This window comes from Phyllobates terribilis, unplaced genomic scaffold (genome assembly GCF_046119375.1).
Source record: "Phyllobates terribilis strain yellow unplaced genomic scaffold, ASM4611937v1 Scaffold_12__6_contigs__length_324123572, whole genome shotgun sequence".
Taxonomy (NCBI): Eukaryota; Metazoa; Chordata; class Amphibia; order Anura; family Dendrobatidae; genus Phyllobates; species Phyllobates terribilis.
Genome location: NW_027362772.1, coordinates 23946010 through 24018098, shown reverse-complemented (window position 1 = coordinate 24018098; position 72089 = coordinate 23946010). Strand labels below are relative to the sequence as shown.

The window sequence follows — 72089 nt, the reverse complement described above, 5'->3', positions numbered from 1 at the left end:
TGCGGCCTTGGGTTAGAGGGGAAGACGTGATAAACAAAGACTCAAAATGTACCATGAAGATATTCGCATAGCTCGGAGCTACCCTCGTCCCCATTGCACAGCCCTTTATTTGCTTATAGAAACTATCTTCAAATGAGAACACATTATTATTTAATCTAAATTCTATTGATTTCAAAATGAACTCTTTTTGAAAAAGGGTGATGCTGTCATCTTCCATTAAGTAATGACGCACCGCTTCTATACCTAATTCGTGAGAAATATTACTGTAAAGAGCTGCAACGTCTGCTGTAATAAGAATACAGTTTTTCACAGACGGCAAATTCCTAACTGTGGCAATCAGGGTCGAGGAATTTTTCAGGTAGGACTCCAATTCACATACATATTTCTGAAGGAACAAGTCGATGAAGTGTGATAGATTGGACGTAATTGAATTTATCCCGGATATGATGGGGAGTCCGGGCGGGTTATAGGGATCCTTATGCAATTTAGGCAAAAAATAAAAAATAGGGATCCGATAACTTGGAATATCTAAATATCTCTTTTCATTCTTATTCAGAATGCCCTTTTCATAACCTTCCTTGATCAAATAATTATAATTCACAAAGATGGAGATCGAAGGATCAATATCCAATTTATGGTAATATTGATCGTCGCTGAGTATCCTAAGACCCTCACATAAGTACCAAGATCTGTCCATAATCACGACTCCTCCTCCTTTATCGGCACTTTTTATTATAATGTTATTATTATTCCTCAAGGACTGCATCACTTCTCTTTCACTTTTGATCAAATTGTCCGATTTCTTACACCACTCGATCGAGCGTAGATCTCTGAGGACCAATTGTTGAAAAGATTCTATATGCGCACCTTTGTGGTGCATCGGATAAAACTTATTAGAACCTCCCCTAACCGCCATATGCTTGTATTGATCAGTCGTGATGGTTACCTCATCAGATGGATTGGAAGAACCTATGGAAACATTGGGAGCTGGCAATTTGCTCCCACGTTCCTCTATCAAAAAATGACGCTTGATCGTCAATTTGCGAAAAAATTCGTTCAGATCTAGAAGGAGATCGAAACTATTTAATTCAGCATCTTGACAAAATGATAGTCCCTTAGCTAATAAGGAAGTTTAACCTTCTGTAAGTGTGTAGCCTGAAAGATTAAATATCCCACGGGATCTTAAATCACTAATCTCCGAAATTTGTGAGCTGGATATTACCTCACCTATACCTTTGTTTTCTTGGTCACTAAGGATTCTGAGATGACGACCCTTACCTGAGATCCCTCTACCTCCTCTACCTCCTCTACATCCACGTGTCCTCCTTTTCTTTTTGGGTGGCACCCTGGTGCCACTTGAAAAAACTGAGTTATTTTTGAATCTTTCATTGTTATTGGCAGGGGCGTACATAGGAATCATGGGGCCCCATAGCAGAAGTTCTAATTGGGCCCCCCCCCCCCAAAAAAAAATGTAAATAATTGTTGGGGGCACAGAAGAGCAGATCTCACAACTTTCCAGCCTTTGCATAGCAATTTTCTTCCTTGCTGAACTCCTAGATTCCTCTTTCATAGCCCCATAAAATGTGATGCCAACAAAAGTGTCCCCCTTAACACAGTATGATACCCCGATGGTGAATTCCTCCTCATTAGCCTCCACATGCACAGTGTAATGACCCTACTGTCAGGGCTGTGGAGTCGGAGTCAGAGTGGGAGTCGGTATAAAATGGACCTGACTCCTAAAATATATAATAAATTGGGTACAGTAGTTCAATGCAGTTTGTGGGGAATATTTTTTTCATAAGAATTTGGGAAAGTTATGAAATGTCCTATAAACGTCTGTCCTATTACTGATCTAAGGGTTTGGACTTTTAGCGGAGATGAATCTGTGCTACAGTAAATTTATCACATAAACATGAGCCGTGTATGAGGGAGTCGCAGTTGGAGTCGGTGTCATGGAAATTGAGGAGTCGGAGGTTTGGCTTACTGACTCCACAGCCCTGCCTACTGTACCCCACTTCAACTCCCAGGGCAAAGTATGGTGATCCTTCACAGTATAATGCACTCCCCGTGGTCCTGCACACAGTATAATGCACTCCCCATGGTCCTGCACACAGTATAATGCACTCCCCATGGTCCTCCACACAGTATAATGAACTCCCCATGGTTCTGTATGCAGTATAATGCAGCCCCCCATAGGGTTAAAGGCAGCCCCCACCATAGGGTAAAAGGCAGCCCCCAGCATAGGGTAAAATGCAGCCCCAGTCCTCCAGTATTATCAATACTCACTGATTTACAAAAATAAATAAATAAATATATACTTACCGCTCCTTGTTCCCCGCTGCTTCAGTCTCTGCAGCGCATCTCTCTCAACACCACAGCAACTGCCAGCTCCACTGTCTGACACAGCGTGGAGCGTCATCACGCTGCTGCATCAGACACAGAGGAGGAATGATGGGAGAGAGAGTGTCACATGACGTTCCCTCCTCCATCATTGCTTTCAACCAGGGCCGGCTCCAGGTTTTCATGGGCCCCGGGCGAAAGAGTCTCATGATGCACAGATACGGCGGAGAAATGTAAGTATTCAACACAGGGCCCAGCCTGCCCCCTCATCCTTCACATATGCAGACATGCACGCACACACACAGTATACAGACATGCACGTACACGCACACAGCACACAGACATGCACACACACAGCACACAGACATGCACACACACAGTACACAGACATGCACACACACACACAGTACACAGACATGCATGCACGCAGACATGCTCGCACACACAGTATGTACACACAGTATGCAGACATGCACACACACACACACAGTACACAGACATGCATGTACACACACAGTGCGCACACATGCACGCACACACAGTACGCAGACACGCACACACACACAGTACGCAGACATGCACGCACGCACACAGTACGCAGACATGCACACACACAGTACGCAGACATGCACACACACAGTACGCAGACATGCACGCACACAGTACGCAGACATGTACACACACAGTACGCAGACATGCACACACACAGTACGCAGACATGCACACACTCAGTACGCAGACATGCACGCACACAGTACGCAGACATGCACGCACACAGATACGTACATATTTGAACACATTCTCAAAAACACATAAAACAGACATAAATATATATATATATATTTACACAGTCATACACACTGACATACACACAAGACACATTAGAAATATATTTAATATGGGGATAGGGGAATCTGTCGACAAGCCTCACTTACCTGCCCCTTGTCCTGTGTCCGGTCCAGCTGTGCAGGGCCGCCGGCTTATCTGATGGCCATCGCAGTCCCTGGACCATCAGAGAGGCCCACCCGCCATTGGGCCCACACCGCTTCCCCAGCATCTCTGCAGGGAGGACACCGCGGCACATCATCAGGGCCCCACCTCGGGGCCTCCATTCATCAAGGCCCCCACAGGGTCTACCTTGAACAGGGCCCCCACGGGGCCTCCCTTTATCAAGGACCTCCACGGGGTCTCCCTTTATCAAGGACCTCCACGGGGCCTCCCTTCAACAGGGCCCCTCACAGGGCCTCCTTTCATCAAGGACCCCCACAGGGTCTCCTTTTGAACAGGGCCCCCCCCGGGGCCTCCTTTCATCAAGGATTCCCACGGGGCCTCCCTTCAACAGGGACCCCCTCGGTGCCTCCCTTCAACAGTGACCCTCTTGGGGCCTCCCTTCAACAGGGCCCCCCCTCCATCGGGGCCCCCCTCCTGCATCCCCCCCGCTCCGCTGTTTGATTGCTGCTGCCCACCAGCACTGTGGCCAGGCATGGCCGCGCGCAGCGCGCTGTACGGCTGTGTCTTGTAGTAATGACGCAGCAGGGGTGACACAAGCACAATTAAAGTTGCAGTGTCGCCCCTGCCGTCATTACTACAAGACACAGCCGCACAGCGCATGGCCATGTCCGAACACAGTGGCGGCGGCAATCAAACAGCGGAGCGGGGGTGGCAGAAGGGGGGCGACTGCTATGGGGCCCCGCCGGCTCACGGGCACCCTTCTGCCATGGGCCCCATAGCAGTCGCGTGGTCTGCCGCCATTGGCGGTATGCTACTGGTTATTGGTAGCTTTAGTGGGCCAAGCGATGGTGTGGATCCCTTTGCTATATTAGCCGTCTCTGACATAGGCGCAGTTAGGAACAAGGCGGAATTTTTGACCTCTAATAATGGCGAGTCCATAGTGTGTGTAATTTCCACAGTGGGCTCAACCAAGTTAATATTACTACCTCCTGATTCAAATAATTCCTGACTCATGTCTGGTCCCATTATCCCATTGAAGTCTTGCGAGGTCGGATGAACTGTGAGACATAAGGAAGCATCTACAGTCTTCGTATTATTCAATACATATTCGTGACCTGATGCCAACCCAACACCTTGATCTACCACAGATACCATATTAGGGAGAGAGGTGATGGAGCTACTCGTACATGGTGGAGTAATTGGTTCCATAACATTATGCATAAATTCATGTGTGTTATTACGCATAACCATTGGATTATTATTATCAAAGGCAGAGATTTTTTCTTTATCACTGAAGTTACATGCAACAATAGTGCCCTGTAACTCCAGTTCTGCTGACCCTGTTGGGAGCACGGACAAATTGTTCATCCTCATAAAATTCCCCAAGCTACCATTACAACCAAAGTCTAAGGGTGGAGCAAAAGGATTTGGCAACGTGGTCACCTGCGTAATGCAATCGCTGCCTTGCATCTTATGCTTATCTGATATTATACTTGATGGGGTTGAAGATACAGTAGTTTTGGTTACACTTCTATTCTTTCCTTGCAAAGTTTTCTTATGCTTCTCATAGTTATCCCTTTGCTCTTTAGGTTTTAAAACACCAGATGGACCAGTAGCAGGTGCCTTTGTCTGCTGTCCTACCATTTTACTAGTAGTGTCACCTTCGCCTACGATGTTGTATATTTGGGATATAACCCCAGACTCAAGAGGCAAGGAACTCTCCATTTTATCTCTTAGATATTTATTCCCTTTTTTCTTTAAAATGTCACCTTCAAACCTCAATAGTCTACATTTAAGAACGGGATCAAATTCCTGGAAGTCCCTGTACCGGGAGTACAATTCCAAATTGTTCCTCAAATCACCCATCTCACCAATAGCTTTATCTAACAGAGCTGTTCTTTTCTTTATGAGAAGCTCCATCAGATTCATGGAGCAATCAATAAGACATTCATCCCAATGTTTAGTGAACTCAATGTCTAGGGGAAAGGAGGAAGATACCTTCACTCTTAAACCTCTTGGCGTGATTCTACTCAGCACATATTGTTTAAGAAACAGTATGTCCAATTTATTCACAATCTCGATCTTGGATTTGTTTTCAAACTCCAAAAATAGATCGTACAAGCATTTCTTGTCTGATTCGCCCACTATGCGTAGTAAGGGTCCCCTCCACATGGGGGCTATTAAGGGTGTGAATGGCCTCCAAAATAAGTCTCTCTCTCCTAGATTCCCCATGGAGCAAGTAATCCATATTGGCTGTATTAATATAAATGGAAACTTCCACAAAATATATATTGGGGTGGACGTGTGATTATATATAGAGTAAGGACCTATTGAGACTAGGACAGGTGATTAACAAAACAATTATTAAGCAATGAAATGGAAAAACATAACACTGGATGATTAAATATACACAAATGTGCAAAAGATTGCTCTAATTACATGCCCATGAAGCTTGCAATATAACCAATTCAATGGACAGATCCAAGCAAACCATCAGTGTGGTGCAGCCGCTTGTCCTCTTGGTGTTAATGTCTCTTGTTAAGCGTGGATCACGATGAACCACGTGATTGGAAGTTCCGTCTGCTAACCCAGAGGAGACGCTGAAGGCATGGTGGCAGCGCTATCAGCGCCAGTGGCTGTTTAACCCGGGTTGTGCGGACTGCACAACCCATCGAGGTGAGCAGACTACTGTATCTGCATGTACACTCCATCCTTACACAGGTTCACACAATCACTGCGCTTTTCCACCCCATCCCTCTTGTTTTACAATTCCTTCCAGTCCTTATCTTCCTGCCCTATAATACACTGCACTGTTAGTTCAGAGAGTTTATCTGACCTGTGTTTAGTTTCTCTCCTGATCTGAATCCTGTTCAGTTGCCTTCTATGAGATACAGATAACACACCACCTTTCTCTAAGGCTCCAGCCAGAACAGTAAACAACTTCCCCACAATCCCCATGGGGCTCTGCTAAAACACTCTCTGTCTCCTGTGACTGTGTTAACCTCTCTAGTTGCTGGATGCTTCTGAAGCACAACACTTCCCGTCTCTTGTGACTGTGTTAATTCTTATAGTTGCTGGATACTTTTGAAGCAACAGCACTACTTCTGCATGTCACACTTTATATGTCTCATCTTTTATGTATAATGTCTTGAAAGTTTGCTCTCCTGAAAATCAATGTAGATAATGTTTTTGAAAATTTCTCTGGAGTTCCTGGAGTCCACCAGATCACGTCCTCTCATTTTCTGGTGGACCAATCCAGCCTTGGAACCAAAAATTAAAGGGATTGTCCAATTAGGAACAGAAAGATCAGACATGTCTTTTCCACCAACATTTTTTGTTAGGGGAGAGACAAGAAACCCCAGCAAAATAAGGTTTTATTTTTGATCTGTTACTTATGCTTTTAGCTCCTTTTCCGGTCTCTATTGATAAGCTGCACTGTTGACGTCACATCTACAGCATAAGTGACTGCTGCAGCTAATCACTGGGCAAAGCATTTTGCACCGTTGCACAATCATAGCATTCCAAGTAAATGGGATACAAGCAAGTCGCAGAAAATCCAAACAAGGTCGGACTTCTTATGATTTGATTGTTGCAGTTGCAATACTCTCCCATTCACTTGTATTGTATTGAAATGTAACAAACTTTTGTTGGGCAACAGGTATTGCGGCCAAAGTTTCTGTGTTTTTTTTACAGTTAAGTGGGGCTCATACAATCCCTTTAATTCATGCTCTAGTTATTTGATGATCTCCAGCTCATGGACCTTCTATTCTGAGAGTTCCCAGCTCCAAATATTCTCTCTTCATCTCAGCCACATGACACACTATTTATTCCGATAAAAACTTGCACTGCGCTTCGAGGTCGGTCCGACCTCTTCTTCAGGTTTAAGAAGCAATGCTTGGGGATTCCACTTAAAAATGTTTGTTAATCCCAAGATAATGAAGTGCCATGGGGACCTTATATACAGTACAGACCAAAAGTTTGAACACACCTTCTTATTTAAAGATTTTTCTGTATTTTCATGACTGAAAATTGTACATTCACACTGAAGGCATCAAAACTATGAATTAACACATGTGGAATTATATACTTAACAAAAAAGTGTAAAACAACTGAAAATACGTCTTATATTCTAGGTTCTTCAAAGTAGCCACCTTTTGCTTTGATGACTGCTTTGCACACTCTTGGCATTCTCTTGATAAGCTTCAAGAGGTAGTCACCAGAAATGGTCTTCCAACAATCTTGAAGGAGTTCCCAGAGATGCTTAGCACTTGTTGGCCCTTTTGCCTTCACTCTGCGGTCCAGCTCACCCCAAACCATCTCGATTGGGTTCAGGTCTGGTGACTGTGGAGGCCAGGTCATCTGGCGTAGCACCCCATCACTCTTCTTCTTGGTCAAATAACCCTTACACAGCCTTGATGTGTGTTTGGGGTCATTGTCCTGTTGAAAAGTAAATGATGGTCCAGCTAAACGCAAACCGGATGGAATAGCATGCCGCTGCAAGATGCTGTGGCAGCCATGCTGGTTCAGTGTGCCTTCAATTTTGAATAAATCCCCTACAGTGTCACCAGAAAAGCACCCCCACACCATCACACCTCCTTCTCCATGCTTCACGGTGGGAACCAGGCATGTAGAGTCCATCCGATCACCTTTTCTGCGTCGCACAAAGACACGGTGGTTGGAACCAAAGATCTCAAATCTGGACTCATCAGACCAAAGCACAGATTTTCACTGGTCTAATGTCCATTCCTTGTGTTCTTTAGCCCAAACAAGCCTCTTCTGTTTGTTGCCTGTCCTTTGCAGTGGTTTCCTAGCAGCTATTTTACCATGAAGGCCTGCTGCACAAAGTCTCCTCTTAAGAGTTGTTGTAGAGATGTGTCTGCTGCTAGAACTCTGTGTGGCATTGACCTGGTCTCTAATCTGAGCTGCTGTTAACCTGCGATTTCTGAGGCTGGTGACTCGGATAAACTTATCCTCAGAAGCAGAGGTGACTCTTGGTCTTCCTTTCCTGGGGCGGTCCTCATGTGAGCCAGTTTCTTTGTAGCGCTTGATGGTTTTTGCAACTGCACTTGGGGACACATTCAAAGTTTGCCCAATTTTTCGGACTGACTGACCTTCATTTCTTAAAGTAATGATGGCCACTCGTTTTTCTTTGCTTAGCTGCTTTGTTCTTGCCATAATACAAATTCTAACAGTCTGTTCAGTAGGACTATCAGCTGTGTATCCACCAGACTTCTGCACAACACAACTGATGGTCCCAACCCCATTTATAAGGCATGAAATCCTTCTTATTAAACCTGACAGGGCACACCTGAGAAGTGAAGACCATTTCCGGTGACTACCTCTTGAAGCTCATCAAGAGAATGCCAAGAGTGTGCAAAGCAGTCATCAAAGCAAAAGGTGGCTACTTTGAAGAACCTAGAATATAAGACATATTTTCAGTTGTTTCACACTTTTTTGTTAAGTATATAATTCCACATGTGTTAATTCATAGTTTTGATGCCTTCAGTGTGAATGTACAATTTTCAAAGTCAAGAAAATACAGAAAAATTTTAAAATGAGAAGGTGTGTCCAAACTTTTGGTCTGTACTGTACATCATGAAGAGGCCAAGGGAATCTGTCACCACCAAAATGTTTATTCCCATAAAAATGTCTGACACATTTCACAATCGCTCTTCTTCAGATGTAACAAAGAATTTTCAGTGCTTCCATTGAAAGAGAATCTATCACCAGTTTTTGAGTCTCTGAGCAAATGCCCCCACTTTTATCTGCTCCTTCACTGCATTCCACAAACGTGTCTATCATCTCCTGACTCCCACTATAGACCTCCAAAAATACCATCTTAATTACTTCCATGCTTTATGTAAATGAGGATGGTCTGGTGCGATGGGCATCCTTGCTGTGGCGTCTGTGCCTCCTCTCTGCTCTGACGCGCCATCCTTCAGCTTTGATTGATGTGGATGACGCGTCCTACTCCATCCACATACCAAGACGAAATCTGGTACCAGGTGCACTTTTCTCTACCCTACTGTGGGCAGAGCACAAAACATCACTGCCATGTAATTCTGGTCATTTCCAGAGGCAGAGAAAAAAATAATGAGGGTGAAAGCTTCCCGTAGGTTGGCCATCACCCGGCGTCACTTCCAGTACATTGGCCATCACCTGACGCCGCTTCCAGTACGTTGGCTATAACCTGGTGTCACTTCCGGTACTGTGGCCGTGACGTCATTCGGCACTTGCACTGTGATGTTTTATGCTTTTCCCCCAGTAGCACAAAGCAAAGTGCGCTTGCGCGGGCCGGCGAGGCTACTGCGTAGGTGTAAGATTTCATTATTTGGATGAGGCAGGATGCGTCATCCATGTCAATCAAAGATGGAGGGCGGCGATTAGTAGCAGAGACGATTAACAGACGCCGCAGCAAGGATACCCTTCAGACTGGACCATTCTCATTTACATACAGCTCAGGAGCAATTAAAATGGTATTTTTCTGGTATACAGGGGGAGTCAGGAGGAGATAGACACGTTAGTGGAATGCAGCACAGGAGAAGATAAAGCTGATGCCATTTGTTTAGAAACTCAAAAACTGGTGACAGGTTCCCTTTAAATGGAAGCGCTGATAATTGTTTGTTCCACCTGAAGAAGGGCAATCACGAAACACGTCGGACATTTTTATTGAAATTAAATATTTTAATGGTATTGGAGAAGTAACCTGGATTTGGTTTAATTGGAGCGACTGCGCCTGTTAAAAACCCAATTTGTTTCTTGGTAAATTGGAGACCTATCTGTTTATAATCATTATTTAGATTGGTTAATACCAAAAATAAATTTGTATTTTCTCATCAAATCCCAAAGAAAATGTCTCCATCAATTCTTCATCGTGTCATGACTGGGGAGTTTCAGCTGAATGGCGGCGCTAATCCCTTAAAGGGCCATGTACCCTATAACTGATTGTCTACCTGGTTTGTAAAAAAATATATAAAAAGACAGCAATCTTGGTGATAAGGACCATAAAGAACCTCAGTGAATGACCCAAGTTTGAGCAATGGGCTAACTGCACAGGGTAACAGGGGAATAAAAAAATAATAATTTCTGTCTGGGGTAGCTATAGCCATTACCTTAATCGGATGACTTTTCTTTTTAACCCATTTCTTCTACATACACCATTGTTAAAAGGACCCATCATTATAGTGATCAGCGGGGGTCACACTACTCCGACCTCCAACTTCTGATTGTATCCAAAAGAAGTGATCTTTCGCTTTAAGAAGAGATAATAAAACAAAAGTTTTCTTTCCTTACTTTCCTCTTTCCGCCTAGTTCATTTTTGTTGGAGCTCGGCCATAGTTATTGCCAAATATTGGGATTATCCTTTAATTCCACTTCATTTGCTTTTCTTCTTCACTTGGTGAGAACTGTAGCAGGACACAGAACGTGTTTCCAAGATACATAAGAGCTTCCCCCACGTCATCTGCTCTAGGTTTAGTAAGTCAGAAGGATTTATTCATGAAAACAAATACGTATGTCTGAGCATCACATTGTCTCCAAGACTGAGGAAGTGGATCATGAAAGACTGGAGGAGTTTCAAGCATCGAGTCCAATGTTATCATTAAGTAAAAGGGGTTCATGCTTATGGGGTTCATCTTAAGAATGTTCACATGGAGGCAAAAATGCTTCATTGTTGCAAACATACAAAAGAGCACAATATGCTTGATGGTTGCATACACACAGAGACCTCTGCGCTAAAGAAGACAGAGGCTTTTGGTTGAAGGAAAAAATAGATGAGAGCTCACCACGTTTGCTGTGAGATGAGAAGCTTAAAGCACCAAAGCCATTGGGTGCCGAAACCCGGTGGTGAAGCACAGCGAAACATGTTGAAAAAAGTGGGAAGTGGCGCAGCACATCCTCTGGTTCCCCTTTTTCTACACAGAGGCTATTGATTTTTACTCCAAGTTGTATAATTTTTTTAAGCATAGGCAAAACAAACACTACTGTTCAAAAGTTTGGGGTCACCCAGACAATTTTGTGTTTTCCATGAGTTGCAAAATGATTAGAAAATATAGTCCAGACATTGACAAGATTAGAAATAATGATTTTTATTAGAAAGAATAATTTTCTCCTTCAAACTTTGCTTTCGTCAAAAGAATGCTCCCTTTGACGCAATTACAGCATTGCAGACCTTTGGCATTCTAGCTGGTAATTTGCTGAGGTAATCTTGAGAAATTTCACCCCATGCTTTCTGAAGCCCCTCACACAAGTTGGATTGGCTTGATGGGCACTTTTTGCGTACCATACGGTCAAACTTCTCCCACAACAGCTCAATGGGGTTGAGATCTGGTGGCTGCGCTGGCCACTCCATTACAGATAGAATACAAGCTGCCTGCTTCTTCCCTAAATAGTTCATGCATAATTTGGAGGTGTGCTTTGGGTCATTGTCCTGTTGTAGGATGAAATTGGCTCCAATCAAGCGCTGTCCACAGGGTATGGCATGGAGTTACAAAATGGAGTGATAGCCTTCCTTATTCAAAATCCCATTTACCTTGTACAAATCTCCCACTTTACCAGCACCAAAGCAACCCCAGACCATCACATTACCTCCACCATGCTTGACAGATGGCGTCAGGCACTCTTCCAGCATATTTTCAGTTGTTCTGCGTCTCACAAATGTTCTTCTGTGTGATCCAAACACCTCAAACTTTGATTCATCTGTCCATAAAACTTTTTTCCAATCTTCCTCTGTCCAATGTCTGTGTTCTTTAACCCATATTAATCTTTTCCTTTTATTAGCCAGGCTCAGATATGGCTTTTTCTTTGCCACTTTGCCCTGAAGGCCAGAATCCCGGAGTCGCCTCTTCACTGTAGACATTGACACTGGCGTTTTGCGTGTACTATTTAATGAAGCTGCCAGTTGAGGAGCTGTGAGGTGTCGATTTCTCAAACTAGAGTGTTATGCACACGCCCGGACTGACTGGCGTGTGCGGGAGAAGTGGTTCCACTGGACCATGAACTGGAGAGTGCCTGGAGGGGCGTGACTAAGTATCTGGCCGATCCGACCAAGATGGCACGACGGCATACGACGCCAGTGCACCAGGGAGAAACCGGGCAGAGGGACCAGGTGCTACTCCAGGTCAAACTCCGGACACGGGGGTTGACCCACACAGGGATTACTGGAACAGGCAGGTTAGGCTGGCACAGACTGGTGGATATAAGCGAACACGGCAGGTATGCAGACGGGTGGATACAGGCGAATATGCAGGCAGGGAGGTACTGGCCGAAAGGACGGGCTGGAGCACAGAGAGGACAAGACCCAGTACAGACTGGGTCACAGAAACAGAACCGCAGATGCGGTAGCCAAACACAGCAGAGAGGGAACGCCCGAAGCGGTGGGCAAGAGCAGAGCAGGACGGGACTGCCAGAGCAGCGAGCACAAGCAGAGCAGGACAGGACTGCCGGAGCAGCGAGCAGATGCAGAGCAGGACGGGGCTGCCGGAGCAGCGAGCAGAAGCAGAGCAGAAACCGCAGGAGCGGCAAGCAAGGCAAGAGCAGAGTGGAAACCGCAAGAGCGGTAAACAAGGCAGGAGCAGAGCGGAAACCGCAGAGCGGCTAAGAAGGCCGCAGCAGAGCGGAAACCGCAGAGCGGCAAACAAGGCAGGAGCAGAGCGGAAACCGCAGAGCGGCTAAGAAGGCCGCAGCAGAGCGGAAACCGCAGAGCGGCTAAGAAGGCCGCAGCAGAGCGGAAACCGCAGAGCGGCAAACAAGGCAGGAGCAGAGCGGAAACCGCAGAGCGGTAAACAAGGCAGGAGCGGAGCGGAAACCGCAGAGCGGTAAACAAGGCAGGAGCAGAGCGGAAACCGCAGAGCGGTAAACAAGGCAGGAGCAGAGCGGAAACCGCAGAGCGGTAAACAAGGCAGGAGCAGAGCGGAAACCGCAGGAGCGGCAAGCAAGGCAAGAGCAGAGCAGAAACCGCAAGAGCGGCAAGCTAAGCAGGAGCAGAGCGGAAACCGCAGAGCGGCTAAGAAGGCAGGAGCAGAGCGGAAACCGCAGAGCGGCAAACAAGGCAGGAGCAGAGCGGAAACCGCAGAGCGGCGAACAAGGCAGGAGCAGAGCGGAAACCGCAGAGCAGCAGACAAGGCAGGAGCAGAGCGGAAACCGCAGAGCGGCAGACAAGGCAGGGGGATAGGACTCTGTTCACAAAGAACAGACGGAGAAGGAAAGGCAGAACCAGAAGCACACACAGTACTTACAAAGAAGTAGCGAGCGTACACTAAATTCACAACAGAGGTACAGAGACGACGAGAAGGAATTTAGGAGCAAGTTCAGACTCTGCAGAAAGACGCAGAAAACAGACAAAGAGGGAAAAGGGAGAAAAGGCAAAAGTAGAAACGAGGCACAGACAACTAGGAACCGAGGAACGGGAACAAATACAGCAAGGCTGGGACACAAACAGGACTCTGTTCAGACGGGAACAGATACCGCAAGGCACAGACAGGCAGATCTAGGAATACAGCCCCTAGAAGGCGAAAGAACAGGCTAGAAGCGAGTTCACAAGAACAGACCACAGTTCAGATACAGAACTGGAGAACAGGCAGGAAAACAGGATAGGACCTGGCACGTCAGAGACAAAAAGCCGACTGACAGGACACAATGCTCAGGCGCCATCTTGAGGAAGAAGGTGGTATAAATACCCAAAGATGGACAGCAATAGGCTGAAGGTGCAACAGGGGCGTGTCCGCAGCAGGTACAAGAAACAGGAAGTTCAGCGGGCGTCGCCCTATGCAGCCAAAACAGACAAACAGACAGCAAGGAGGGAAGCCAGAGAGACATTCTGGACTGAAGATCAAGTGCGCGCTCTTGCACAGTGGGAGATGGACCACCATGCAAGGACGCCGCCAGGTATGTTACATAGAGACTCTAATGTACTTGTCTTGTTACGGTGTTGTGCAGCGGGGTCTCTCACTTCTCTTTCTACTCTGGTTAGAGCCTGTTTGTGCTCTCCTCTGAAGGGAGCAGTACACACCGTTGTAGGAAATCTTCAGTTTCTCGTCAATTTCTCGATGGAATAGCCTTCATTTATAAGAACAAGAATAGACTGTCGAGTTTCACATGAAAGTTCTCTTTTTCTGGCCATTTTGAGAGTTTCATAGAACAAACAAATGTAATGCTCCAGATTCTCAACTAGCTCAAAGGAAGGTCAATTTTATAGCTTCTCAAATCAGCCAAACCGTTTTCAGCTGGGCTAACATACTTGTGCAAGGGTTTTCTAGGGTTTTTCTAAACATCCATTAGCCTTCTTACACAGTTAGCAAACTCGATGTACCATTAAAACACTGGAGTGGTGGTTGTTGGAAATGGACCTCTATATACCTATGTAGATATTGCAATAAAAACAAGATGTTTGCAGCTAGTATAGTCATTTACCACATTAACAATTAACATTAACAGAGTGTATTTCTGATTCATTTAATGTTAGCTTCATTAAAAAAAATGTGCTTTTCTTTCAAAAATAATGAAATTTCTAAATGACCCCAAACTTTTGAACGGTAGTGTACAATGTTTGATATTTGAGTCAAAAAATGTTTTCTTTTTAAGGACACCAGTTGGCAAGAAAATCCGAGAATGTGGAAAGTTGTGGAGCCATCAGATGCCATTATTTGGTTGAAAGACACTATATGTTTTTTCTTTGCTGGATCTGAATAAATTTACATAACTTGGAGCAAGAAACAATCACCGCTTTCTTCTTTGGTGCTGAGATCTCTCTTTTACGATATGACAGGACTACAGTTCTTTCCTCAAGCAGGTAAATCTCCCAAGCAGTGCTGCCGGCTTTGAATGCACCTATGTATGCACAGAGTACAATGTGCTTCATAGTTGCAAACACACAAGCCAGCACAATAAGCTTGATGGTTGTAAACACAAAGTGGCACATTGTGGTTTGGTCCTGATTAAGAGGTTTGAAAACCTTGAAACGCATTAACAAAATAAACCGTATTCATGCTTCATCTTCATGTATGATCGTATCTATGAAACTCGGACTCTGAACCACTATATTCTTCATTTATTGCATTGTATCTCCTTGGTGGTCCTGCTGCAGCCTTTAGATGCTTCTATAGGAGTTGTAATGGTCACAACCTCATCAGTTGAGCATACCTATAATATTTTATACCTCTTGGCTATCAGATAAGACCCTATTTGCGCTTTTTGTCTCTCCAGTTTTACCATTTGATTTTCATTTTTACCTACAGGGTATTTCCCCCTACTCAGTCAGTCCATTAGCTAGATTACAGGACTAGAAGACATTCAGCCCTCTTTTCAGGTAACAGGATAGCCAATCTCTAATAATATGCTCACTTTCAGGACTGAAGTGCTCGCCCAAATTTTACATTTTATTTTGCTATAACATGCATTAAACAGGAAAGTTTTCTATAATTAACATCTATTCTCAGCTCCCTTATTTCCTAGGGTGTAAATAATACACTGAAAATTCATTACTACTGTGTGTTTTCTATAATGAACATTTATGCTCTCTCCCTGATATCCTAAGGTGTAAATAATAAACTGAAAATGAATTACTACTGTGTCTTTTCTATAATGAACATCTATCTTCAGCTCCCTTTTATCCCAGGGTATAAATAACAAGCTGCAAATTAATTACTACAGTGTGTTTTCTATAATAAACATCTATCCTTGGCACCCTGATATTCTAGGGTGTAAATAATGAACTTAAAATTCATTACTCATGTGTTTTCTATAATGAACAACTATCCTCATCTCCCTGACATCCTAGGGTGTAAATAATAAACTGAAAGTTAATTACTACTATGTCTTTTCTATAATAAACATCTATCCTTGGTTCCCTGATATCCTAGGGTGTAAATAACAAACTGAAAATTCATTGCTACTGTATGTTTTAAATAATGAATATCTATCTTCAGCTCCCTGATATCCTGGGGTGTAAATAATAGACTTAAAATTCATTACTACTGATTGTTTTCTATAATGAACATCTATCCTCAGCTCTCTGATATCCTAGGGTGTAAATAATAAACTGAAAGTCCATTACTACTGTGTCTTTTCTATAATAAACATCTATACTTGGTTCCCTGATATCCTAGGGTGTGAATAACAAGCTGAAAATTCATTACTACTGTGTTTTAAATAATGAACATCTATCTTCGGCTCCCTGTTATCCTGGGGTGTAAATAATAAACTTAAAATTCATTACTACTGATTGTTTTCTATAATGAACATCTATCCTTGGCTCCCTGATATACCAGGGTGTAGATAAACTGAAAATTCATAACTACTGTGTGTTTTCCATAATGAACATCTATCCTTGGCTCCCTGATATCCTAGGGTGTGAATAATAAATTGACAATTCATTACTAATGTGTCTTTTTGATAATGAACATCTATCCTTATCTCCCTGGTATCCTAGGGTGTAAATAATAAACTGAAAATTCATTACTCCTCTGTGTTATCTATAATGAACATCTATTCTCAGCTCCCTGATATACTAGGGTGTAAATAAACTGGCAATTCATAACTACTGTGTGTTTTCTAAAATGAACATATATCCTCAGCTCCCTGATATCCGACTTAGGGTGTAAATAATAAACTAAAAATTCATTACTACAGTGTGCTTTCTATAATGAACATCTATCCTCAGCTCCCTGATATCCCAGGGTGTAAATGATAAACTAAAATACTCATTATTACTGTGATTCAATGTATGTTTAATAAAAAAGAAACCTCGCTGTTTTGACCTTTGATCACATTTTGTAGAATCTTTTTGCAGTCAGTACAAGTCTGAGAACACTAATGGCTTACTCTTGATACTTGTTCACACCAAGGGTAAATCAATATTACAGGAAAGAATTTTAAGTTTGTTGTTGAGTATCTGTGACTCTCACACGTTCCTGAGGCAATCACTTCCCTCAAAGTCAACAGAGCTCTCAACTCCAAATCCCTTGTCCTAATCAGCAGTGATCCGACTAAATCAACACAAATATTGTCTTGCAATTTTTATCCGCACCTCGGCTAAGAGCTGCGGAACAAGAACCATTCAAAATGAGGTTTATTCTTTCACTATCCAGTTTGTCCAAAATATCTGACACTAATTCCATCTAGGTGCCCCAAAGTGGGTTATGTGAGCTGATGTCACTTTGCAAGTAGGTTTTAATCACTCAAAAATTGGGCGTCAGTAAGGTAAGTTCCTCATCACGAAAGTGTACAAAGCTCTGCTATTCTAATCCATACACTTTCTACAATCGCTCACTGCCGGGGCTGGTAACATCTGATACAAGGTAGGTGCCGGGTGTTGGACCCTCATCAATCTAACTTTGATGGCCTATCCTAGGGATGGGTCATCATATCAATAATGTGAATTACCCCTTTACATGTTTTGATACAGGTGATCATGGGCATCTTTTCTGTTTCTGACGCATGTTTTGTACTAATATTATTGATACTCGGTGTTGTGAAGTTGCAGTTGGCATATATTCCTCCGGCAGGTTTATATCGATCAGGTTATGTATCTTACTTATAATTCTGGTGCCAAATCTGTATCCTGGGACCTTGGATGTGGTCACACTTGTATCAGTAAGTCCCTGGGAAAAGCACAGGTGGTAAACTTGTGTCGCCGAGAGATAATTCCGCTTGTGTTTATTCAGGTATTAGTGATGTAGACGGAGGTGGAATAAAATATTCTGAGTACTGTTAGCAATTCAGTCATTGAATTTAATGAGAGTAGCAATATAATCAATATGTAATTTCAATAATTCAATGAGATAATGAAGCTTTTGCCTTTCCCCTAGTGCGTAATAATTAATTTTAATGCTTATCTGCTTAGCAGATGATTGATGCTCAGCAATGATCAGTGTTCTCAATTAAAATGTTTCACCTAATAGGCTAATATAGAAAAAGGTATAATCCTCAACTCCCAGCATGCCCAAGGGTGAAGCACAAATTTCATATTCTTGTGTTAGGAACTTTCTCAGTGTTGTACCATTCCTTGCATCAAGTACCAAGATTAGTGGGACGAGGAGAAGTGACAACTGCTTTGTGTTCATTTCTGGATAGGAAAATTGGTTGTCACTCTTTTAGTTCATTTACCTATTTTTCTGCTATTTTTTGTATGGCAGGAGGGAAACTGACGTGGGATTCCACCATAAGTCCCAGATTAGTCACTTTCTGGCTCATCCTCAAAAGCCCATGACATTAATAATGAAAATCTTGATTTCTATAATCCACAGGATGTTATGTCAATGCGAAAAGCTGAAAATACAAGTTGGAAATGTTAATAATTCACCACTTAATCAAAAGCGCTGGTTAAATAGGAAAGTATTAGTGCAAAATTCTCAGTCGTCAGAAATGTTACTACTACTTGTGGGAGCTCTACTGCGGTCGGCAGGTGAGATGGTGAGGATATGGGGCGCTCAAGAAATATAGGATGTGGGGGTATTTATTATAGGAAGCCATAGATTATCATACAGGGGTCCTCATCTTAATGGTGTTCATGACCTAACTGTCAAGATTCTCAGGAGCTGAGGATGAGGATGTAACAGCCTCGCTACCACATTACAAGCAGTTTCCTGCATGTAAGGGGTTAAATAGATTTTTTTATTACAACACTTACTGATGGGTTTTTATTGGGATATAAGAAAGAGCATAAGACAAATATGATGTTCCTGACCAAGTACCCTCTGCAGTCTATCTCTGTCCTTCCCTAACCCTGTTGCTCTTCTTTGTATAAATTGCGCTTTAACATTTTGAGTTGATCACCCAATTTTGAACTTTTCCAACCACTGACAGCATCAGAGACCTTAAAAATTGTAAGAAATTGAAAAATAAAGTATAAAAACGCTAGAAAACTCCATGTTAAAGTGATAAAATTATAAAGTAACATGTATGTCTTAAAATGTATTAATACATTCATACAAGCTCCCTGATATCCCTAGGGTGAAATTTATGTAAAACATTCACTGCAACTAATAAACATCAATGAGCCTTTAAGTGGCAGCTTCTTTAGACCATAAGGTTAATCATATAATAGATATTTGTATAAAAGGAACATTTATGACACTGTTAGAAGGACTTATAGGGGGCTCTGTGTTGACACATGGGTTGTGATGAAATTTAAAACTAAGCGGAAAATGTATCCCACCCCATCTTTTCTTGAATGCTTCATTTCCTTGATTGTAATTTGTCAAATATACAGTATCCCTGTGGTGGGCTGTGGTAAAATGGCCACCAGAGCCGGTGCATACGCAGATTGAGATCTCGAGAGATGAGATCTCATCCGAGGTCTCAATCTGCACATGCGCCGCCTCCAGCGGCCATTTTCCCGAAGTCCGCAGCAGGGATATGTACGAGAGAGGGGACTTCCTCTCACCAGCATCGACGTCTTCTGAGAGGACGGGGCCCGCAGCATCGCCCCACTCCTCCTGCCGCCACTGACCTCCTGAATCAGAGTCCCTGGCTCCTGTGACCCCGCTCCATTACTGCTGCCCCCCAGGAAACATACCTTTGGATAATAAAATGCATCCCCCTTTTCCTCCCAAATTTAGGGGGAAAAAGTGTGTCTTATAATCCGAAAAATACGGTATATTTGATGTTCATTTAATTCATCTCTATATTTATGGTCCCTTTTAAAAGAAAGTGGGTCTCAGCTCTCTGGTATCCAAGGGTGAAATTCAGATGGCTGAATGCAAAATTAAGGTATTATATGATAAGGTAGATATGAATACGAATACCAAAAGTCTCCCATAACATTCATCTGTCTAAGAATTGTTCTTATCTGTGCTATCTTATATTTCTACCAGTGAACGCCTATTCCATAGAGCGAATTATAGGAGGCGAGGAATGTGTCCCTCATTCACAGCCATGGCAGGTGGCACTCTACTATTTCGATAGATTCAACTGTGGAGGAGTGCTCATAAATGAATTCTGGGTTTTAACAGCTGCTCACTGCAATGCATCGTAAGTGCCATGTTTACCTATATACTGGTTCTCCATTACTAGATGCAAAGATATATATTTTTTTATATCTTTTAAAATTTGTAGCACTTTGAGCATTGCAAATGATTTTTACAGTTCTATGAATCATTAGAATAAAAATATAACCTGCTTTCCTAATATTATGTTATCTTTGTTTAATAGGAACATTCAGGTTCGGCTCGGAGAACATAATCTGAACGTGTATGAGGGAACAGAGCAATTCACATATGCTGCAAAAATATGTCCTCATGAGGACTACAGCTTACAGACATACGACAATGACATTATGCTCCTGAAATTGCCCAGACCGGCTATACTCAATGAATATGTGAATATCATTTCCACTGAGTCACCGAAGCATTGTGACAACTGTCTAATCTCAGGATGGGGAACAACTACCAGTCCTCAGGGTAACAACCAATACACAGATAATGAACAGTGTGCAATTATCAGCAAGAGCAATCACCATAACTGTCTCTAACATAACACTGCCCCTATGTACAAGAATATATGTACTATAATACTGCTCCTATGTACAAGAATATAACTACTATAATACTGCCTCTATGTACAAGAATATAACTACTATAATACTGCTCCTATGTAAAAGAACATATCTACTATAAAACTGCCCCTATGTACAAGAATATAACTACTATAAAACTGCTCCTATGTACGAGAATATAACTACTATAATACTGCTCCTATATACAAGAATATAACTACTATAATACTGCCCCCTATGTACAAGAATATAACTACTATAATACTGCCCCTATGTACAAGAATATAACTATTGTAATACTGCCCCCTATGTACAAGAATATAACTACTATAATACTGCCCCTATGTACAAGAATATAACTACTATAATACTGCTCCTATGAACAAGAATATAACTACTATAATACTGCCCCCTATGTACAAGAATATAACTACTATAAAACTGCCCCCTATGTACAAGAATATAACTACTATACTACTGCCCTTATGCACAAGAATATAACTACTATAATACTGCCCCTATCTGCAAGAATATAACTACTAAAATACTGCCCCTATATACAAGAATATAACTACTATAATACTGCCCCTATATACAAGAATATAACTACTATAATACTGCCCCCTATGTACAAGAATATAACTATTATAATACTGCCCCTATGTACAAGAATATAACTACTATAATACTGCCCCTATGTACAAGAATATATCTACTATAATAATGCTCCTATGTACAAGAATATAACGACTATAATACTGCCCCCTATGTACAAAAATATAACTACTATAATACTGGCCCTATGTACAAGAATATAACTACTATAATACTGCCCCCTATGTACAAGAAGATAACTACTATAATACTGCCCCTATGTACAAGAATATAACTACTATAATACTGCCCCCTATGTACAAGAATACAACTACTATAATACTGCCCCTATGTACAAGAATATAACTACTATAATACTGCCCCCTATGTACAAGAATATAACTACTAGAATACTGCCCCTATGTACAAGAATATAACTACTATAATACTGCCCCCTATGTACAAGAATATCACTACTATAACACTGCCCCCTATGTACAAGAATATAACTACTATAATACTGCCCCCTATGTACAAGAATATAACTACTATAACACTGTCCCTGTGTACAAGAATATATCTACTATAATACTGCCCCCTATGTACAGGAATATAACTACTATAACACTGCCCCTATGTACAAGAAAATATCTACTATAATACTGCTCCTTTGTGCAAGAATATAACTACTATAATACTGCCCCCTATGTACAGGAATATTACTACAATAATACTTCCCCCTATGTACAAGAATATAACTACTGTAATACTGTGCCCTATGTACAAGAATATAACTACTATAATACTACTCCTATGTACAAGAATATAACTACTTTAATACTGCTCCTATGTACAAGAATATAACTACTATAATACTGCCTCTATGTACAAGAATATAACTGCTATAATACTGCCCCTGTGTATAAGACTATAACTACTATAATACTGCTCCTATGTACAAAAATATAACTACTATAATACTGCTCCTATGTACAAGAATATAACTACAATAATACTGCCCCTATGTACAAGAATATAACTACTATAATACTGCCCCCTATGTACAAGAATATAACTACTATAATACTGCCCCCTATGTACAAGAATATTACTACTATAACACTGCCCCCTATGTACAAGAATATAACTACTCTAATACTGCCCCTATATACAAGAATATAACTACTATAATACTGCCGCTATGTACAAGAATATAACTACTATAATACTGCTCCTATGAACAAGAATATAACTACTATAATACTGCCCCCTATGTACAAGAATATAACTACTATAAAACTGCCCCCTATGTACAAGAATATAACTACTATACTACTGCCCTTATGCAAAAGAATATAACTATTATAATACTGCCCCTATCTACAAGAATATAACCACTATAATACTGCCCCTATGTACAAGAATATAACTACTATAATACTGCCCCTATGTACAAGCATATAACTACTATAATACTGCCCCCTATGTACAAGAATATAACTACTATAACACTGTCCCTGTGTACAAGAATATATCTACTATAATACTGCCCCCTATGTACAGGAATATAACTACTATAACACTGCCCCTATGTACAAGAAAATATCTACTATAATACTGCTCCTATGTGCAAGAATATAACTACTATAATACTGCCCCTATGTACAAGAATATAACTACTATAATACTGCCCCCTATGTACAAGAATATAACTACTATAATACTGCCCCCTATGTACAAGAATATTACTACTATAACACTGCCCCCTATGTACAAGAATATAACTACTATAATACTGCCCCTATATACAAGAATATAACTACTATAATACTGCCGCTATGTACAAGAATATAACTACTATAATACTGCTCCTATGAACAAGAATATAAATACTATAATACTGCCTCTATGTACAAGAATATAACTGCTATAATACTGCCCCTGTGTATAAGACTATAACTACTATAATACTGCTCCTATGTACAAAAATATAACTACTATAATACTGCTCCTATGTACAAGAATATAACTACTATAATACTGCTCCTATGTACAAGAATATAACTACTATAATACTGCTCCAGCGTACAAGAATATAACTACTATAATACTGCTCCCTATGTGCAAGAATACAACTACTGTAACACTGTCCTCCTGTGTACAAGAATATAACTACTATAATACTGCCCCTATATACAATGATATAACTACTATAATACTGCTCCCTATGTAGAAGAATATAACTACTATAAAACTGAACCCTATATACAGGAATATAGCTACTATAATACTGTTGCAATGTACAAGAATATAACCACTATAATACTGCTCCCTATGTACGAGGACATAACTACTATAATACTACTGCCTATGTACAAGAATATAACTACTATAATACTGCCCCCTATGTACAAGAATGTAACTACTATAATACTGCCTCCTATGTACAAGAATATAAGTACTATAATACTGCCCCCATGTACATGAATATAACTACTATAACACTGCCCCCTATGTACAAGAATATAACTAATATAATACTGCCTCCTATGTACAAGAATATAACTACTATAATACTGCCCCCATGTACAAGAATATAACTACTATAATACTGCCCCCTATGTACAAGAATATAACTACTATAATACTGCCCCCTATGTACAAGAATATAACTACTATAATACTGCTCTAATGTACAAGAATATAACTACTATAATACTGCACCTATGTACCAGAATATAACTACTATAATACTACCCCCTGTTATGCACACGCCCGGGCTAAGCGGCGTGTGCGTGTGATTGGTAGTGATTCCACTGGACCGTGCCGGAGAGTGAATGCCTGGAGGGGCGTGACTAGGTATTCACCCGATCCGACCAGGGTCGCACGACGGCATACGACGCCAGTGCACCAAGGAGGAACCGAGCAGAGGGACCAGGTGCTACTCCAGGACAGACCCCGGACACGGCTGTTGACCCACACAGGGGAATACAGGAACAGGCTGGTAGGCTGGCACACAGACTGGTGGGTATAGGCAGGCACGACTGGTATGCAGGCAGGCGGGTATGCAGGCAGGGGGGTAAAGACAAGCACAGCTAGAGTGCAGACAGGGAGGCACTAGCAGGTAGGAACACAGGCGGGATAGGACCCAGTACACACCGGGACTCAGGAACAATACAGGCAGAGGGTTACAGGCAAGCACAGCTAGAGTGCAGACAAGGCTGAGCAGGGAGGACAGGGCTCTGTTCACACGGAACAGACAGGAAGGGAAAGACAGAGCCAGATACTCACACAGTACTTGCAGAGACAACAAGCAGGAGTTAGGTACGAGTTCAGACTCTGCAGAAAAAGGAAGGGAACGGACATAGAGGCAAAACAGGTAAAGGACAGGAGAGAGTTCAGACTGGAACTGAGTGTACGGAGGAGACCGACACTGCAGAGGGATACAGGAGCGGGTCTGGGAATACGGCCCCCAGAGAGGCGGAACGAACAGGCAAGGAGCGTGTTCAGACAGGACAGACCAGACACAGGAGCGGGTCTAGGAAATCGGCCACTAGAAGGCGGAACGAACAGGCAAGGAGCGTGTTCAGACAGGACAGACCAGACACAGGAGCGGGTCTAGGAAATCGGCCACTAAAAGGCGGAACGAACAGGCAAGGAGCGTGTTCAGACAGGACAGACCAGACACAGGAGCGGGTCTAGGAAATCGGCCACTAGAAGGCGAGAGGAACAGGCTAGGAGCGAGTTCAGACAGGTCAGACAAGATACAGGAACGGGTCTAGGTAATCGGCCCCTAGAAGGCAGGAGGAACAGGCTAGGAGCGTGTTCAGACAGGACAGACAAGAGAACACAGAAAGGACTCAGTTCAGACACGGGAGCTGATACCGCAAAGCAGGAGACATACAGGACTCAGTTCAGACACGGGAACTGATACAAAAAGCAGGAGACAAGAGACGGGACCTGGCACCTTCAGAGTGCAAGCACACACTGAAGGAAACACTATGCTCAGGCAGGGATAGAAGGGAGCTGCTGAGCTATATACCAAGTGACAGACAGCAATAGGCTGAGGACGCACAAGGGGTGTGACCCACAGCAGGTACAAAAGGCAGGAAGTGATCGGGCGCCGCCCTTAAGCAGCAGAAACAGACACAAACAGACAGCATGGAGGGAAGCCAGAGAGACATTCTGGACAGGAGATCAAGTGCGCCCTCTTGCACAGTGGGAGATGGACCACCATGCAAGGACGCCGCCAGGTATGTTACACCCCCTATGTACAAGAATATAACTACTATAATACCGCCCCCTATGTACAAGAATATAACTACTATAACACTACTCCTATGTACAAGAATATAACTACTATAATACTGTGCCTATGTACAATAATATAAGTACTATAATACTGCTCCTAAGTACAAGAATATAACTACTATAATACTGCCCTCTATATACAAGAATATAACTATTATAATACTGCCCCCTATGTACAAGAATATACCTACTATAATACTGCCCCCTATGTACAAGAATATAACTACTATAATACTGCTCCTATGTACAAGAATATAACTACTATAATCCTGCCCCTATGTACCAGAATATAACTACTATAATAGTACCCCCTATGTACAAGAATATAACTACTATAATTCTGCCCCCTATGTACAAGAATATAACTACTATAACACTACTCCTATGTACAAGAATATAACTACTATAATACTGTTCCTATGTACAAGAATATAACTACTATAATACTGCCCCTGTGTACAAGAATATAACTACTATAATACTGTCCCCTATGTACAAGAATATAACTACTATAATACTGCCCCCTATGTACAAGAATATAACTACTATAATACTGCCCCCTATGTACAAGAATATAACTACTATAATACTGCTCTAATGTACAAGAATATAACTATTATTATACTGCACCTATGTACCAGAATATAACTACTATAATACTACCCCCTATGTACAAGAATATAACTACTATAATACTGCCCCCTATGTACAAGAATATAACTACTATAACACTACTCCTATGTACAAGAATATAACTACTATAATACTGTGCCTATGTACAATAATATAAGTACTATAATACTGCTCCTAAGTACAAGAATATAACTACTATAATACTGCCCTCTACATACAAGAATATAACTATTATAATACTGCCCCCTATGTACAAGAATATACCTACTATAATACTGCCCCCTATGTACAAGAATATAACTACTATAATACTGCTCCTATGTACAAGAATATAACTACTATAATCCTGCCCCTATGTACCAGAATATAACTACTATAATAGTACCCCCTATGTACAAGAATATAACTACTATAATTCTGCCCCCTATGTACAAGAATATAACTACTATAACACTACTCCTATGTACAAGAATATAACTACTATAATACTGCTCCTATGTACAAGAATATAACTACTATAATACTGCCCCTGTGTACAAGAATATAACTACTATAATACTGTCCCCTATGTACAAGAATATAACTACTATAATACTGCCCCTATGTGCAAGAATATAACTACTATAATACTGCCCCTATGTACAAGAATATAACTACTATAATACTGATTCATAAAATAGTATGTTAATGGTTGGACACTGTAATGTTGCTGTCATTGATGCTTATCGTTTTACTTTCCTTCCTATCAGAAACGTACCCTGATGTACTTATGTGTCTCAATGTTACGATTTTTACTGATGCTGACTGTCAGCAATTCTATGATGATGGCAGCATAACTGAGAACATGTTCTGTGCTGGAGACAGTGAAGGAGGGAAGGATTCTTGCCAGGTAAAATTTGGGCGTTGAATTGAAGAACATTCTCTTTCTACATGTTTATACAGGGAAAATATATATTTTTGTACCGTGTTAGCCAGTAGATAGAAAAATATTGAGATTTGAGAGTCCTCAGTGGTTGATACCTTTTAATTGCTAACTGAAAAGATGGTAACGAGTTGCAAGCTTTCGAGACTACGCAGGTCTCTTCATCAGGCTGGTAAAATGCAAAATCTGAAGAGTCGCATATTTATACACAATAAGACACAGAAATAATGCAATAGATGAGACAGGTGACGGAAAGCAGAGTTATTACTATGGGAAAGATAAACAGTTCTGGCTATAAATATTTTAGCAGTTAATAGATAAGGAGTGTGAAGGTTTTATTGTCCTGTGACGAGGTCCAGTGTTATGATGATGCCACAAGTCTGATGGCCACATTCCTTAGTTGATGTAGAATGACATAAATCCATGCGACACATTCATTCCTGCTATGAAAGTGTCAAAGGTCACCATTAGTTTATATTCCCAGACTCTTCTGTGTCTCTGAGATTTGAAATGACCTTTTAATACCAATAATTTCATGTCTTTGATGCTGTGATCAGGGAGACAAAAATGCTTGGCCACAGGTAGATCTATTCTTTTTTCTTTTATTGTTTGGCGATGATGATTCATCTTTTGCCCTGTCTCCCCTACATACAGACCCCCAGCTGGATATTTGGTACATGTAATTAAGTACACTACATTAGATGTGATGCAGCTGAAAGTACCTGGGATCTTATAGTCCTGATGTGAATTGCGTATCTTTTATCTTGTCTGTGTTCATTATAAACAGACAGGTTTTACATTTTTCTGGTTGCAGGGAAAGGTACCTGTAGCTGGTGGAGATGACAGGGAGCTTCTGACAATAATGCTTCTTAGATTTGGGGGCTACCTGAAACACAGAAGTGGGGGGTCTGGAAATATGGATTGTAATCGGGCATCTTTTTGTAGTAAGGGTTGTAGTTTCTGTGCAGCTCTCCTTAGTGCCTCCAGATTTGGATTGTAGGTGACTACTAGAGGCGCCCGGTTGCTTTCTTGTTAAGTTTTGTAATGTAGGAGATGATTTCTTTATGTTCTGGTGGCTCTTGTAATCTGATTCTCAATTGTTCTTGGATGGTTGCCCTGATTCAAAAAGGTCTTTCTGAGGCCATCAAGGTGTTTGTCTCTGTTAGTGTTGAGTGAGCACTAAAATGCTCGGGTGCTCGAAGCTCGGGCCGAGCTCGCCGTGATACTCGGGTGCTCGACCCGAGCAACGAGCCCAATGTTAGTCTATGGGAGACTCGAGCATTTTTGCGGTGGCACCCCCGGCAGTCTTTTAAAAGCCTAACAAGTGCCCAAAACGATAGTAACAGTGCTCAAATGACATGGGGACAGCATTGGGATCGCCCCAGGAAGCATTTCTGACCCCCAGGTCACTGCTGTCAACAACGTGGTCAGAGGTATTAAGCCACTTTTACAGGCTCACAATAAAACGAAAGTGAAACTTTTTTCCTGTGAAATATGTTAAGGAACATCCTTTCCAGGGAAAAGACTTGTGTATAAGTTAAAATAAATGACCAAAAACAAAAATACTCCTCCACACCTTTGTCTATGTTCACAAGTAGCATTTTTTATGCGTTTTTGCACCTTTGTATTGCTTTCAACTATGACAAATGCATTCACCGGGAAATGTCATTTTAACATTTTACAACCTTATCTGGCCATGTGCTGTGTGACACATGCATAAAGTGCCGAAAAGACATGGGAACAGCATGGGGAAGACCCCTGGAAGCATCTCTGACTCCCAGGTCACTGTCTAAAAGTGTGCCCATCATAAGTGATCCTTGCCTCATCAGAAGATGCAGACTTGCAACTATCCCCATGCAAGTTCTAGTCCCAGGGCAGTGTTCAATTGTACCTCCCCCATTCCTTGCAATACAAGCGCAAGTATGCAGCCTGCCACCCACCCACCCCCAGGCTGCAATACCAGACCGCTTGCTTGCTTGAACTTGAAATTGGGCCTTTTAGGCATGTGGAGGCGGAATCTGGCCACCACGTCATGGCTGTGTTGGCGGCCTGGAATCCATACTCAGTCCCCAGCCGCCCGGCGGCCGGGTGTCCATACTCAGTCCCCAGCCGCCCCGCGGCCGAGTGTCCACACGGTCCCCAGCCGCCTGGGGGCAGTCGGGTGTCCATAAACGGTCCCCAGCCGCCCCCATTTCTCCTTGGAACATCCCCCCACACACTTTTCTTAGCCCGGCCTGCTTTAGGCAGCATTGGACGAGCCCACCAGAGAATCAGACTCCTCCGGTGGGCCCTGACTTCTCCATCGGTGGAGTTGAGAGTGCCAAGGTGAGGAGCATGATGATGATGACAGAAGTTAGCATCTGCTATGTTTTCTTTTAATGCAAGTGTAAGTGTGCAGCCTGCCACCCACCCACCCCCAGACTGCAATTCCATACTGCTAGCTTGCACTTGAAATGGGGCCTTTTAGTTTAGAGGAGGCCGAAGCTGGCCACTACCTCATGGCTGCTTCGGCAGCGAGGTATCCATACTCAGTCCCCAGCCGCCCCTATTTGTCCTGGTGTGCCTTATACATAAGATTAAGCGCGTATACCAAAACATTACCTGTGCCCTCCCCAGTGCATTTAGTGGGAAGGAGAGCCTATTCCGCTGTAGTGTGTGCATGCCAAACCCCTGTTCATGGTACATGTGAAGATGCCTCCCACCTTGCACCTGTCGTTGCAGACTTGCAACTATCCCCATTCAAGTCCTTGTCCCAGGGCAGTGTTCAATTGTACCTCTCCCATTCCTTGCAATTCAAGCGCAAGTATGCAGCCTGCCACCCACCCACCCACCCCCAGGCTGCAATACCATACTGCTTGCTTGCACTTTAAATTGGTCCTTTTAGGCATGTGGAGGCGGAATCTGGCCACCACGCCATGGCTGTGTCGGCGGCCTGGTATCCATACTCAGTCCCCAGCCGACTGGTGGCCGGGTGTCCCCGCTTGCTCCCCAGCCTCCAGGGGGTGGCCGGGTGTCCATACTCGGTCCCTAGCCACCCCTATTTGTATCGGTAACCTTTCCCACACTTTTCTTAGCCTGGCCTGCTTTAGGGCAGCATTGGCCGAGCCCACCGGACTATCAGACTCCTCCGGTGGGCCCTGGCTTCTCCATCAGGGGAGTTGAGAGTGCCAAGGTGAGGAGCATGATGAGGATGATAGAAGTTAGCATCTGCTTTGTTTTGTTGTAATGCAAGCGCATGTATGTAGTAGCGGCTAGGCCTGAGGAGGTCAGCGTTTTGGCGCATATCCTACCTCCTCCGAGGATTGCTGGATGTTTTCCTGCTACTATCCAAGTTCTATGACTCCCGTTAAAACAAAGGTTCAGGTGATAAATGATGGATGAGGTAGTGGCAAAGGAGAAAGAGCAGGAGGAACAGGGACCATTCACATCAATATCAGGCCAGTCAACCAGATATGTCTTGTAGGATATGTTTCTGTAACAAAAGGAGCGGTTCGGCTACACAGTTGTAGGGCATACAGTGAGTGCAATGCCTACCAAAAATTTTGAGGCACTCCAATGCCCCTTGGAAATGACATGGAGGTCAGAGGGCGTTAACTAAACCTTTTTTTCCATTTATAGCAACTGGGTCTCCTGTGCACTGTTGGCCTAAGCAGTGAATGAAAGGCTTTCCAAAAATTATGAGGTACTGCAATGCCCCTTACAAGAGCCATGTGTGGCACCCCAGGGGTCTGGTCACCACAGTAATAGAGATTACGTCGGAGAGCAAGTGGGAGGTTTCCTGGTCAGGATCCCTTAAACATGCAACATCCTCCTGCCCCAGTCCTGGGAGGGGAGAATTCTGCCCTTATAAACTGGATCTGGGGTGGGGTTGAGTGAGTCAGAGAACAGAGAACAGTCAGAGTCAGAGTGAGAGCAAGGGAAAGTAACAGCAAGGAGCTCTGTAGGAGCTAGGAGCTAAAGACGAGGGGCTGGAAGCTGAGCAGAGCTCGCCCTGGCAGAAGACAATAGGAACCGGACACAGAAGTCCGAAGCTGTGAGGACTTATATATCCAGCAGCAGAAACCAGCCGGCAGGGGATTTCAGGTCCTCTGGCCATAGAAGCCCGGAGGCTCAGTCACAAGCAAGGGACCAGCACCGCCGTCGTGGAGCGGAGGCTAACAGAAGGCCCCAAGTCACCAGCCATACGGGTGAGCACTACACGGTACACTCAGGGACGTGGGCTACTTCTACCCGCTTACAGCAAGGTAGCCAGGAAGAGTGCAGACAGACGGGGAGGCCTACAACTCCACCTGGCCAGGGGAACTCCTGCTTGCTCACAGACTGACCAGGCCTCTTATGCTAGCCAGTACTCCCGGGAGGGTCTACCTTATAATCATCAGTAAAGACCCTGAACTGCACTGCAAAGCCCCTTAAAAGAGCCATGCAGTACAGCATATTACAAACATAAGTCCCATTATTGAGGAGTGGGTCTCCCATAGTATTTGCTTATGCTTTCCCAGCAAAAGCTGCCAAATATTAGGATGGAGCAACTTGCAATGCCCCTTACAAGAGCCATGCAGTACAGCATATTACAAACATAAGTCCCATTATTGGAGAGTGGGTGTCCCATGGTATTTGCTTATGCTTTCCCAGCAAAAGCTGCCAAAAATTAGGACGGAGCAACTTGCAATGCCCCTTACAAGAGCCATGCAGTACAGCATATTACAAACATAAGTCCCATTATTGGGGAGTGGGTGTCCCATGGTATTTGCTTATGCTTTCCAAGCAAAAGCTGGCAAAAATTAGGACGGAGCAACTTGCAATGCCCCTTACAAGAGCCATGCAGTACAGCATATTACAAACATAAGTCCCATTATTGGGGAGTGGGTGTCCCATAGTATTTGCTTATGCCTTGCAAGCAAAAGCTGCCAAAAATTAGGACGGAGCAACTTGCAATGCCCCTTACAAGAGCCATGCAGTACAGCATATTACAAACATAAGTCCCATTATTGGGGAGTGGGTGTCCCATAGTATTTGCTTATGCCTTGCAAGCAAAAGCTGCCAAAAATTAGGACGGAGCAACTTGCAATGCCCCTTACAAGAGCCATGCAGTACAGCATATTACAAACATAAGTCCCATTATTGGGGAGTGGGTGTCCCATAGTATTTGCTTATGCCTTGCAAGCAAAAGCTGCCAAAAATTAGGACGGAGCAACTTGCAATGCCCCTTACAAGAGCCATGCAGTACAGCATATTACAAACATAAGTCCCATTATTGGGGAGTGGGTCTCCCATAGTATTTGCTTATGCTTTCCCAGCAAAAGCTGCCAAAAATTAGGACGGAGGAACTTGCAATGCCCCTTACAAGAGCCATGCAGTACAGCATATTACAAACATAAGTCCCATTATTGGGGAGTGGGTGTCCCATGGTATTTGCTTATGCTTTCCCAGCAAAAGCTGCCAAAAATTAGGACGGAGCAACTTGCAATGCCCCTTACAAGAGCCATGCAGTACAGCATATTACAAACATAAGTCCCATTATTGGGGAGTGGGTGTCCCATGGTATTTGCTTATGCTTTCCAAGCAAAAGCTGCCAAAAATTAGGACGGAGCAACTTGCAATGCCCCTTACAAGAGCCATGCAGTACAGCATATTACAAACATAAGTCCCATTATTGGGGAGTGGGTGTACCATGGTATTTGCTTATGCTTTCCCAGCAAAAGCTGCCAAAATTTAGGACGGAGGAACTTGCAATGCTGGCACCCTGGTGGTATAGTGGTGGTGGAGGCTGAGCATAAGGAGAAGAAGATTAAACAGCCGAAACGAGGAAGCGTATACCCATGTGTGGGTGTGAAGCGGTGCATGTGAATACACCTCCCAAAATAACACAGTGGATTTGACTTTATGTTACTCTGCTGTCATTTGGTGGTGATGAGAAGTCTGGCCCAATCCAGCCCTTGTTCATTTTGATAAGGGTCAGCTTGTCAGCATTGTCAGTTGACAGGCGAGTGCGCTTATCAGTTATAATTCCCCCAGCAGCACTAAAAACACGCTCAGATAACACGCTAGCGGCAGGGCAGGCCAGGACCTCCAAGGCGTACAGAGCGAGTTCATTCCAAGTGTCCACCTTGGATACCCAATAATTAAAAGGCACAGAGGAATCACGGAGGACGCTGGTACGATCGGCAAGGTACTCCCTCACCATCTTTTGAAACTTTCCACTCCTTGTGAGAGTACCCCGCGCCTCAGGGCCTGTAAGCTGGGCGGGTGTCAGAAAACTGTCCCAGAACGTTGACAGTGTTCCCCTGCCTCTGCTGGATTGGAGTTGCATCTCTCTCGCCTGCACGTCTTGGTTGGGCAACGAACTGTGACCTCTGCCGCTAGCGTGTTCAGATGGGAATTTTTTTAAGAGTTCTGCAGCAAGGGCCTTCTGGTATTGCCCCATTTTTGTAGACCTCTCCACCTCAGGAATAAGAGAGTGAAAGTTCTCCTTGTAGCGGGGGTCTACAAGTGTCACCAACCAGTAATGACTGTCACCCAACATTTTGACAACGCGAGGGTCACGGTTAAGGCAGCGTAACATAAAGTCAGCCATGCATGCCAGACTGGTAACGGGCAAGATTTCCGTGTCCTCACCAAGATGACAACTGACCATGCTCTCCTCCTCCTCTTCCTCCTCCCCCCTGTCCTCAGGCCACCCACGCTGAACCGACGGTATGACACTTGTACAGGTACTACCGTCTACAACGCATGATATCAGCTCCTGTTCTTCCTCCTCCTCCTCCTCTCCCTCATTGTCCCCCAATGCACGTTGGGATGAGATGAGGCTGGGCTGTGTGTAATCGCCCGCTACGGCTTCTTGATCCATCTCATCATACTCTGGCTGCAATGCCTCCTCTTTAATTCTCTGCAGAGAGCGTTGCAAAAGACAGTCAAGTGGGATGCTGACACTAATGATGGCGTCATCGCCACTCACCATCTTGGTGGCCTCCTCAAAGTTTGTCAGGATGGTACATATGTCAGACATCCAGGTCCACTCCTGAGGTCTTATGTGTGGAGTCTGACCTGAATATTGACGGCCTTGTTGCAGCTGGTACTCTACAACTGCTCTCTTCTGCTCACAAATCCTTTGCACATGTGGAGGGTAGAGTTCCAACGTGTGGCGACATCACACACCAGTCGGTGTGCCGGAAGCTGCAAATGCTGCTGCAACACAGCAAGGGCGGCGGAAGCTGTAGCCGACTTGCGAAAATGAGCTGACAGGCGGCGTACTTTCACGAGCAGATCTGGCAACTCGGGGTACGATTTAAGAAACCGCTGAACCACGAGGTTAAGCACATGAGCCAGGCATCGTACGTGTGTGATCTCACCTCGCCTCAGAGCCGCCACCAGGTTACGGCCATTGTCACACACGACCATGCCGGGATGTAGGTTCAGCGGTCTCAGCCACAGATCTGCCTGCTCTTTCACAGCTGTCCACAACTCACAAGCAGTGTGAGGTTTATCACCTAAGCTTATGAGTTTCAGCACAGCCTGTTGCCGCTTGGCGGAGGCAGTATTGCAATGCTTCCAGCTTGTAACTGATATGGTGATATCTGAGATGGAGGCTGAACATGAGGAGGAGGAGGAGGATGCGCAGGAGCTGTACACTGTGGGGGCAACTCTGACTGACATAGGGCCTGCAATCCTCGGTGTGGGGAGGATGTGTTCCGTCCCAAGGTCCGACTGGGTCCCGGCTTCCACTATGTTTACCCAGTGTGCCGTCAGAGAGATGTACCGTCCCTGGCCACAAGCACTTGTCCACGTGTCCGTTGTCAGGTGGACTCTCCCAGTAACTGCGTTGTTGAGGGCACGGCAGATGCTTTGGGACACGTGCTTGTGTAGTGTGGGGTTGGCACACCGGGCAAAATAGTGTCGTCTGGGGACCGAGTACCGAGGGACGGCCACCGCCATAAGATTGCGGAAGGATTCCGTCTCCACCAGCCTAAAAGGCAGCATTTCCAATGCAAGCAGTCGTGAAATGTGCGAATTTAGGACTGTGGCCTGTGGGGCGTTAGCTGCGAATTTCCGCTTTCGTTCAAAGGTCTGGGATATGGACAATTAAACGCTGCGGTGGGACGTGGACGTGGACGTTGATGCTGTTTCTTGAGAAACTGCCATAACAAGTGAAGACTGAGAGGAGGGGGCATTTTTACATGCAGTATGGACAGGGGATTGCCTTGCACACACAAGAGGGGGTTCTATTGCACGCACAACAGTGGAAGAAGCAGTGGTGACACCCGCTGACACTGGTCGTGGACCCTGGGTTTCGCCCCACAAAGTCGGGTGCTTTGCTGCCTTGTGCCTGATCATGCTGGTGGTGGTCAGGCTGGTAGTTTTGTCACCCCTGCTGATGCTGGCATGGCAGGTGGAACATATGGCCTTTTTGGGGTTATCAGCAGAGTCTTTAAAAAAATTCCAGACTCTGGAAGACCTACCGCTTGTACTGGCAACGTCCCTCGTGTTGGTGATACCGGGAACGGTTGCCTGCCTTCTGTCTGCAGCCACCACACTGCTTCTTCCTGCCTGTTAGGGTACTCTGCCTCCCTCCCCCTGTGTGCTGCTGGCCTCGCTCTGCATGTCCTCCTTCCACGTTGGGTCAGTTACTAGATCATCCACCACCTCCTCCTCTTCCACTTGCGCACCACGATCCTCCTCCTCACTTCCTGGCAATTGTGTCTTGTCATCGTCCACCTCTTGTGACAGATTGCCAACGTCGACTTCCTGTGGCCGTGGCTGTTCAAATATTTGGGCATCGCAACATGGGATCTCCTCTGCCACCACTTCAAGCGTATCAGGCGAGGGGCCCAAATATGGAAATGGACCAGTGAACAGCTCTTCAGAGTGTCCAAGTGTGGGATCACTTGCTGTCTGACGACACTCGGCATGGTGGGAGGAAGGAGCATCAGGGTGAGGAGGAGTATGCGGTCAAGACTCACGGCTACTAAGAGTTGACCATGTGGAAGACAGACCGGAGGTGGTGGTGCCCAGGTAACTGGAAGTATTGTCTGCTATCCAATTAATAACCTGTTCACACTGATCAGTTCTCAATACTGGTGTTGTTCTGTGCTTCCCTAGTAATTCGGTCAAGAAGTGGGAGCGAGAAGATGTGGCTGTTGGTTGTGGCACATTTTCACCTTGGCCACGGCCCCGTCCTCTGCACGAACCATCACCAGAACGTCCACTTCCACGTCCCTTGCCACGCGCCTTGCCCATTGTAAATGAAGTAAAATAGCTTACACTTGCACTATCAATGGAAAAAGGATAATAAAGAGTAGATTAGAACCGTGGAAGAGGAAAACCACAGTTATTGTTTACTGGGGTATACCACACTTTTTTAAATAGAGATATTTGCTGCTGAACAGTGAGCGACACACTCAAACTGTTTTTTTTAGATACTAATGGCCCAAAAGTGGATAATACAGAGGTTTGTACCGTGGAACTGCAAAACCACACTTGTATTTCTTGGGCCTACACCAGACTATTTTCAACAGATATATTTGTGTCTGAAAAATCAGGGAGACACTATTATTTATTTTTTTTACAGCAAAAAATGCAAAAAGCAGGATAATAGAGATTTTTTACCGTGGAACAGCAAAAGCACACTTCTGTCTCTCTGGCCTGCACCAGACTATTTTCAACAGATATATTTGTGTCTGAAAAATCAGGGAGACACTATTATTATTTTTATAGAGCAAAAAATGCCAAAAACAGGATAATAGAGATGTTTTACCGTGGAACATCAAAACCACAGTAATAATTTACTGGTGTATACCAGGCTTTTTAAAATATATATATATATTTGCGGCTGAACAGTGAGCGACACACTCAAACTGTTTTTATTAGATACAAATGGCCCATAGAACTGCAAAACCACACTTCTGTTTCTCTGGCCTACACCAGACTATTTTCAACAGATATATTTGTGTCTGAAAAATCAGAGGCACACTTTTTTTTTGGGAGGGGGAGGGGGGACACCAAAAGGTTAATAAGATGGGTATTTGTACATTGTGAAGGAGGAAAAAAAACAGAGGATTTTGATTAAAAAAAAAGGATTTTTCCTGGCCCCCGGGACCTGGAGCTAAGTCCAGCAATTTCAGCAACAGGAGCAGCACACAGGACTGTAATGCAGCGTTTGCTGGTATAACCACTGCGTCTCCTATACAGCCTGCCTGCCTGCCTGCCTGATATACCTGGGATGGATATTAATCCTGAGAAGGACTGTTTGTTTGATCTGGCAGCCTTTACAGACCCTACACTAACTATTTTTCAGGCTATATCTCTCCCTAAATCAGCAGCGCTGTCCCTACACTGTCTGATCCGGAGCGACTGTGTCCAAGATGGCGGCGCCCGGTTTTAAATACTCGAGGTGACACTGTGCGGCCAGCCAATCACTGTAATGCCCACAAACAACATGGCTGTGGCATTACAGTGACTGGCTGACAATCCCTGCATGTTCATTGGCTCTGTAAAGAGCGCCAAACATGCAGGGCGGAGACCCGAGCTCCCGCCCGAGTAACCCGGAAATGCTCGGTGCTCGCCGAACATCCCGAGTAGCGTGATGCTGAACAGTGAGCGACACACTCAAACTGCTTTTTTTTTAGATACCAAAGGCCTAAAACTGGATAGTACAGCGATTTGACCCGTGGAACTGCGAAACCACACTGGGATGTTGGGCCTACACAAGACTATTTTCAACAGATATATTTTTGTGTCACAATAGTCAGGAGACACTACTGTTTTTCTTTACGGAAAAAACTACCAAAACCTGAATAATAGAGATTTTTTACCGTGGAACAGCAAAACCACAGTTATAATTTACTGGTGTATACCAGGCTTTTTAAAATATATATATATTTGCGGCTGAACAGTGAGCGACACACTCAAACTGTTTTTTTTAGATACTAATGGCCCAAAAGTGGATAATACAGAGGTTTGTACCGTGGAACTGCAAAACCACACTTGTATTTCTTGGGCCTACACCAGACTATTTTCAACAGATATATTTGTGTCTGAAAAATCAGGGAGACACTATTATTTATTTTTTTTACAGCAAAAAATGCAAAAAGCAGGATAATAGAGATTTTTTACCGTGGAACAGCAAAAGCACACTTCTGTCTCTCTGGCCTGCACCAGACTATTTTCAACAGATATATTTGTGTCTGAAAAATCAGGGAGACACTATTATTATTTTTATAGAGCAAAAAATGCCAAAAACAGGATAATAGAGATGTTTTATCGTGGAACATCAAAACCACAGTAATAATTTACTGGTGTATACCAGGCTTTTTAAAATATATATATATATTTGCGGCTGAACAGTGAGCGACACACTCAAACTGTTTTTATTAGATACAAATGGCCCATAGAACTGCAAAACCACACTTCTGTTTCTCTGGCCTACACCAGACTATTTTCAACAGATATATTTGTGTCTGAAAAATCAGAGGCACACTTTTTTTTTGGGGGGGGGGAGGGGGGACACCAAAAGGTTAATAAGATGGGTATTTGTACATTGTGAAGGAGGAAAAAAAACAGAGGATTTTGATTAAAAAAAAAGGATTTTTCCTGGCCCCCGGGACCTGGAGCTAAGTCCAGCAATTTCAGCAACAGGAGCAGCACACAGGACTGTAATGCAGCGTTTGCTGGTATAACCACTGCGTCTCCTATACAGCCTGCCTGCCTGCCTGCCTGATATACCTGGGATGGATATTAATCCTGAGAAGGACTGTTTGTTTGATCTGGCAGCCTTTACAGACCCTACACTAACTATTTTTCAGGCTATATCTCTCCCTAAATCAGCAGCGCTGTCCCTACACTGTCTGATCCGGAGCGACTGTGTCCAAGATGGCGGCGCCCGGTTTTAAATACTCGAGGTGACACTGTGCGGCCAGCCAATCACTGTAATGCCCACAAACAACATGGCTGTGGCATTACAGTGACTGGCTGACAATCCCTGCATGTTCATTGGCTCTGTAAAGAGCGCCAAACATGCAGGGCGGAGACCCGAGCTCCCGCCCGAGTAACCCGGAAATGCTCGGTGCTCGCCGAACATCCCGAGTAGCGTGATGCTCGGGCGAGTACCGAGCAGTGTCGAGCATGTTCGCTCAACACTTGTCTCTATCCATAGGGTCGGAACATATCCGATTGTATCTGATGGCTTGGCTGTAGACAATAGAGTTTTTTATGTGTTTTGGATGGAAACTGTCCCATTTAAGGTATGTAGGACGGTCGATTGGTTTATGGTACAAGGATGTGTGGCACCCCAGGGGTCTGGTTTCCACAGTAACAGCAATGTTATGTCTGAGAGCAGGTGGGAGGTCTCTTGGTCAGGGATCCTGTGCATGCCACACCTCCTGCCCAGTCCTGGGAGGGGAAGAACTTCCCCTATATAAACCTAGGGCTGAGGCAGGGTTAGTGAGTAAAGAAGAAGTAGAGACAGAGAAGCAGATATAGGAAAAGAACATCAGGAGCTCTGTGGGAGCAGTGCTACAAGGAGTCAGGGGCTGGCAGCTGCAGAGCTCGCCCTGACTGAGAAGTTATCACCGGACCCGGAGTCCGAGGCTGTGGGGACTAACTCCTACCCAGCAGCAGAAACCGACCGGCAGGGGGTTGCAGGTCCTCTGGCCCAGTAACCCGAAGGCACGGTCACACGCGTGGGACCAGCACCGCCGTCGTGGAGCGAAGCTACTAGAAGGCCCCGAGTCACCGGCCATACGGGTGAGCACCACACGGTACACTCAGGGACGTGGGCTACTTATACCCGCCTCTAGCAAGGTAGCCGGAAGAGTATCGTTAGTTTGGGAGGCCTACAACTCCGCCTGGCCAGGGGAGATCCCATCTGCTCAAGGACTGACCAGGCCCCAATCGCTAGCAAGTACTCCGGGAGGGTCTATCTTTGTCACCAGTAAAGACCCTGATCTACACCGTACCGTCTCCGAGTGGTTCCTGCTACCCCCATCATCCACGTCGGCTGCCCTGAGGCCATACCCCTCCCGTTGGGGGTTATACTATCACGCTGCACAATCCTACCACCGGCCTCAGCGGTCTGCCCTGCAGCAGCAGCTCCTTAGCTGTACTCAACGGGTGGCGTAGTCGTCCAACATCTACCGCTAATACAGCGCCACTTAGTCTGACTCCCTGGGCACGGACCGGATCACCGCCACGAGACTACAACCCTAAAGAGATCCGGCTCTGGGTAAGCTCCCGCGTGCACAACGCAGCGCGACACAGGCCCAGGGGCGCGTCAGATGTCTCTATTTTATTGTTCTGTAGTTGATGATGGTGTCCAAAAAGTTATTTTCAGTACAGGAATTGTTGAGTGTTAGGTTGATGGTGGGATGAAATCGATTAAAGTGTTCATGAAACGTCTTCTACAATCACCTACAATCCAAATCTGGAGGCGCTAAGGAGAGCTGCACGGAAACTACAACCCTTACCACAAAAAAATGCCCGATTACAATCCATATTTCCAGGGGTCTGTATGTAGGGGAGACAGGGCAAACACTTAGGACAAGGATGAATCATCATTGCCACACAATGAAAGAAAAAAGATTATATCTACCTGTGGCCAAGCATTTTTGTCTCCCTGATCACAGCATCAAAGACATGAAATTACTGGTATTAAAAGGTAACTTCAAATCTCAGAGAGAAAGGAGAGTCTGGGAATATAAACTCATGGTGACCTTTGACACTTTCAGAGCAGGAATGAATGTGTCGCATGGATTTATGTCATTCTACATCAACTAAGGAATCCGCCCATCAGACTTGTGAGGTCATCATAATACTGGACCTAGTCACAGGACAATAAAACCTTCACACTCCTTATCTATTAACTGCTAAAATATTTATAGCCAGAACTGTTTATCTCTCCCATAGTAATAACTCTGCTTTCCATCACCTGTCTCATCAATTGCATTATTTCTGTGTCTTATTGTGTATAAATATGCGACTCTTCAGATTTTGCATTTTACTAGCCTGATAAAGAGACCTGAGTAGTCTCAATAGCTTGCAATTTGTTACCATCTTTTCAGTTAGCCATTAAAAGGTATCAACCACTGAGGACTCTCAAATCTAAATATTTTTCCACATATTTATAAAACATGATGACAAGCTCTGCATATCAATCATTATAGCAAATACCTGAGCCTGAACACTTGTCCCTTTGTGTAGTATTTAGACCAGATTGTCAATTATCGCTGTCAGATTATAATGAAGTTCTACAAACAACTCTTATCTCTCATATCTTACAGGGAGATTCTGGGGGTCCTCTGGTTTGTGGGTCCCAATTATGTGGAATCATATCATGGGGAGATCCAATCTGTGGACAACCCAATAAGCCCGGAGTCTACACCAAAGTTTGCAACTATCTTGCCTGGATTAAGCACGTGATGGAAACTGAAGATGACAGAATATGTAGAAATGGCTAACGGGGGAGGCCAATATGATACGTGGCCATGTCTGCTAAACCAAAATCTGTGTCACTGATATCTATCTCTGGTGATGATATGTAAAAATAAAAATATTAAAAATGTTCATGTAGGAAGACATTTCAATAAACTTGTCACTTGTGATATTTTTCTCATGTCTTTTTTTGTAAAAATGATATAATTCATACAATAAATAATAGGACTAGTAAACACCGTGCCCCATAGTGTCCTGATAATACACACAGTGCTTAAATATGAGACACCACGCCCAGATAATACACACAGTGCCCAGATAATACACACAGTGCCCAGATAATACACACAGTGTCCAGATAATACACACAGTGCCCAGATAATACACACAGTGCCCAGATAACACACACATTGCCCAGATAATACACACAGTGCCCAGATAATACACACAGTGCCCAGATAATACACACAGTGCCCAGATAATACACACAGTGCCCAGATAACACACACAGTGCCCAGATAATACACACAGTGCCCAGATAATACACACAGTGCCCAGATAATACACACAGTGTCCAGATAATACACACAGTGCCCAGATAACACACACAGTGTCCAGATAATACACACAGTGTCCAGATAATACACACAGTGCACAGATAATACACACAGTGCCCAGATAATACACACAGTGCCCAGATAATTTACACAGTGCCCAGATAATACACACAGTGCCCAGATAACACACACAGTGCCCAGATAATACACACAGTGTCCAGATAATACACACAGTGCCCAGATAACACACACAGTGTCCAGATAATACACACAGTGTCCAGATAATACACACAGTGCACAGATAATACACACAGTGCCCAGATAATACACACAGTGCCCAGATAATACACACAGTGCCCAGATAATACACACAGTGCCCAGATAACACACACACTACCCAGATAATACACACAGTGCCCAGATAATACACACAGTGCCCAGATAACACACACATTGCCCAGATAACACACACAATGCCCAGATAACACACACATTGCCCAGATAACACACACAGTGTCCAGATAATACACACAGTGTCCAGATAATACACACAATGCCCAGATAATACACAAGTGCCCAGATAATACACACACTGCCCAGATAATACACAAAGTGCCCAGATAATACACACAGTGCCCAGATACTTCACAGTGCCCAGATAATACACACAGTGTCCAGATAATACACACACTGCCCAGATAACACACACACTGCCCAGATAATACACACAGTGTCCAGATAATACACACAGTGCCCAGATAATACACACAGTGCCCAGATAACACACAAAGCGCCCAGATAATACACACAGTGCTTAAATATGAGACACCAGGCCCAGATAATATACAAACTGCCAAGATATTACACACTGCCCAGATAATACACACATTGCCCAGATAATACACACAGTGCCCAGATAATACACACATTGCCCAGATAATACACACAGTGCCCAGATAATACACAAAGTGCCAAGATAATACACACAGTGCACAGATAATACACACAGTGCCCAGATAATACACACACTGCCCAGATAACACACACATTGCCCAGATAATACACACAGTGCCCAGATAATACACACAGTGCCCAGATAACACACACATTGCCCAGATAATACACACAGTGCCCAGATAATACACACAGTGCTTAAATATGAGACACCAGGCCCAGATAATATACAAACTGCCAAGATATTACACACTGCCCAGATAATACACACATTGCCCAGATAATACACACAGTGCCCAGATAATACACACAGTGCCCAGATAGTACACACATTGCCCAGATAGCCAGATAATATACACATTGCCAAGATATTACACACTGCCCAGATAATACACACATTGCCCAGATAATACACACAGTGCCCAGATAATACACACAGTGCCCAGATAGTACACACACTGCCCAGAAAATACACACAGTGCCCAGATAATACACATATTGCCCAGATAGTACACACACTGCCCAGATAATATACACAGTGCCCAGATAATACACACAGTGCCCAGATAATACACACAGTGCTCAGATAATACACACAGTGCCCAGATATTACACACTGCCCAGATAATACACACAGTGCCCAGATAATATACACAGTGCCCAGATAATACACACAGTGCCCAGATAATACACACAGTGTCCAGATAATACACACAGTGCCCAGATAATACACACAGTGACCAGATATTACACACTGCCCAGATAATACACACAGTGCCCAGATAATATATGTGGCACCCCAGGGGTCTGGTTTCCACAGTAATGTAATGTTATGTCTGAGAGCAGGTGGGAGGTCCTTTGGTCAGGGATCCTGTGCATGCCACACCTCCTGCCCAGTCTTGGGAGGGGAAGAACTTCCCCTATATAAACCCGGGGCCGAGGCAGGGTTAGGAATCAAGGAGAGTAGAGACGAGAAACAGTCATAGGAAGAAACAGCAGAAGCTCAGTGGGAGCAATACTACTACGAGTCAGGGGCTGGCAGCTGCAGAGCTCACCCTGACTGAGAAGCTTTCTTACCGGACCCGGCGTCCGAGGCTGTGGGGACTAACTCTTACCCAGCAGCAGAAGCCGACCGGCAGGGGATTTCAGGTCCTCAGGCCCAGAAACCTGAAGGCAAAGTCACACGCGTGGGACCAGCACCGCCATCGTGGAGCGGAAGCCATTAGAAGGCCCCGAGTCACCGGCCATACGGGTGAGCACCACACGGCACACTCAGGGACGTGGGCTACTTATATCCGCTTCTAGCAAGGTAGCCAGAAGAGTACAGTCAGTTTGGGAGGCCTACAACTCCGCCTGGCCAGGGGAGATCCCATCTGCTCAAGGACTGACCAGGCCCCGTTCGCTAGCAAGTACTCCGGGAGGGTCTATCGTTGTTACCAGTAAAGACCCTGAATTACACCGCACCGTCTCTAAGTGGTTCCTGCTACCCCCATCTTCCACGTCGGCTGCCCTGAGGCCATACCCCTCCCGTTGGGGGTTATACTATCACGCTGCACAATTCTACACCGGCCTCAGCGGTCTGCCCTGCAGCGGCAGCTCCATAGCTGCAAATCAACGGGTGGCGTAGTCGACACTCAAATAACACCTATCAAGACTGCCAAACACTGAGTTTGATTCCCTGGGCACGGACCGGGTCCCCGCCACTCGGAGACTACAACCCTCATCTGATCCGGTTCCGGGTAAGCCCCCGTGCGCGAGACGCTGCGCGACACAGCAGGCCCAGGGGCGCGTCAACTTTGGCGTAGTCGGCAGGATTTCGTGCCCGCAACCACCGGGTACTGCGTGCCTGAAAAGCAAAGACTGTTCAAACTTACCAGTGGTGAGGTTTCCTGCCATCCGGCGCCATCTTCTGCCTTCTTCCCGCCATCCGCGAAGTTTTCCCGCCATCCGGCGCCATCTTCGGCCTTCTTCCCGCCATCCGTGGAGTTTTCCCGCCATTGGACGCCATCTTGAGGACGCCGCGCGGGAAGAAGAGGGGCGTGGACTCCGAAAGCGCGCGACAACTGAAGCCCCGCCTCACGTCCGGACGTTGCGTAAGGTCCTGGAAGGAGCCCAGCAGACGCCGACGTCACCGGAGCGCGACGGAAGGTCCTCAACCCTGACGATCTACTGCGGAGCCGCGGCCTACGGAACAGGATCATCGCAAGGTAGGCCACGGTCCACTAGGGGGGAGGAAGATGTCGGATGCGGAGGAGAGCTTCACTGCCTCAACCCCCGCCAGCGCCACCGCTGCTGCAGTTATGCCCTTCACCATGCCCTATATCCCGGGAGCAGCTTGGCTACCCCAGTACTCAGGGGAGTCACATACCCTGCAGGACTTTAGAGAAAAGCTGGATAGCCTCTTCCAGGTGTACCCCCTCACAGAAGAGCAAAAAGTGAGCATCCTGGTGGCCCAACTAACCGGGGCAGCCAAAAGGGAAGTAAAATCCTGGCCACCTGGGAGGAAGACTGTCGCAGGGATACTAACCCGGCTGAAGGATACCTTTGATACCCGCACCTCAGCCGAGATTAAGCTTAGGTTCTACGGGTGCAAGCAGCGAGCGCATGAGAGTATAAGGGACTATGCACTAAACCTACAAGAGGCCCTGAGGGCCATTAAGCAGACCGACCCTGATGGAGTGGGAAATGAGGACAGGCTGTTGACCGAACAATTTATAGAGGGACTATATTGTAATGCCCACCGAACCCAGTTGCGGGCGATGGCCTTACAGGATCCCCATCTGGGCTTTGCACAGTTCAAGGACAGAGCCATCCGGGTGCTCCGAGAACCGGCATCGGGTGGCGTTGTGACCCACAGGCGCCCAGCTATCACTTACCACCAGGAGACGGCGCCCTTGTCGGCAGGGCCTGTGGGAGCTGATGCGCAGACTTTGGACAATGACCCGGCTCCAGACCTACACCATCAGGTCCAAGACCTAGCTAAGAGCGTTGCTGCGCTAACCCGAACTGTGCAGTCTTTACAGGTTTCCACCCCAGGGAAGATCCAGCTGGCATCCGGACCGGAGGACATCCCGTGGCGTCGACCAAGGAGGACCCCACCGGCCAGAGGAAGACCCAGTGACCGATACAGCGAAGACGGACGACCCATCTGCCGCCGCTGCAATCAACCCGGACATATGGCAAGGTACTGTTCTTTAAACGGGCACAACCTGGGGTAGAGGGCCAACCCCCAGGAAAAAGATCACCAGGCCCATCGAACTGGCGCGACAGATATGTGGGAGGACGTCCAGTCTTGCCTGTGGTACTGGATGGCATTCCCATGAGTGCCCTACTGGACACCGGGTCACAGGTCACCACCATCCCGTACGTGCTCTTTAAGCAGTACTGGAATGACTCGGATATTACCCGCTACCCTGACGACGACTTGAGTATCATCGCCAGCAATGGCCAGCCCGTGCCACAGATCGGATTTAAAGAGGTGACCATCAAAATCGGTAGAGTCGAACTGGCAGCACAGGGACTGATCATTGTAGATATTGACAAACATGAGAGTCACCCAAAAATAACTCTAGGAACTAATGTAATTGAAAATTGTCTTGCAGAGGTGATTTTCCTTTTACAGCAGGTTGCCAAGAACGCCAGCTCCGGCGAGCAGCGGGTGCTCCAGAAAGAGATCCGGGCACTGATGCGACGGCAACAGGTGGAACTCTCCGGCGGTGAGATTGGTAGCGTAAGAATGTGTGACCCTTTTCCTATTGCCATGCCCCCAAAAAGTGAAATGATGATTTGGTGCCGGGCAGCTATTGGTCTGAGAGGTAGGGATTACCAGGCAATGGTAGAACCAGTTTACTCGGACAGTAGGCCCACCATTTTGACAGCACGGGGGGTGGTTGATGTACGCCATGGGAGGGTGCCCGTTCGCATAATAAATATCGGGGAGAGGGAAGTGTACCTGCCCCGGTATGCCACGCTAGCCAAATTATATACCATTAACCAAAATTCTATACAATCTGTGGAACCCTTGCCTCCATCTCACCCGGAGGAAGGTAACGGCTCTAAGAAAAACATGGAGGACTGGTGTCAGCAACTACATCTGGGTACGGACTCCACTCCCGCACACCAGAAACAAGGAGTCTATCGGGTGGTTCAAGAGTACGAGAGAGTGTTCAGTAAACACCCGTTAGACTTCGGGCGAGTCAAGGGGGTAGAACACCACATCCCCACGGGAGACCATCCTCCTATAAAAGAGAGGTATCGACCCGTACCCCCTGCCCACTACCAACACGCCAAGGGGATGCTTAGAGACATGAAGGAGGCTGGGGTGATCAGGGATAGCTGTAGCCCCTGGGCAGCTCCACTAGTCTTAGTCAGAAAAAAAGACAACACCATGAGGATGTGTGTAGATTACCGGAAAATCAACCGTATCACACACAAGGATGCGTACCCCTTACCAAGGATAGAGGAGTCATTAGCTGCTTTAAGATCTGCTAACTTCTTCTCTACCTTGGATCTCACTAGCGGGTACTGGCAGGTTCCTGTAGCAGAGGCGGACCGGGAGAAGACCGCATTCACCACCCCGATGGGACTTAGCGAGTTCACCTGCATGCCGTTCGGACTCTGCAACGCACCAGGAACCTTCCAACGACTAATGGAGTGTTGTCTGGGCCACAGAAACTTCGAGACGGTCCTGTTGTACCTGGACGATGTCATCGTATATTCCAAGACGTATGAGGACCACCTGAAACACCTGGCGGAAGTGTTCGAAGCTCTTTCGAGTTACGGCCTAAAGGTGAAACCCTCCAAGTGTCACCTCCTGAAACCAAAGGTGCAGTACCTGGGACACGTGGTGAGCGCTGACGGAGTGGCTCCCGACCCTGATAAGATCACCGCAATTAAGGAATGGCCAAGCCCCTCCAGCGTAAAAGAAGTGCGGCAGTTCCTCGGGTTGGTAGGCTACTACCGAAGGTTTATTCCCGGTTTCACCAAAAAGGCAGCACCTATGCAGGACCTCCTGATAGGCCAGTCCCGGAAGGCCAAGAACCAGAAGCCGCCCTTCAAATGGGAGGAGCTGGAAGAAGAGTCCTTCCGCCAGCTGAAGATGGCCCTCACGGGGGACGAAATCCTGGCGTACCCGGATTATAGCCAGCCCTTTATCCTCTACACCGACGCCAGTAACATCGGGCTAGGAGCCGTACTGTCCCAGATCCAGCAGGGGAAGGAACGAGTAATCGCCTACGCCAGCCGAAAGCTGCGACCCACCGAAAGGAACCCCGAGAATTACAGCTCATTTAAGCTAGAGTTCCTGGCCGTAGTATGGGCAGTCACCGAGCGCTTTAAGCATTACCTCGCTTCTTCCCGGTTCACCGTGTACACGGATAACAACCCGTTGACACACCTGGACACGGCAAGACTCGGTGCCCTGGAACAGAGGTGGATGGCCCGTCTGTCCAACTACGAGTTCACAATCAAATACCGGGCCGGACGCTCCAATACCAACGCGGACGCCCTGTCCAGGATGCCCAACCTGCCGGACGAAGGAGAAGATCCGAAGGGACTGGAAGAAGTTGAACTCCCTGCGTTCCACCGTCATGGGACTATCCAGTATTCCCACCGGGTAAGGAGTAAGCAGGCTGCTACGTTGAACCCCTTACCTCACTACAACTGGGCGGAAACGCAAGACAGCGACCCTGCCGTCCGACTGGTGAAGGAGATGCTGACTGGCCCGGAGGCTTGCCTTGAACCAGACGCTCCGGAGGAAGCCAAACAACTATGGGCAGAGAAGAGTCGACTGTTCCTTTACAAGGGGAAGTTGTGCCGCAGAATGGTTAACTCCCGGACGCATGAACTACTCTGGCAAGTAGTGGTGCCACGAAGAGACGCAGCCATGGTGATGGAGGCATACCACGACGGAGCTGGACACTTCGGGTGGAAGAAGCTGGAGTTCCTGCTGCGCGAGCGATTCCACTGGGTAGGCATGAGGGGAACCATTGAGAAGTGGTGCAGAGACTGTGGCCCGTGCAACCTGAGAAGGAAGGACCATGCCAGCCAGAAGACTCCCCTGCAGTCCATCGTCACCCGGCAACCGTTGGAACTGGTAGCCTTGGATCATGTAAAACTGACCCCAAGCAGAAGTGGCTACGTCTACGCGTTAACCATCGTGGATCATTACTCCCGGTTCTTGGTTGTCGTCCCCGTCAAGGACTTAACGGCTCAAACAGCAGCTAGAGCCTTCCAGCAGCACTTCTGCCGTCCACACGGGTACCCGGACCAAGTGCTGACGGACCAGGGACCTGCCTTTGAAGCGGAGGTCTTCCAGGAATTCTGCAATCTGTATGGCTGCCGGAAGATAAGGACGACACCCTACCATCCGCAAACTAATGGACTTTGTGAGAAAATGAACCAGGTGGTAATGGATCTTCTAAAAACGTTGCCCCTGGAAGAACGCAGTCTGTGGCCTGAGAAGTTGCCCGATCTGGTGGACCTATACAACCACATCCCGGTAGGTTCCACCAACTGTACCCCGGCTTACCTAATGAGGGCAAGACCTGGTAAGTTACCTGTTGACCTGGAAATGGGAGTCCTGACACCCGAGGACACTTCACCAGAAGCAGACTGGGACACAGAGAGGCAGCAGCAGTACCGGAGAGTACAGGAGAGCGTGGAGCGAAGTATCTGTCAGGCTAGGGAAAGACAAGAGAAAACTTACAACCAGTATGCTCCCGCTGTTCCCCTGGTACCCGGAGAGCAGGTCTTGAAGAGGAAGAGACGGCTCCACAAGTTGGACGACCAGTGGGAGAAGGACCCGTACACCGTACTGCCCTCAAGCCACGAGAACCCGAAGGTTTGTACCATCAGTAAAGACGGAGGGGAAACCACAGCCATTGTATCCCGGGACCACCTGAAGAAGTGTCCCGAACAACTGAGGAACCCTGAAGAGGAACAAGAAGACCATCGACCCGTAGAGGAAAGGGAAGATTTGGTTAGTACTGTGCTCGGGGACTTCCCTCGGTCTTGGACTCAAGTCAATGGTGCAGTTGTGGTACCCGTACTCACCTTCCTCCAACCAGCATCCAAAGCACCTACGGAGCAACAGGTAGAGCTGGAGGAAAAGCCGGTCCAGGAGGCAGAAGACCCCACACCCGCAGACCAGGAGGATCAACCCTCTGCTTGCAGTGAGCCTGCCATATCCCTAGTGAGCCAAAGAGCCGGTAGACAGCTGCCCAGTTTACCCTTGACAGCTCCTACACCCTGTAGTTCAGGGCTAGACAGTCAGCTCCGTAGGTCCACTAGGGCCACTAGAGGCCAGTTACCCGCACGTTGGAGGATTTGAAGTGTATAAATTGTTTTATTTATGTTTACCTGTGTATTGTTGCTTGTGTATAATTTTGTGTTTCTAGTTATTTGTAGGAGTCCTTGGTGGATTTACCGGAAATTCTTTGTACATAGTTGGAGCGTAACCCAGGACGGACTAAAGACTGTTAAGGACTCGGGGCAGGACAAACCCCTACCTGGTTACGTCTCCCTGTTTTGGTGAAATGGACACCTTGCTTTTCTTCAAAGACTGCACCCGGTTACGGACATGCCGTGACCACCTTTATGTGTTTCTTCTTATTGTACTATTATTGTTGTTATATCTTGTTATGTTTTTCTAAAATATGTTTAGTCCCGGAGTACTAAATTTCACTAGCGGGGAATGTGGCACCCCAGGGGTCTGGTTTCCACAGTAATGTAATGTTATGTCTGAGAGCAGGTGGGAGGTCCTTTGGTCAGGGATCCTGTGCATGCCACACCTCCTGCCCAGTCTTGGGAGGGGAAGAACTTCCCCTATATAAACCCGGGGCCGAGGCAGGGTTAGGAATCAAGGAGAGTAGAGACGAGAAACAGTCATAGGAAGAAACAGCAGAAGCTCAGTGGGAGCAATACTACTACGAGTCAGGGGCTGGCAGCTGCAGAGCTCGCCCTGACTGAGAAGCTTTCTTACCGGACCCGGCGTCCGAGGCTGTGGGGACTAACTCTTACCCAGCAGCAGAAGCCGACCGGCAGGGGATTTCAGGTCCTCAGGCCCAGAAACCTGAAGGCAAGGTCACACGCGTGGGACCAGCACCGCCATCGTGGAGCGGAAGCCATTAGAAGGCCCCGAGTCACCGGCCATACGGGAGAGCACCACACGGCACACTCAGGGACGTGGGCTACTTATATCCGCTTCTAGCAAGGTAGCCAGAAGAGTACAGTCAGTTTGGGAGGCCTACAACTCCGCCTGGCCAGGGGAGATCCCATCTGCTCAAGGACTGACCAGGCCCCGTTCGCTAGCAAGTACTCCGGGAGGGTCTATCGTTGTTACCAGTAAAGACCCTGAATTACACCGCACCGTCTCTGAGTGGTTCCTGCTACCCCCATCTTCCACGTCGGCTGCCCTGAGGCCATACCCCTCCCGTTGGGGGTTATACTATCACGCTGCACAATTCTACACCGGCCTCAGCGGTCTGCCCTGCAGCGGCAGCTCCATAGCTGCAAATCAACGGGTGGCGTAGTCGACACTCAAATAACACCTATCAAGACTGCCAAACACTGAGTTTGACTCCCTGGGCACGGACCGGGTCCCCGCCACTCGGAGACTACAACCCTCATCTGATCCGGTTCCGGGTAAGCCCCCGTGCGCGAGACGCTGCGCGACACAGCAGGCCCAGGGGCGCGTCATATACACAGTGCCCAGATAATACACACAGTGCCCAGATAACCAGATAATACACACATTGCCCAGATATTACACACTGCCCAGATAATACACACAGTGCCCAGGTAATACACACATTGCCCAGATAATACACACAATGCCCAGATAATACACACAGTGTCCAGATAATACACACAGTGCCCAGATAATACACACATTGCCCAGATAATACACACAGTGTCCAGATAATACACACAGTGCCCAGATAATACACACTGTGCCCAGATAATATACACAGTGCCCAGATAATACACACAGTGTCCAGATAATATACACAGTGCCCAGATAATACACACAGTGCCCAGATAATACACACTGTGCCCAGATAATACACACATTGCCCAGATAATACACACATTGCCAAGATAATACACAAAGTGCCCAGATAATACACACAGTGCCCAGATAATACACACATTGCCCAGATAATACACACACTGACCAGATATTACACACAGTGCCCAGATAATACACACATTGCCCAGATAATACACACACTGCCCAGATAACACACACAGTGCCCAGATAATACACACAGTGCCCAGATATTACACACACTGCCCAGATATTACACACAGTGCCCAGATAATACACAGTGTCCAGATAATACACACACTGCCCAGATAATACACACATTGCCCAGATAATACACACATTGCCCAGATAATACACAAAGTGCCCAGACAATACACACAGTGCCCAGATAATACACACATTGCCCAGATAATACACACACTGCCCAGATACTACACACAGTGCACAGATATTACACACAGTGCCCAGATAATACACACAGTGCCCAGATAATATACACACTGCCCAGATAATACACACAGTGCCCAGATAATACACACATTGCCCAGATAATACACACATTGCCCAGATAATACACAAAGTGCCCAGATAGTACACACAGTGCCCAGATAACACACACATTGCCCAGATAATACACACAGTGCCCAGATAATACACAGTGTCCAGATAATACACACAGTGCCCAGATAACACACACATTGCCCAGATAATACACACATTGTCCAGATAATACACACAGTGCCCAGATAATACACACAGTGTCCAGATAATAAACACAGTGCCCAGTTAATACACACAGTGTCCAGAGAGTACACACAGTGCCCAGATAACACACACATTGCCCAGATAATACAAACAGTGCCCAGGTAATACACACAGTGTCCAGATAATACACACAGTGACCAGATAATACACAAAGTGTCCAGATAATACACACAGTGTCCAGATAATACAGACAGTGCCCAGATAATACACACAGTGCCCAGATAGTACACACAGTGCCGAGATAACACACACATTGCCCAGATAATACACACAGTGCCCAGATAGTACACACAGTGCCCAGATAATACACACATTGTCCAGATAATACACACAGTGCCCAGATAATACACACATTGCCCAGATAATACACACAATGTCCAGATAATACACACAGGGTCCAGATAATACACACAGTGCCCAGATAATACACACATTGCCCAGATAATACACACAGTGTCCAGATAATACACACAGTGCCCAGATAATACACACTGTGCCCAGATAATATACACAGTGACCAGATAATACACACAGTGTCCAGATAATATACACAGTGCCCAGATAATACACACAGTGCCCAGATAATACACACTGTGCCCAGATAATACACACATTGCCCAGATAATACACACATTGCCCAGATAATACACAAAGTGCCCAGATAATACACACAGTGCCCAGATAATACACACATTGCCCAGATAATACACACACTGCCCAGATATTACACACAGTGCCCAGATAATACACACATTGCCCAGATAATACACACACTGCCCAGATAACACACACAGTGCCCAGATAATACACACAGTGCCCAGATATTACACACACTGCCCAGATATTACACACAGTGCCCAGATAATACACAGTGTCCAGATAATACACACACTGCCCAGATAATACACACATTGCCCAGATAATACACACATTGCCCAGATAATACACAAAGTGCCCAGATAATACACACAGTGCCCAGATAATACACACATTGCCCAGATAATACACACACTGCCCAGATACTACACACAGTGCCCAGATATTACACACAGTGCCCAGATAATACACACAGTGCCCAGATAATATACACACTGCCCAGATAATACACACAGTGCCCAGATAATACACACATTGCCCAGATAATACACACATTGCCCAGATAATACACAAAGTGCCCAGATAGTACACACAGTGCCCAGATAACACACACATTGCCCAGATAATACACACAGTGCCCAGATAATACACACAGTGTCCAGATAATACACACAGTGCCCAGATAACGCACACATTGCCCAGATAATACACACATTGTCCAGATAATACACACAGTGCCCAGATAATACACACAGTGTCCAGATAATAAACACAGTGCCCAGTTAATACACACAGTGTCCAGAGAGTACACACAGTGCCCAGATAACACACACATTGTCCAGATAATACAAACAGTGCCCAGGTAATACACACAGTGTCCAGATAATACACACAGTGCCCAGATAATACACAAAGTGTCCAGATAATACACACAGTGTCCAGATAATACAGACAGTGCCCAGATAACACACACAGTGCCCAGATAGTACACACAGTGCCGAGATAACACACACATTGCCCAGATAATACACACAGTGCCCAGATAATACACACCGTGCCCAGATAGTACACACAGTGCCCAGATAATACACACATTGTCCAGATAATACACACAGTGACCAGGTAATACACACAGTGCCCAGATAGTACACACAGTGCCCAGATAATACACACATTGCCCAGATAATACATACAGTGCCCAGATAATACACACAGTGCCCAGAAAATACACACAGTGCCCAGATAATATACACAGTGCGAAGATAATACACACTGTGCCCAGATAATACACACAGTGCCCAAATAATACACACACTTCCCAGATATTACACACATTGCCCAGATAATACACACCGTGCCCAGATAATACACACAGTGCCCAGATAATACACACAGTGCCCAGATAGTACACACAGTGCCCAGAGAATACACACATTGCCCAGATAATACACACAGTGCCCAGATAATACACAATGTGCCCAGATAATACACACAGTGCCCAAATAATACACACAGTGTCCAGATAATACACACAGTGCCCCGATAATACACACACTTCCCAGATATTACACACTGCTCAGATAATACAAACAGTGCCTAAATATTACACACTGTGCCCAAATAATACACACATGCCCAGATAATATGCGCAGTGCCCAGATATTACACACAGTGTCCAGATATTACACACACTTCCCAGATAATACACACAGTGCCCAGATAGTACACACAGTGCCCAGATAACACACACATTGCCCAGATAATACACACAGTGCCCAGATAATACACACAGTGTCCAGATAATACACACAGTGCCCAGAAAACACACACATTGCCCAGATAATACAAACATTGTCCAGATAATACACACAGTGCCCAGATAATACACACAGTGTCCAGATAATACACACAGTGCCCAGTTAAAACACACAGTGCCCAGATAGTACACACAGTGCCCAGATAACACAAACATTGCCCAGATAATACACACAGTGCCCAGATAATACACACAGTGTCCAGATAATACAGACAGTGCCCGGATAATACACACAGTGTCCAGATAATAGACACAGTGTCCAGATAATACAGGCAGTGCCCAGATAATACACACAGTGCCCAGATAGTACACACAGTGCCGAGATAACACACACATTGCCCAGATAATACACACAGTGCCCAGATAATACACACAGTGTCCAGATAATACACACAGTGCCCAGATAATACACACAGTGCCCAGATAGTACACACAGTGCCCAGATAATACACACAGTGTCCAGATAATACACACAGTGCCCAGATAATACACACAGTGCCCAGATAGTGCACACAGTGCCCAGATAATACACACATTGTCCAGATAATACACACTGTGACCAGATAATGCACACAGTGCCCAGATAATACACACAGTGCCCAGATAGTACACACAGTGCCCAGATAATACACACATTGCCCAGATAATACACCCAGTGCCCAGATAATACACACTGTGCCCAGATAACACACACAGTGCCCAAATAATACACACACTTCCCAGATATTACACACATTGCTCAGATAATACACACAGTGCCCAGATAATACACACAGTGTCCAGATAATACACACATTGCCCAGATAATACACACAGTGCCCAGATAATACACACAGTGCCCAGGTAACACACACAGTGCCCAGATAGTACACACAGTGCCCAGATAATACACACATTGCCCAGATAATACACACAGTGCCCAGATAATACACACTGTGCCCAGATAATACACACAGTGCCCAAATAATACACACAGTGTCCAGATAATACACAGAGTGCCCCGATAATACACACACTTCCCAGATATTACACACTGCTCAGATAATACAAACAGTGCCTAAATATTACACACTGTGCCCAAATAATACACACATGCCAGGATAATATACACAGTGCCCCAATATTACACACAGTGTCCAAATATTACACACACTTCCCAGATAATACACACAGTGCCCATATTATACACACAGTGCCCAAATAATACACACAGTGCCCAGATAATACACACAGTGCCCAGATATTACACACACTGCTCAGATGCTACAAATAGTGTCTAAATATTACACACTGTGCCCAGATAATACACACAGTGCCCAGATAATACAAACAATGCCCATATAATACACACACTGCCCAGATAACACACACACTGCCCAGATAATACACATAGTGTCCAGATAATACACACAGTGCCCAAATAATACACACATTGCCCAGATAACACACACAGTGCCCAGATAATACACATAGTGTCCAGATAATACACACAGTGCCCAAATAATACACATAGTGTCCAGATAATGCACACAGTGCCCAGATAATACACACACTGCCCAGATACTCCACAGTGCCCAGATAATATACACTGTGCCCAGATAATAAACACAGTGTCCAGATAATACACACGGTGCCCAGATATTACACACAGTGCCCAGATAATATACACAGTGCCCAGATAATACACACAGTGCCCAGAAAATACACACAGGGCACAGATAATACACACACTTCCCAGATATTACACACTGCTCAGATAATACAAACAGTGCCTAAATATTACACACAGTGTCCAGATAATACACACAGTGCCCAGATGATACACACAGTGCCCAGATAATACACACAGTGCCCAAATAATACACACAGTGCCCAGATAATACACACAGTGCCCAGATAATACACACATTGCCCAGATAATACACAGTGCCCAGATAATACACACATTGCCCAGATATTACACACAGTGCCTAGATAATACACACTGTGCCCAGATAATACACACAGTGTCCAGATAACACACACACTGCCCAGATCTTACACACTGCCCAGATAATATACACTGTGCCCAGATAATACACACAGTGCCCAGATAATACACACAGTGCCCAGATAATACACACAGTGCCCAAATAGTACACACAGTGGCCAGATAATACACACAGAGCCCAGATAATACACACATTGCCCAGATAATACACACAGTGCCCAGATAATACACACAGTGCCCAGATAGTACACACATTGCCCAGATAATACACACAGTGCCCAGAAGGTACACACAGTGCCCAGATAATACACACAGTGCCCAGATAATACACACATTGACCAGATAATACACACAGTGCCCAGATAATACACACAGTGTCCAGATAACACACACACTGCCCAGATCTTACACACTGCCCAGATAATATACACTGTGCCCAGATAATACACACAGTGACCAGATAATACACACAGTGCCCAGATAATACACACAGTGCCCAGATAATACACACACTGCCCAGATAATACACAAAGTGCGCAGATAATTCACATATTGTCCTGATAATACACAGACTTCCCAGATATTACACATTGCTCAGATAATACACACAGTGCCCAAATACTGCACACAGTGCCCAAATAATACACACAGTGCCCAGATAATACACACAGTGCCCAGATATTACACACAGTGTCCAGATATTACACATACTGCCCAGATAATACACACATTGTCCAGATAATACACACAGTGCCCAGATAATACACACAGTGTCCAGATAATACACACAGTGTCCAGATAATACACACAGTGCCCAGATAATACACACAGTATCCAGATAATACACACAGTGCCCAGATAATACACACAGTGCCCAGATAATACACACAGTGCCCAGATAATACACACACTGCCCAGATACTACACAGTGCCCAGATAATACACAAAGTGCCCAGATAATACACACACTGCCCAGATACTTCACAGTGCCCAGATAATACACACAGTGCCCAGATAATACACACAGTGCCCAGATAATACACTAAGTGCCCAGATAATACACACACTACCCAGATACTACACAGTGCCCAGATAATACAAAAAGTGCCTAGATAATACACACACTGCCCAGATACTACACAGTGCCCAGATAATACACAAAGTGCCCAGATAATACACACACTGCACAGCTAATACACACAGTGCCCAGATAATACACACAGTGCCCAGATACTTCACAGTGTCCAGATAATACACACACTGCCCAGATAATACACACACTGCCCAGATAATACACACACTGCTTAAATATTAGACACCACGCCTAGATAATACACACTGCTCATATATTACACACTGCCCAGATACTACAAAGAGTGTCTAAATATTACACACTGTGCCCAGATAATACACACAGTGCCCAGATAATACACACAGTGCCCAAATAGTACACACAGTGGCCAGATAATACACACAGAGCCCAGATAATACACACATTGCCCAGATAATACACACAGTGCCCAGATAATACACACAGTGCCCAGATAGTACACACATTGCCCAGATAATACACACAGTGCCCAGAAGGTACACACAGTGCCCAGATAATACACACAGTGCCCAGATAATACACACAGTGCCCAGATAGTACACACAGTGCCCAGATAATACACACAGTGCCCAGATACTATACACAGTGCCCAGATAATACACACATTGCCCAGATAATACACACACTGCCCAGATAATACACACAGTGCCCAGATAATACACACGTTGCCCAGATAATACACACAGTGCCCAGATAATACACACAGTGCCCAGATAGTACACACATTGCCCAGATAATACACACAGTGCCCAGAAGGTACACACAGTGCCCAGATAATACACACAGTGGCCAGATAATACACACAGTGCCCAGATAGTACACACATTGCCCAGATAATACACACAGTGCCCAGAAGGTACACACAGTGCCCAGATAATACACACATTGACCAGATAATACACACAGTGCCCAGATAGTACACACATTGCCCAGATAATACACACAGTGCCCAGAAGGTACACACAGTGCCCAGATAATACACACAGTGCCCAGATAATACACACATTGACCAGATAATACACACAGTGCCCAGCTAATACACACATTGCCCAGATAATACAAACAGTGCCCAGATAATACACACATTGCCCAGATAATACACACAGTGCCCAGATAATACACAAAGTGCCCAGATAATATACACAGTGCCAAGATAATACACACTGTGCCCAGATAATACACACAGTGTCCAGATAACACACACACTGCCCAGATCTTACACACTGCCCAGATAATATACACTGTGCCCAGATAATACACACAGTGCCCAGATAATACACACAGTGCCCAGATAATACACACAGTGCCCAAATAGTACACACAGTGGCCAGATAATACACACAGAGCCCAGATAATACACACATTGCCCAGATAATATACACAGTGCCAAGATAATACACACAGTGCCCAGATAATACACACAGTGTCTAGATAATACACACAGTGCCCAGATAATATACACAGTGCCAGATAATGCACACAGTGCCCAGATAATACACACAGTGTCCAGATAATACACAGAGTGCCCAGATAATACACACAGTTCCCAGAAAATACACACAGTGCCCAGATAGTACACACAGTGCCTAGATAATATACACAGTGCCCTGATAATACACACAGTGCCCAGATAATACACACACTGCCCAGATAATACACACACTGCCCAGATAATACACAGAGTGCCCAGATAATACACACATTGCCCAGATAATACACACACTGCCCAGATAATACACACAGTGCCCAGATAATATACACAGTGTCCAGATAATACACACAGTGCCCAGATAGTACACACATTGCCCAGATAACACACACATTGCCCAGATAATACACACAGTGTCCAGATAATACACACAGTGCCCATATAATACACACTGTGCCCAGCTAATACACGCAGTGCCCAGATAGTACACACATTGCCCAGATAACACAAACATTGCCCAGATAATACACACAGTGTCCAGATAATACACACAGTGCCCAGATAATACACACAGTGCCCAGATAATACACATAGTGCCCAGATAGTACACGAAGTGCCCAGATAATAAACACATTGCCCAGATAATACACACAGTGCCCAGAAAATACACACAGTGCCCAAATAGTACACACAGTGCCCAGATAATACACACATTGCCCAGATAATACACACAGTGCCCAGATAATACACACAGTGCCCAGATAATACACACTGTGCCCAGATAATACACACAGTGCCCAAATAATACACACACTTCCCAGATATTACACACATTGCTCAGATAATACACACAGTGCCCAGATAATACACACAGTGTCCACATAATACACACATTGCCCAGATAATACACACAGTGACCAGATAATACACACAGTGCCCAGGTAGTACACACAGTGCCCAGATAATACACACAGTGCCCAGATAATACACACTGTGCCCAGATAATACACACAGTGCCCAAATAATACACACACTTCCCAGATATTACACACATTGCTCAGATAATACACACAGTGCCCAGATAATACACACAGTATCCAGATAATACACACAGTGCCCCGATAATACACACACTTCCCAGATATTACACACTGCTCAGATAATACAAACAGTGCCTAAATATTACACACTGTGCCCAAATAATACACACACTGCCCAGATAATATACACAGTGCCCAGGTATTACACACAGTGTCCAAATATTACACACACTGCCCAGATAATACACACAGTGCCCAGATAATACACACAGTGCCCAAATAATACACACAGTGCACAGATAATACACACAGTGCCCAGATATTACACACACTGCCCAGATAATACACACATTGTCCAGATAATACCAACAATACCCAGATAATACACACACTTCCCAGATATTACACACTGTGCCCAGATAATACACACAGTGTCCACATAATACCAACAATACCAAGATAATTCACACTGTGCCCAGATAATACAAACAATGCCCAGATAATACACACACTTCCCAGATATTACACACTGCCCAGATAATACACACAGTGCCCAGATAACACACACACTGCCCAGATAATACACACAGTGCCCAGATAATACACACTGTGCCCAGATAATACACACTGTGCCCAGATAATAAACACATTGCCCAGATAATACACACAGTGCCCCGATAATACACACAGTGCCCCGATAATACACACACTTCCCAGATATTACACACTGCCCAGATAATACACACAGTGCCCAGATACTATACACAGTGCCCAGATAATACACACATTGCCCAGATAATACACACACTGCCCAGATAATACACACAGTGCCCAGATAATACACACGTTGCCCAGATAATACACACAGTGCCCAGATAATACACACAGTGCCCAGATAGTACACACATTGCCCAGATAATAAACACAGTGCCCAGAAGGTACACACAGTGCCCAGATAATACACACAGTGGCCAGATAATACACACATTGACCAGATAATACACACAGTGCCCAGATAGTACACACATTGCCCAGATAATACACACAGTGCCCAGAAGGTACACACAGAGCCCAGATAATACACACAGTGCCCAGATAATACACACATTGACCAGAAAATACACACAGTGCCCAGATAGTACACACAGTGCCCAGATAATACACACAGTGCCAGATAATACACACAGTGCCCAGCTAATACACACATTGCCCAGATAATACACACAGTGCCCAGATAATACACACATTGCCCAGATAATACACACAGTGCCCAGATAATACACAAAGTGCCCAGATAATATACACAGTGCCAAGATAATACACACAGTGCCCAGATAATACACACAGTGTCTAGATAATACACACAGTGCCAGATAATATACACAGTGCCCAGATAATACACACTGTGCCCAGATAGTACACACAGTGCCCAGATAATACACACAGTGCCAGATAATGCACACAGTGCCCAGATAATACACACAGTGTCCAGATAATACACACAGTGCCCAGATAATACACACAGTGCCCAGATAATACACACAGTGCCCAGATAATACACACATTGCCCAGATAATACACACATTGCCCAGATAATACACACACTGCCCAGATATTACACACAGTGCCCAGATAATATACACAGTGTCCAGATAATAAACACTGTGCCAAGATAATACACGCAGTGCCCAGATAGTACACACAGTGCCCAGATAACACACACATTGCCCAGATAATACACACAGTGTCCAGATAATACACACAGTGCCCAGATAATACACACAGTGCCCAGATAATACACATAGTGCCCAGATAGTACACGAAGTGCCCATATAATAAACACATTGCCCAGATAATACACACAGTGCCCAGAAAATACACACAGTGCGCAGATAGTACACACAGTGCCCAGAGAATACACACATTGCCCAGATAATACACACAGTGCCCAGATAATACACACTGTGCCCAGATAATACATACAGTGCCCAAATAATACACACACTTCCCAGATATTACACACATTGCTCAGATAATACACACAGTGCTCACATAATACACACAGTATCCAGATAACACACACAGTGCCCCGATAATACACACACTTCCCAGATATTACACACTGCACAGATAATACAAACAGTGCCTAAATATTACACACTGTGCCCAAATAATACACACACCGCCCAGATAATATACACAGTGCCCAGGTATTACACACAGTGTCCAGATATTACACACACTTCCCAGATAATACACACAGTGCCCAGATAATACACACAGTGCCCAAATAATACACACAGTGCACAGATAATACACACAGTGCCCAGATAATACACACAGTACCCAGATATTACACACACTGCCCAGATAATACACACATTGCCCAGATAATACCAACAATACCAAGATAATTCACACTGTGCCCAGATAATACAAACAATGCCCAGATAATACACACACTGCCCAGATATTACACACTGCCCAGATAATACACACACTGCCCAGATAACACACACACTGCCCAGATAATACACACAGTGCCCAGATAATACACACTGTGCCCAGATAATACACACTGTGCCCAGATAATACACACAGTGTCCAGATAATACCAACAATACCAAGATAATTCACACTATGCCCAGATAATACAAACAATGCCCAGATAATACAAACAGTGCCCAGATAATACACACTGTGCCCAGATAATAAACACTGTGCCCAGATAATAAACACAGTGCCCCGATAATACACACAGTGCCCCGATAATACACACAGGGCACAGATAATACACACACTTCCCAGATATTACACACTGCTCAGATAATACAAACAGTGCCTAAATATTACACACTGTGCCCAAATAACACACACTGCCCAGATAATACACACAGTGCCCAAATAATACACACAGTGCCCAGATAATACACACAGTGCCCAGATAATACACACAGTGCCCAGATAATACACAGTGCCCAGATAATACACACATTGCCCAGATAATACACACAGTACCAGATAATACACACAGTGCCCAGATAGTACACACATTGCCCAGATAATACACACAGTGCCCAGAAGGTACACACAGTGCCCAGATAATACACACAGTGCCCAGATAATACACACATTGACCAGATAATACACACAGTGCCATGATAGTACACACATTGCCCAGATAATACACACAGTGCCCAGAAGGTACACACAGTGCCCAGATAATACACACAGTGCCCAGATAATACACACATTGACCAGATAATACACACAGTGCCCAGATAATACACACAGTGCCGAGATAATACACACATTACCCAGATAATACACACAGTGCCCAGATAATACACAAAGTGCCCAGATAATATACACAGTGCCAAGATAATACACACAGTGCCCAGATAATACACACAGTGTCTAGATAATACACACAGTGCCCAGATAATATACACAGTGCCAGATAATGCACACAGTGCCCAGATAATACACACAGTGTCCAGATAATACACAGAGTGCCCAGATAATACACACAGTTCCCAGAAAATACACACAGTGCCCAGATAGTACACACAGTGCCTAGATAATATACACAGTGCCCTGATAATACACACAGTGCCCAGATAATACAAACACTGCCCAGATAATACACACACTGCCCAGATAATACACACAGTGCCCAGATAATACACACATTGCCCAGATAATACACACACTGCCCAGATAATACACACAGTGCCCAGATAATATACACAGTGTCCAGATAATACACACAGTGCCCAGATAGTACACACATTGCCCAGATAACACACACATTGCCCAGATAATACACACAGTGTCCAGATAATACACACAGTGCCCAGATAATACACACTGTGCCCAGATAATACACGCAGTGCCCAGATAGTACACACATTGCCCAGATAACACACACATTGCCCAGATAATACACACAGTGTCCAGATAATACACACAGTGCCCAGATAATACACACTGTGCCCAGATAATACACACAGTGCCCAGATAGTACACACAGTGCCCAAATAATACACACACTTCCCAGATATTACACACATTGCTCAGATAATACACACAGTGCCCAGATAATACACACAGTGTCCACATAATACACACATTGCCCAGATAATACACACAGTGACCAGATAATATACACAGTGCCCAGGTAGTACACACAGTGCCCAGATAATACACACAGTGCCCAGATAATACACACTGTGCCCAGATAATACACACAGTGCCCAAATAATACACACACTTCCCAGATATTACACACATTGCTCAGATAATACACACAGTGCCCAGATAATACACACAGTATCCAGATAATACACACAGTGCCCCGATAATACACACACTTCCCAGATATTACACACTGCTCAGATAATACAAACAGTGCCTAAATATTACACACTGTGCCCAAATAATACACACACTGCCCAGATAATATACACAGTGCCCAGGTATTACACACATTGTCCAAATATTACACACACTGCCCAGATAATACACACAGTGCCCAGATAATACACACAGTGCCCAAATAATACACACAGTGCACAGATAATACACACAGTGCCCAGATAATACACACAGTGCCCAGATATTACACACACTGCCCAGATAATACACACATTGTCCAGATAATACCAACAATACCAAGATAATTCACACTGTGCCCAGATAATACAAACAATGCCCAGATAATACACACACTGCCCAGATATTACAAACTGCCCAGATAATACACACACTGCCCAGATAACACACACACTGCCCAGATAATACACACAGTGCCCAGATAATACACACTGTGCCCAGATAATACACACAGTGTCCACATAATACATCAATACCAAGATAATTCACACTGTGCCCAGATAATACAAACAATGCCCAGATAATACACACACTTCCCAGATATTACACACTGCCCAGATAATACACACAGTGCCCAGATAACACACACACTGCCCAGATAATACACACAGTGCCCAGATAATACACACTGTGCCCAGATAATACACACTGTGCCCAGATAATAAACACATTGCCCAGATAATACACACAGTGCCCCGATAATACACACAGTGCCCCGATAATACACTCACTTCCCAGATATTACACACTGCTCAGATAATACAAACAGTGCCTATATATTACACACTGTGCCCAAATAATACACACACTGCCCAGATAATATACACAGTGACCAGATATTACACACAGTGTCCAGATATTACACACACTTCCCAGATAATACACACAGTGCCCAGATAATACACACAGTGCCCAAATAATACACACAGTGCCCAGATAATACACACAGTGGCCAGATAATACACACACTGCCCAGATAATACAAACAATGCCCAGATAATACACACAATGCCCAGAAAACACACACAGTGCCCAGATAACACACACTCTGCCCAGATAATTCACACAGTGCCCAGATAATACACACAGTGCCCAGATAATATACACAGTGCCCAGATAATACACACAGTGCCCAGAAAATATACACAGTGCCCAGATAATATACACAGTGCCCAGATAATACACACAGTGCCCAGATAATACACATAGTGTCCAAATAATGCACACAGTGCCCAGATAATGCACACAGTGCCCAAATAATACACACACTGCCCAGATACTCCACAGTGCCCAGGTAATATACAATGTGCCCAGATAATACACACAGTGTCCACATAATACACACTTTGCCCAGATATTACACACAGTGTCTAGATAATGCACACAGTGCCGAGATAATACACACAGTGTCCAGATAATACACACTGCCCAGATCTTACACACTGCCCAGAAAATACACACTGTGCCCAGATAATACACACAGTGTCCAGATAATACACACAGTGCCCAGATAATACACACACTGACCAGATACTACACAGTGCCCAGATAATACACAAAGTGCCTAGATAATTCACATAGTGTCCTGATAATACACACACTTCCCAGATATTACACACATTGCTCAGATAATACACACAGTGCCCAAATACTGCACACAGTGCCCAAATAATACACACAGTGCCCAGATAATACACACAGTGCCCAGATATTACACATACTGCCCAGATAATACACACAGTGTCCAGATAATACACACAGTGCCCAGATAATACACACAGTGCCCAGATAATACACACAGTGCCCAGATAATAAACACAGTGTCCAGATAATACACACTGTGCCCAGATAATACACACAATGCCCAGATAATACACAAGTGCCCAGATAATACACACACTGCCCAGATACTACACAGTGCCCAAATAATACACAAAGTGCCCAGATAATACACACAGTGCCCAGATACTTCACAGTGCCCAGATAATACATACAGTGTCCAGATAATACACACAGTGCCCAGATAATACTCACAGTGCCCAGATAATACACACAGTGCCCAGATAATTCACACAGTGTCCAGATAATACACACAGTGCACAGATAATACACACAGTGCCCAGATAATACTCAAAGTGCCCAGATAATACACACAGTGCCCAGATAACACACATAGTGCCCAGATAACACACACAGTGCCCAGATAACACACAGAGTGCCCAGATAATACACACAGTGCCCAGATACTACACAGTGCCCAGATAATACACACACTGCCCAGCTAATGCACACAGTGCCCAGATAACACACACACTGCCCAGATAATACACACAGTGTCCAGATAATATACACAGTGCCCAGATGATACACACACTGCCCAGATAATAAAAACACTGCTCAGATAACACACACACTGCCCAGATAACACTCACAGTGTCCAGATAATACACACAGTGACCAGATAATGCACACATTGCCCAGATAATACACACAGTGTCCAGATACTACACACACTGCCCAGATAATACACACACTGCCCAGATAACACACACACTGCCCAGATAACACTCACAGTGTCCAGACAATACACACAGTGCCCAGAAAATACACACAGTGCCCAAATAGTACACACAGTGCCCAGATAATACACACATTGCCCAGATAATACACACAGTGCCCAGATAATACACACAGTGCCCAGATAATACACACTGTGCCCAGATAATACACACAGTGCCCAACTAATACACACACTTCCCAGATATTACACACATTGCTCAGATAATACACACAGTGCCCAGATAATACACACAGTGTCCACATAATACACACATTGCCCAGATAATACACACAGTGACCAGATAATACACACAGTGCCCAGGTAGTACACACAGTGCCCAGATAATACACACATTGCCCAGATAATACACACTGTGCCCAGGTAGTACACACAGTGCCCAGATAATACACACAGTGACCAGATAATACACACAGTGCCCAGGTAGTACACACAGTGCCCAGATAATACACACATTGCCCAGATAATACACACTGTGCCCAGATAATACACACAGTGCCCAAATAATACACACACTTCCCAGATATTACACACATTGCTCAGATAATACACACAGTGCCCAGATAATACACACAGTATCCAGATAATACACACAGTGCCCCGATAATACACACACTTCCCAGATATTACACACTGCTCAGATAATACAAACAGTGCCTAAATATTACACACTGTGCCCAAATAATACACACACTGCCCAGATAATATACACAGTGCCCAGGTATTACACACAGTGTCCAAATATTACACACACTGCCCAGATAATACACACAGTGCCCAGATAATACACACAGTGCCCAAATAATACACACAGTGCACAGATAATACACACAGTGCCCAGATAATACACACATTGCCCAGATATTACACACACTGCCCAGATAATACACACATTGTCCAGATAATACACACAGTGCCCAAATAATACACACAGTGCCCAGATAATACACACAGTGGCCAGATAATGCACACACTGCCCAGATAATACAAACAGTGCCCAGATAATACACACACTGCTCAGATAATACACACACTGCCCAGATACTACAAACAGTGTCTAAATATTACACACTGTGCCCAGATAATACACACAGTGTCCAGATAATACCAACAATACCAAGATAATTCACATTGTGATCAGATAATACAAACAATGCCCAGATAATACACACACTGCCCAGATAACACACACAGTGCACAGATAACACACACTCTGCCCAGATAATTCACACAGTGCCCAGATAATACACACAGTGCCCAGATAATATACACAGTGCCCAGATAATACACACAGTGCCCAGAAAATACACACAGTGCCCAGATAATATACACAGTGCCCAGATAATACACACAGTGCCCAGATAATACACATAGTGTCCAGATAATGCACACAGTGCCCAGATAATGCACACAGTGCCCAGATAATACACACACTGCCCAGATACTCCACAGTGCCCAGGTAATATACAATGTGCCCAGATAATACACACAGTGTCCAGATAATACACACGGTGCCTAGATATTACACACAGTGTCTAGATAATGCACACAGTGCCGAGATAATACACACAGTGTCCAGATAATACACACTGCCCAGATCTTACACACTGCCCAGAAAATACACACTGTGCCCAGATAATACACACAGTGTCCAGATAATACACACAGTGCCCAGATAATACACACAGTGCTTAAATATGAGACAGCAGGCCCAGATAATATACAAACTGCCAAGATATTACACACTGCCCAGATAATACACACATTGCCCAGATAATACACACAGTGCCCAGATAATACACACACTGCCAAGATAATACACACAGTGCACAGATAATACACACATTGCCCAGATAACACACACATTGCCCAGATAATACACACAGTGCCCAGATAATACACACAGTGCTTAAATATGAGTCACCAGGCCCAGATAATATACAAACTGCCAAGATATTACACACTGCCCAGATAATACACACATTGCCCAGATAATACACACAGTGCCCAGGTAGTACACACATTGCCCAGATAACCAAATAATATACACATTGCCAAGAAATTACACACTGCCCAGATAATACACACATTGCCCAGATAATACACACAGTGCCCAGATAATACACACAGTGCCCAGATAGTACACACACTGCCCAGAAAATACACACAGTGCCCAGATAATACACATATTGCCCAGATAGTACACACACTGCCCAGATAATATACACAGTGCCCAGATAATACACACAGTGCCCAGATAATACACACAGTGCCCAGATATTACACACTGCCCAGATAATACACACAGTGCCCAGATAATATACACAGTGCCCAGATAATACACACAGTGCCCAGATAATACACACAGTGTCCAGATAATACACACAGTGCCCAGATAATACACACAGTGACCAGATATTACATACTGCCCAGATAATACACACAGTGCCCAGATAATATACACAGTGCCCAGATAATACACACAGTGCCCAGATAACCAGATAATACACACATTGCCCAGATATTACACACTGCCCAGATAATACACACAGTGCCCAGATAATACACACATTGCCCAGATAATACACACAATGCCCAGATAATACACACAGTGTCCAGATAATACACACAGTGCCCAGATAATAAACACATTGCCCAGATAATACACACAGTGTCCAGATAATACACACAGTGCCCAGATAATACACACTGTGCCCAGATAATATACACAGTGCCCAGATAATACACACAGTGTCCAGATAATATACACAGTGCCCAGATAATACACACAGTGCCCAGATAATACACACTGTGCCCAGATAATACACACATTGCCCAGATAATACACACATTGCACAGATAATACACAAAGTGCCCAGATAATACACACAGTGCCCAGATAATACACACATTGCCCAGATAATACACACACTGCCCAGATATTACACACAGTGCCCAGATAATACACACATTGCCCAGATAATACACACACTGCCCAGATAACACACACAGTGCAAAGATAATACACACAGTGCCCAGATATTACACACACTGCCCAGATATTACACACAGTGCCCAGATAATACACAGTGTCCAGATAATACACACACTGCCCAGATAATACACACATTGCCCAGATAATACACACATTGCCCAGATAATACACAAAGTGCCCAGATAATACACACAGTGCCCAGATAATACACACATTGCCCAAATAATACACACACTGCCAAGATACTACACACAGTGCCCAGATATTACACACAGTGCCCAGATAATACACACAGTGCCCAGATAATATACACACTGCCCAGATAATACACACAGTGCCCAGATAATACACACATTGCCCAGATAATACACATATTGCCCAGATAATACACAAAGTTACCAGATAGTACACACAGTGCCCAGATAACACACACATTGCCCAGATAATACACACAGTGCCCAGATAATACACACAGTGTCCAGATAATACACACAGTGCCCAGATAACACACACATTGCCCAGATAATACACACATTGTCCAGATAATACACACAGTGCCCAGATAATACACACAGTGTCCAGATAATAAACACAGTGCCCAGTTAATACACACAGTGCCCAGAGAGTACACACACTGCCCAGATAGCACACACATTGCCCAGATAATACAAACAGTGCCCAGGTAATACACACAGTGTCCAGATAATACACACAGTGCCCAGATAATACACAAAGTGTCCAGATAATACACACAGTGTCCAGATAATACAGACAGTGCCCAGATAATACACACAGTGCCCAGATAGTACACACAGTGCCGAGATAACACACACATTGCCCAGATAATACACACAGTGCCCAGATAATACACACAGTGCCCAGATAGTACACACAGTGCCCAGATAATACACACATTGTCCAGATAATACACACAGTGACCAGATAATACACACAGTGCACAGATAATACACACAGTGCCCAGATAGTACACACAGTGCCCAGATAATACACACATTGCCCAGATAATACATAAAGTGCCCAGATAATACACACAGTGCCCAGAAAATACACACAGTGCCCAGATAATATACACAGTGCGAAGATAATTAACACTGTGCCCAGATAATACACACAGTGCCCAAATAATACA

The 72089-nt window shown here is 44.9% G+C and overlaps 1 protein-coding gene across 1 annotated transcript; it reads left to right on the top strand.

Moving 5' to 3' along the window:
- Nucleotides 1-18519: 18519 nt before the first annotated feature.
- LOC141171961 (trypsin-like) lies at nt 18520-41833 on the top strand. Its single transcript, XM_073655694.1, has 5 exons — nt 18520-18691; nt 20103-20259; nt 20440-20687; nt 27070-27209; nt 41513-41833. Exons 1-5 carry the CDS (start codon nt 18535-18537, stop codon nt 41687-41689), a joined length of 879 nt encoding a protein of 292 aa, XP_073511795.1. The 5' UTR covers nt 18520-18534; the 3' UTR covers nt 41690-41833.
- The last annotated feature ends 30256 nt before the right edge of the window (nt 41834-72089 follow it).

What these genes read in the sequence shown, in the direction of transcription:
- LOC141171961 (XM_073655694.1), top strand. Translation starts at nt 18,535, where the DNA reads ATGTTATGTCAATGCGAAAAGCTGAAAATACAAGTTGGAAATGTTAAT. An exon ending in GCTGCTCACTGCAATGCATC is followed by an intron (nt 20,260 to 20,439) that starts GTAAGTGCCATG and finishes TTTGTTTAATAG; the next exon opens with GAACATTCAGGTTCGGCTCG. An exon ending in GAGGGAAGGATTCTTGCCAG is followed by an intron (nt 27,210 to 41,512) that starts GTAAAATTTGGG and finishes CATATCTTACAG; the next exon opens with GGAGATTCTGGGGGTCCTCT.